The sequence below is a fragment of the Anabrus simplex genome, chromosome 1 (genome assembly GCF_040414725.1).
Source record: "Anabrus simplex isolate iqAnaSimp1 chromosome 1, ASM4041472v1, whole genome shotgun sequence".
Classification (NCBI taxonomy): Eukaryota; Metazoa; Arthropoda; class Insecta; order Orthoptera; family Tettigoniidae; genus Anabrus; species Anabrus simplex.
The window spans coordinates 179,086,645-179,158,733 of NC_090265.1; positions in this window are offsets into that span (position 1 = coordinate 179,086,645).

Below are 72,089 nucleotides of genomic sequence, written 5' to 3' on the forward strand. Positions count from 1 at the left end.
TCAAGAATTTACCGAGCTCAGAACACTTTAAGCAAGCCTCGGACCTATGAGAGTATCGGAATCCCACTCCCATTCGACAGTATATGCGAGGGACTCCTTGAAAACAACTTGGCGAACGAAATGGAATTCGATGGGGAGCTATCAATATTAATGGGGCTTATGGAAGAAAGAAAGTAGAACTGGCCAGGATGCATTTGGATGTGCTAGGAGTAAGTGATATTCGGGTAAGGGGAGATAACGAGGAAGAGATAGGAGATTATAAAGTGTACTTGACGGGTGTTAGAAAGGGAAGGGCAGAGTCTGGGGTAGGGCTCTTTATCAGGAATACCATTGCACGCAACATAGTTTCTGTTAGGCACATAAATGAGCGAATGATGTGGGTAGATTTGTCAGTTGCAGGAATTAGGACTAGAATTGTGTCCGTGTATTCACCATGTGAGGGTGCAGATGAGGATGAAGTGGACAAGTTTTATGAAGCATTGAGTGACATCGTGGTCAGGGTCAACAGCAAGGATAGAATAGTGCTAATGGGCGATTTCAATGCAAGAGTTGGGAATAGAACTGAAGGATACGAAAAGGTGATTGGTAAATGAGGGGAAGATATGGAAGCTAATGGGAATGGGAAGCGTTTGCTGGACTTCTGTGCTAGTATGGGTTTAGCTGTTACGAATACATTCTTCAAGCATAAGGCTATTCACCGCTACACATGGGAGGCTAGGGGTACCAGATCCATAATAGACTATATCTTAACATACTTCGAATTCAGGAAATCTGTTAGGAATGTACTAGTTTTTCGCGGATTTTTCGATGATACAGAGCACTATCTGATCTGTAGTGAACTAAGTATCTCTAGGCCTAGGATAGAGAAAGTGAAATCTGTCTGCAAACGAATAAGGGTAGAAAATCTCCAGGACGAGGAAATTAGACAGAAGTACATGGATATGATTAGTGAGAAGTTTCAAACAGTACACAGTAAGCAGGTTCAGGATATAGAAAGTGAAAGGGTGGCGTACAGGGATGCTGTAATAGAAACAGCAAGGGAATGCCTAGGAACAACTGTGTGTAAAGATGGGAAAGGCGAACATCTTGGTGGAATGATGAAGTGAGAGCAGCTTGTAAACGTAAAAAGAAGGCTTATCAGAAATGGCTCCAAACAAGGGCCGAGGCAGACAGGGATTTGTACGTAGATGAAAGAAACGGAGCGAAACAAATAGTTGTTGAATCCAAAAAGAAGAAGTCATGGGAAGATTTTGCAAATATCCTGGAAAGGCTAGGTCAAGCAGCAGGGAAACCTTTCTGGACAGTGATAAAAAATCTTAGGAAGGAAGAGTAAAAGAAATGAACAGTGTTTTGAGTAATTCAGTTGAACTCATAATAGATCCCAGGGAATCACTGGAGAGGTGGAGGGAATATTTTGAACATCTTCTCAATGTAAAAGGAAATCATCCTTGTGGTGTTGCGAACAGCCAAGCTCATGAGGAGGAGGAAAATGATGTTGGTAAAATTATGCTAGAGGAAGTGTGGTTTCAGACCACAGAGAGGCTGTCAGGATCAGATTTTCAGTATGCGCCAGGTAATTGAAAAATGCTACGAGAGGAATAGGCAGTTGTGTTTATGTTTCGTAGATCTAGAGAAAGCATACGACAGGGTACCGAGGGAGAAGATGTTCGCTATACTGGTGTACTATGGAATTAAATGTAGATTATTAAAATCAGGCATTTATGTTGACAATTGGGCTCCAGTGAGAATTGATGGTAGAATGAGTTCTTGGTTCAGGGTACTTACAGGGTTTAGACAAGGCTGTAATCTTTCACCTTTGCTGTTCGTAGTTTACATGGATCATCTGCTGAAAGGTATAAAATGGCAGGGAGGGATTCAGTTAGGTGGAAATGTAATAAGCAGTCTGGCCTATGCTGACGACTTGGTCTTAATGGCAGATTGTACCGAAAGCCTGCAGTCTAATATCTTGGAACTTGAAAATAGGTGCAATGGGTATGGTATGAAAATTAGCCTCTCCAAAGACTAAACTGATGTCAGTAGGTAAGAAATTCAACAGAATTGAATGTCAGATTGGTGATACAAAGCTAGAACAGGTCGATAATTTCAAGTATTTAGGTTGTGTGTTCTCCCAGGATGGTAATATAGTAAGTGAGATTGAATCAAGGTGTCGTAAAGCCAACGCAGTGAGCTCGCAGTTGCGATCAACAGTATTCTGTAAGAAGGAAGTGAGCTCCCAGACGAAACTATCTTTACACCGGTCTGTTTTCAGACCAACTTTGTTTTACGGGAGCGAAAGCTGGGTGGACTCAGGATATCTTATTCATAAGTTAGAAGTAACAGACATGAAAGTAGCAAGAATGATTGCTGGTACAAACAGGTGGGAACAATGGCAGGATGGTACTCTGAATGAGGAGATAAAGGCTAATTTAGGAATGAACTCGATGGATGAAGCTGTACGCATAAACCGGCTTCGGTGGTGGGGTCATGTGAGGCGAATGGAGGAAGATAGGTTACCTAGGAGAATAATGGTCTCTGCTATGGAGGGTAGGAGAAGTAGAGGTAGAACAAGACGACGATGGTTAGACTCGGTTTCTAGCGATTTAAAGATAAGAGGTATAGAACTAAATGAGGCCACAACACTAGTTGAAAATCGAGGATTGTGGCGACGTTTAGTAATTTCACAGAGGCTTGCAGACTGAACGCTAAAAGGCATAACAGTCTATAATGATAGTGTATTTATTTATTTATTTATTTATTTATTTATTTATTTATTTATTTATTTATTTATTTATTTATTTATTTATTTATTTATTTATTTATTTATTTATTTTACTGAAATCTAATGCAGCCCAAGCATATCGAGAGGAAGGGATTTTTGTTGATTTTACATCCCGCTATTACACGGCTTTCGGAGACGCTGATGTGCTAGAATGTTGCTCTGAAAAGTTGGCAGGTTCGATTCTTCCTCAGTCCGGTGGTATTTGAAGATATTAAAATATGTCCGACCCGTGTGGGTAGATTTATCGGCACGTAAAAGAACTCCCGCGATACAAAATGTAGGCACCTCGGTATCTCCAACAACCGTAACAATAGTTAATACGACGTAATAGCAATAACATGATTATTATTTAATGCAAACTCTGTAAATCTTCCCTGTAAAATAGCTGCGAGCTTTGAACCGACGAATGAGGACTTCTAGTAAGAGCAATACAAATCTCTTTCGATTAGTGTAAGTAATACCTAAAATTTTCACGACTAAGAATGGTAGCCTATACACCAGGAAATCAATTGTGAAAAAACAACTAAACGTTTAATCACATTAGGAGTTTAGACATAAATCTTATACCACTAAGCCACAACGAACTCTTAAAACTAGTGTTCCAGATTTTAGGAAAGTTGTACGTAAATCAGAAATTAAATAGAAGCAAAATGAAGACAGGAAGTGAATTTCAATATCAGAGTATTAGAAAACACCAAGGTTTAAGTTTGAAAACAGCATAATCTACAAGTTACAGACAGAATCATGTTTTGTCGTTTGTTCTATGTAGAAATGAGAAAGATACGAGAAAATTGCGAAAGGGGACAACAAGACATTATCCGTGAATAAAGTATGAAACAAAGAAACGTCACCAATTTACTGGCCAGTCTGCATTCACCGCTCCGCAAGTGCATTGAGAGCGTCCCATAATCACTTATAATTATCTAGGCCGCATCAACTGTATCAGTCATCAGCTTCAATACTGGCAGCGTCCTTTTTATCCCTACTAAATTCCTCACATATCACCAAATTCACTTAGAATTTCTAATCTGCATATCGTCACTTCACCGGTAAAACGTTGTATCCCACAATACTCTTCCTATCCATTATTCTCCTTAAGACTGGTCAAGCCTCCCAGCCACATATGGATACGCAGTCCATCAGAACAATGTCCGTTGTGTTCGTTTTGCTATGTCGACGATTAAACGAAAATGAACCTTACATGCATTGTACACTAGCAGTGCGTAAATACGTAATGCAAACGTACATTCCTACAGTACGGTACTGTAAGGTTCATTTTCCTTTACACATGGGCATAGGAAAATGAACACAACAAAATTTGTTCTGATGGACTGCATATCCTTACGTGGCTGGGAGGCGTGACCAGTCTTAAGGAGAATCATTGATAGGAAGAGCTTTGTGGAATACAACCTTTTACCGTTCAAGCGACGATATGTTATCAACTTGAAAAGATTGAGCTTCCAGGGAGACCATCCACGTCCTCTATAATCCAAGTCCTCCTGGAGAAGATCTCACCTCTTCCCAGCAAAGTGAATGCGAACTTCAACATCAGAAAAATAAGAGATGTTCAGAGTAAAATTTTAAATTGCACTCTGTACGAAAACATGCGAACAGGGCTGTGTCGAGTGCCATGGTTATAATTTTGTCGTAGAACACGTAGGAGGGGGCCGATGACCTAGATTTTAGGCCAATTTAAACAAGCATCATCATCATCATCATCATCAATATATACGACGTGGTCGGCATTGTCTAAGTGAAGTATCTAGTGAGTATGGGTTTGAAATGTTAGTGCTGAAATTTTATTTTCATGTCGAAAACATTTCTCAGCTGACGAAATATGGGTCCCCATACAATGGAAAACGTAAAATTAAGCAATTTTCTCAATTGTTCCGAGGGTTGAAGGACTAAAGGACCCGGAAATATTTCAAATTGTGCGTTCGGATAGCTGTACCAAACTAAAAAAACAAATTTCGAAAATCACTTCCGGCCTAAATGCAGTTCAAGAATAACAGCCTAAAATCGATCGCGTATTTCTTTACTCGTTTTACTTTTTATTCAAATCCTAGCCAAATTATCTTATTTACATAATTCTTTCTGTACTGTTTTCCTTGTTGCAATAACCTCAGGCGTATTTTGATTTCTTGAAAAATGTAGACACCGAATGCACTTATAACAACGCCTTGAACGAAACAATGCATTGGCTCACATTAGCGCTCGTAGTGGTAGAAAAAGGCAAAACGCTAGTCTAATCGATCGGACAATGATGATTAAGAAAAGGATTGTAATTTTTAGGAATAAATAAAGAATATCGTCGTTGCCGCGACAAAACCTCCTATGTGATATAATTTTTGGATATATACTGACCCGCAGCACACACATTATGATGAGCGAGAATGCCTTGACAATATTCACACAATATTGCACCTTAGATGACAGAACCTTACAGGCCAAAGTTCTAAGCTAAAATATTTCACATAGGAGGTTTTTTTCCGGCAGCGACAATATATTCACATACTTTATTATATTTTATTTACCAAAAATTCGTACCTCATTTCCCTAGGATGCTTCCGACATTGAGTTGCTTGCCTGAGGGGCTATACCTGTGGATTTTTTAAAATTATAAACAAATGTTCATATCTTCAAGACGAAGTTAATGCACAATGGGTCGGTGATATGGAAAGTAAAAAAAAATGTGGTATGAGACCAAGGGACCATCAGTTAATGTTTAGAAAACATGAAACCGATTTATACACCATGCGAAAGAGCACACTGAAATATGTAAAACCCTCGAATATTATATCCTATCGTGCATGTATGTACGAGTTCCAGGGCAGTAAATTTGTGCGCGTGGGGGTCGTCTGTGTCCAATCGGAGTGAAGTTGTTTTGAACTGCTGCCCCGATGTAAGGAGAAGCAGTCGATAGGGAGAGAGCGAGTGTGATAGAGAGGGGGACGAGCAGCACTGTGAGTGCAATCAACTGTGAAAACGTTGTACGCCTGTTAAATTAGGTATTCATTTCTTTTACAGTAAATCGTGACGAGGTAATCACAAAACTTGGAATTAATTTATACATCTTTTTAAGACACAAATAAATACAGAACTAACCTGCGGTTGTGTTGTAATCGCATGAGGGATAAAAATATTCAAGGTAAACATTTAAAAACTGTATGTATGAGTATGAACTGACTGAACAATTGCATACTCATCAGTAATGTGGCAGTCGTGTTCAATCCCCCTTAAATATATCCTATGAATGATAATGGTAATTAAGAAAAAATATTCGAAACACAATAGCTTCTTGTACCAGCTACATTTGAGTAAAGGCAGTTGATAACAATTATTATTGTCCTCCATAAGGAATTCACAAGTACCAGTTCTTTTTCTAATACAATAGTCTGTGTTATTTTCAAAAGTTTGATTCGTGCTAATTAGCCCCGTTAATTTCCACCCATATCTATGGGACAAACGGAAGCGCGGTGAAAATTCTTGATTATAGATCAATGACGTGCGTTTGATAAAATTGTTACGCTGTTGAAAGTTCACATCGATGTTATTTAACAAAACAAAATCACAGATATGTTGGTCCATTCTTTTGAACATTCTGCAAAAATGCCTGTCTAACGGTTGTAATTCAGAAATTGTTTTTGCTGGAATGATTTGCACTTTTAACTATTGAGCTTCACAGTTACTTAATTAAAGTGCTTATGTATTAAATTATTATCTTCGTGAGGCGCCCAGGAATTCAACAGTAAAGAGTTCGATGGACCAGTGTGAGGTAAAAATGTCTACTCCAGAAATATATAGAAAAGTTCTCTTGTCATTTTTCCAGATTTTGATCATTGCACAATTCAATTAGGAGCTTTAAGCATACCCTATTGGACAGCTTGACTTGGTGGTTTCAATTCCTGCAGTACGATAAAAAGACAGGAAAGGAGACATTCCGTGCATGATACAATTGGCATAATTGTGAATGAATGTGTCTGTGCTCTTTGTGATTGTGTAGCACCACACTTTATCTTCTTACTATGGTGATCAAGTGTTCTCCCGGAATGCGATTATTTATTGATGCCATTTTGATTTGCATTATACACATTGTCAGCACCATACTGCTCTATAAGCAACATTGTTTTTTCTCTCCAAGAATGCAGTATGTTGTTAATAGTTTCATCATCATCTTTTTTTTTCTCTCATATGACAAACTGCGTAATTTGTCGTTATCCTATGTGAAAATGCTGCTTGAGATTCCATACCCAGGTTTCACTTGCTGACAATGGTAAATCACGCGCCCATTTTTGTAAGTTCATATCGTCCCTGTTCTGCCAAAACGGCAAATGTTACAATACTCTTCCTATGCATTATATCCCTTAAGACTGGTCACGCCTTCACGCCATATATTGATATGCAGTCAAAAAGAATAATTTTCGTTGAGTTCAGTTTCCTATGCGCGTGTGTAAAGGAAAATATACTTTACTGTACCATACTGAAGGAATATATATTTGCATGGCATTTACTCACTCCTAGAGGGTGTTGTATTTAAGGTTCATTTTCCTTTACACACGCGCATAGGAAAATGAACTCAACGAAAATTGTTCTGATGGAATGCATATCCATATGTGGCTGGAAGGCGTGACCAGTCTTAAGGGAAATAATGGATAGGAAGAGCACTGTAACATTCGCCGTTTTGGCAGAACAGGGACGATATCGTGCACTATTAAGTTGTTTGCGTGAACTTCCATAAATTCAAAAAACACCAACTCGTACAACAGATTACATTTTTGACTGTTAAACTAGAAGATGACTTGCCAATAGAATCCGCTTTTGCAATATCTTCCTTAAAACGGTACAAATGCGTCTCGTTTTTCAATCGAGGATGTCTGTTTTTCATAGAGTTCCATGATAAGTGAGGATATGTTTGCTTTAGCTTCCGCTTCTTTGCACTCAACCATGTATTTATAATTTTCCATTTTTCTTCCAATGGCCATTCTAGTCTAATTTTTCCGGGCTCTGTGGACCTTGTGATGTTGATTCCTGTTTCGATGAATGTGAAGTAGATTCTTTTGATGAAAACTCCGTATTCGTCGGGTACAAACACTGTTCCAGATACTGGTTCGTGTTCATTGATATCTAAAGTCTTCGTTTATAATATTTTTGCATCAGACTCTAATATATTTACTCAATACTGAAACATTGTATCATCTTCTTTGGTTAAAACGGAAATCTGGAAAAGGTTAATATTTATGAATAGAAGCTTACTTCGGCACGACCACTTCTCCTTACATCGCGCCAGCAGTTCAAAGTAACTTCACTCCGACTGGATACTGACGACCCCCACTCGCACATCTTTACCGCCCTGTAACTCGTATATACATGCACGATAGTATGTATTATTCGAGGGTTTTGCATATTTCAGTGCGTCCTTTCAGATGATGTATAAATCGGTCTCAAGTTTTTTTAAACATTGATTGATTGTCCCTTCTAAATTATATATACACTTGTACGACGTATAATTGTGGAGCTTCGATGAGCTCTCCGTGACCTCTTTATTATTACCAGGGTGAAGATTATTCTCATCAATGAAGCAAAAATCATTTTTTACTAATGGAAAATCAGCTTTGCGCCGTTTAGGCTCTTGTAGCTCTGACCATTCCTCAAGATTCTGTCACCTTAAATTTGACTCTCTTTGGAGTACAATCATGGCAGTTGGTACTGATGAACTTGGACTTTTTGGAATTCTCACAAACCACGCTATCCTCTGGAATGCATTTTCAATCATTTTGAAGCCATTTACATTTCATATGCCAAGATGTTTTTCGAAAGAAATGTTTCGCACTTAATTGCACCAAGGTCTTCTCAAACGATCACTACTTCAGTCTTTTCTAGCCTTATAAGTTGCACTTATAGAATTCACCGAGATGAATTAAAGGCATCTCTCACATGTCGTGCAACCACGCTGGAGTCCATAGCTACGCTGATAGTAAGCTAAGAGGAACAGCTATTACATGTCATACAAAGGTAGCGCTCTTGTTCGTAGGTACATTGGTACTGCAGTGAGATATTAAACACTGTCGTCGCGCGTGTTCTCGATAAATTATTTCGATGTTAATACTTTTATTTTGTTCTAAAGCTCACTGGTCCAAGTCATCGTCGTCATCAACGTCATCATCATCATCATCATAAATGTCCCACTACAGTCATCCTGGTGTGGTTAAGGCTAATGAGCCTTTCCACTCTTTCTCTCCTTCCACTTTGCCTTCCGCCACATCCAATCCAGGTTCTATAATATCCTTCCAAATCTGATCCATCCACTTTTTTCTCGGTCTTCCAACTGGTCTCTTTCACTTAACTTCTATTTCTAATTCCCTTCTTGCTACCCGTTCCTTTCCCATTCTATTTACATGTCCGAACCATCTCAGTCTTGCTTTCTGTATGTTCTGTACTAACAGTTCTATATTTAGCTCTTCTCTGATTTTTATATTTTGAATTCTATCTCTTCTTGTCTTTTTAACCGATGTTCTTAAAAATATCATTTCTACGGCTTGGATCTTACTATCTTGTCTCTTATTAGTTACCAGCGTTTCTAGTCCGTATGTTAAAAATGGTATGAAATACTGTTTATATAATGTTAATTTCGTTCTCTTCGGTACTTTGTCATCCCATAACAGCTCTCTGACTTGATGATAAAATGTTGTACCTTTACTTAGTCTGTTATTAATTTCAGGATTGATTACATTACTTCCATTAATAATGCTACCCAGTATGGTTCAGAAATTATAGACATACTGTACGTTAAAACTAAAACTAACTTCAAGAAAAGCGACTGCGTTTGAAAAACAAGACTGACACCACAGAAAAGTATGTTTAAACTGTACAATGATCGCCTATATTTACCCGAAATGAATAATACTGTACAATCTGAAGAAAACTGATTGTAACGTCTGTCACAATAATCTTACTGATTTCTTCCTGAGCGAATATTTCAAAGACTGCACTCGTGAAAATGATACAAATCTCGACAGGGGTTTTCCTTCGTGTTACTGCGATATTACAAAACAAAAAATGCTGTACAGTAGAAGGAGAAAGTTATGAAGAATCCTAAAATACAGTGTAATTTTAAATTGAAAGTATTATGTTTGCGTTTTATATATTGGAAACTGTACTCAGGTAATACAATGCCCAAAACGTTTTGATTATTACGACTTCATAGGCTATGTGTCACGTTAAGTTCACTGTATGCACTGTGACCAATCTCTGAGATACACAGCAACGCCAAATCCAGATCAGGTTAGATATTTGTCGGATAACTGGCATTTGTCATGTCAGTCAATTTTACAACACCACTTGTAACGTTGGTGGTGTAAAGAAAGCACGTGTAGGGCTGGGGTCAAAATGGGAAGATTACCCATTCTGCTACTAACCGCGTTACAATTAAGACATTGGTACAAGAAGTATGGTGACAATGAATGTCGCCGCTTGGGTTAGAGTGAGTCCGTGTGATGTCGTGAGTTTGATAAAAGTTCACGGAAACACAAACTGATGCTGATCGACTACGAACCGGACGCCTACGCAAAACAACTAGTCAAGAGGATTGATATACGATTCCTTCAGCACGTCGTAGGCCCACTGCTACTGCCGCTTCGTTTCGTAAGGATCTAGGGAGGGTCACCGGAGCGAACGCATCCAATCAGCGAGTTCGAACCCAGTTGCAGGACGAAGGACAGTAATCCAGGAGGCCTGTACCGAAAACTATTCTTAAAACACATCGTAGGAAAGGTCATGTGATGTGGCAAAATACTCATAGAGTCCGTTACTAGGAACAGCAGAGGCGTACACTCTTTTCTGATAAGAGCATGAGCTTGCATCAATACAGAATAAGTATTCGATGGCTTTCTTTAAAAACCTCGTAAGTCCGAATACTCTTTCTATCCATTATATTCCTTAAGACTGGTCACGCCTTCCAGTCCCATATTTATATGTAGTCCAAAAGAATAATTTTCGTTATGGTCATTTTCCTCTGCCAAATTGTAAAGGAAAATGAACCTTAAATAGGCCTACATTCTACTGTAGGAGTGTGTAAATTTGCCATGCAATCAACATCCCTACAATATGGTACGTTAAGGTCCATTTTCCTTCAGACTTTAGCAAAGGAAAATGAACACAGCGAAAATTATTCTGATGGACTGCATATAAATATATGACCGGGAGGCGTGGCCAGACTTAAGGGATATAATAGGTAGGAAGAACATTTGGACATACAAAGTTTTAAAAGAAAGTCATCGTATTATAGTCTGGAGACAATCGAGTGAAAAATGGAACGAGTCCTTCATCCTGGAGAGCCATCAGCAGCAATGGGATTCCGTCATATTTTGGGGTAGGATCATGTTCGGTCAGCGTATGCGTCAAATTTCTATCCAGGGTAACACGACTGGCCTGGTATAGAGGATTTGTTGCCACTGTGGGAGAGTGCGTTACACTTGTCAATAAAAAGCCCATGCCTATCCTCTCGAGCTCAAGCTGTCAATCAGCTCCTTGAGACGCATGGTATATAGCATGCAGTGAATGGTGTGGCTGGCACATTTTGCGGACATGGTGTTGAACATTCACAGTGTGGAAGACATAAAGTCGACGGCTTACTTATAAAACCTCGTATCTTTCAATGCTCTTCGTATCCATTATTTTCCTTAAGGCTGGTCACCCCACATTGATATGCAGCCCATTAGAAAAAATTTCGTTGTGTTCATTTCCCTGTGTTAATGTGGAAATAAAAATGAACCTTATAATTATTATATGGCAGAAGTGCGTAAATACGACATGCAAACAACATCCCTACAATACGGTATGGTTAGGTCCATTTTCGTTTACACAGTAACATAAGAAAATGTCCACAACGAAATTTGTTCTAATGGACTGCATATCAGTATGTGTCTGGGAGACGTGAACAGTCTTAAGGAAAATAAGGAAAATAATGGGTAGGAAGAGCATAGGGACATACACCGGGTCCATGGCTAAATGGTTAGCGTGCTGGCCTTTGGCATAGGGGTCGAGGGCTCTCGACTGCACTCCGGTACAAAGACGGATCTCTCCGTCCGCGCGTAGTGTTTATTTCCGGACCCGCTCCAAGCCGGTTTCCTTTGTGAAAGGATTTGATATTAGTAAGGTAACCTCTTGACAGATGGAATCACTGTTTTATTTCATTGATGTATTCGATAAACACGTCTGTGCAGTTATTTCGTGGAAAGAATAACCAGTATCTTAGCAACCTCATCGTAAGCGAAATCATGGCTGCCTCCATGTTGAGTGACGAAGCGATTATATGGGAATTTTTAGAAGAGAATGACATTGATATAGAAATAAGCGACGAAGAATTTAGTGGATATGGAAAGTAGTAAAGGTAGTTTGTGAGATAGAAACTTTAGCGCTATTAGGAGTGAACAAAGTGCTGTTTTGCCGTGAAATATGTCACTGAGTTTTAGGCCTACAATTGATGCCGCACCAGCGGCTTCTGATCATGTTTTAGACGATAGCGGAATGGAACTGGGAGCACGTAAGTAATACTCCAGAGTATCATTCATGCATCGCACGTGGTGAAATAGTGTTTTACAAAGGCACCTAGGACAATTCCCAAACGAACTACAAGTTGTGAACGAATTTCTAACAGCAGACTTTTCGGGAACATCTAACCAGTGAGGTAAATGCTTATGCAAGTAAATGTCTTGTGTCGGCTGCCAAGGATATAAGTAGGGTTATGTCATTTGGAAAGGAACACTGGTTTCCTGTATCTGTGGATGAAATGAAGGCCAGATTACCTTGAAGTGGTAATGTATGATGAAAAAAAAAACCGTTCAGACCCAATCTTGTTGTTGACTACAACTGTGGAAAGGGTGGTGTTGATTCCCATTACCAGAGACTCGCATCATTTCCCTTGATGAGGAAGTATGTAAAAGGATACAAAAAATATACTTCTGCATGCTAGACATGACTCTTCTGAATTCCAACATCAATCATCGCCTCCTCAACCCTGAAAAGAAGCGAGTAGGCTTTACCACCTTCCGGATCAATTTGGCGAACAGCTGTTGGCAAGTGTGACCTTGACTGACTGTCCAAAATAAGGCACCCAAGCCCTGAGGATACACCACTGAGACTTCAAGAGAGGCACTGGGGACACTTTCCGACCAAAATACCCCCAACAACGAAGAAGGTTATCCCATCACGGAGATGCAAAGTCTGTATGATACGGGGTCTGCTGAAGGAATCTTCATTTGAATTCCACCTGTGCAAGGTGGCGATGCACGAATATGACTGTTTTATGACCTAACATATTCATAAAGACTTCACAAAGTACATCTGGCAGTAGTTTGGATATTTCCTCGCATTACGTTGCTGTAAATTATGTTTTTTTAGTGTCGGTGATAATACCATGTAAAGTAATGAAAATAAAGGGTACACCAAGGCATAAATAAGTTCAGTTAAATAGTATGTGAATGGGTTAAATGAATATGCTTAATTTGTGTCGTCCTCGCCATCACACTGTTACTCTATTTGACTATTTCCGAATCATCCTTTATTCCTGAATAGCCATAGCAAACAGTCACTTCAGGCAGTGTTCAAGCAAATTACATTTTATATCCAATTCATTTCACTCTCCGGTAATCTCGATCCCCCCCTCCTGACACCGTTCTAATTAGTCTAATTAGTCTCTTTCCCATTAGCTGAAATATTTTACGAGTTGCTTGCTTGACAGGAGATTGAGAAAAGATTCACAAGACTCTCTTAATCTCTCCGAGACAGTTTGAGAGATGATTGGTACATTTAGTGTTCCGCCCATGTCCGATTCTCTGACACTCAGAGTTGTTTTGTAAATTGATATTTTTGACTAGCCCTGGGAGTGTATAGAAGTCCCATAATCCCTCTAAAAGTCGTTTAGGATACATCGAAGACAGTGTGGAATATTATGAAGGAAGGCTACTGCTACCGGTACGGTTATTAACGATTATTAACGAACATTTCACGCTTCATTCTAAACATTTGTTGGAAACTCCTTTTCTTATTCATTCAGTAATGAGGAAGCATTCAGACAACGATGAAAAAAATCCTCTTTCATGTTTAGCCCATAAAACATAGTTTGTAGTAAAAATAATGCTTTTTCAAGCCTTCTACCGAATTCCTATTTCACTTACCACGCAATTATACTTTTATGATAGTTAACAGCAAATTACTTTCTAGGACAAGAAATCTAATTATACACAAGTATTTCTGTTCACGTCTTTATCTCCCAAAACCGATGATAAAACACCGGCTATTGCATCGCTTACTGCACCATAAATTACGCAGTAAATAAACTCCCAAATTACTGCGCATGGTAGGTGCATGGAAACTCTGGAAATTGGCGATATTTATGTCTCTTGATAGAAAGGAAAATAGCATGTCACACTTCCTCCTAATGAGGAAGACCGGGCAAAGCGAAGAGCCCGGGCAAAGCGAATAAGTGAAATTTACGGAAAATAATGCTAGATGTCGCTGAATTGCTTCTGCAGGAATTTCTGCAACCTGCTGGAGACATAAGAATCAGTGGCACAAAGACTTCAGTGGTGAACAGAGTGAGACTGGAAGTGTTAGAAGATTTTTCCACTATTTCTTAAAATTCTATCAAGGTAAGAAACTCTCTGTTATTCATAGGTATTTATAAATATTTTAAAAGTGATTACATTGTATTTTAGAGTTCTTCCCAACCACTTATTGACACACTTTGCTTGCTTTTTGCTACATTACATTTAAGAGTTCAGTCACGACTTCCTTAATGGAGCACAGCTGGGCAAAATGAATAGGGCAAAGCGGATATTTATTCACTTTGCTCGGACAGGTTAATGTAGTTGAATAATTTGTCCACAAATACTTTAGAGTGAGAAATAGTTTATCTTAATAGAAATATCAAACTATTTATTTATTTACTTATTTATTTATTTATTTATTTATTTATTTATTTATTTATTTATTTATTTATTTATTTATTTATTTATTTATTTATTAATTTATTTACTTATATTACCACGCGGACCTGTGTAAACTGGTAGGTCCAGTAGGATTGTAACCTGTTCAAAGCAGATTAATTTTAACAATTACTAAATAACATGAAGAATTAACATATCAAGTGTATCAATAATCATCTGAATATTGTAATTTTTGTTTGCAGCTAGTTTACAATTACAAACGAGCCAGTGATCAGGGCAGCTGATACGAAGAGAAGATGAAGAAAGCTCTGGAGGAATGTAGGACAAATCCTGTTAACTCTGTTGCTACAAAATACGGTCTGCCTTTTTCTGCACTGTACAGGCCTACAAATCCTGTTCTAGCAAGAAACAGTTAGGCAGATTTAGAATAGTTTTCAGTAAGGAACAAGAACTCGAACTAGTTGACTATTTGAGAGAAATGGACAGTTATTTCTACGGCCTTACAAGAAGGAAATTTATGAAATTGGCATATGAGTTTGCCTACAGAAATGAAGTCCCTTGTCCTTCAAGATGGAAAAAATGTTAGTGCTGTAGCTGACTGGCTGAAGGGGTTTCAAAGTCGACATCGCGATATTGTATTGCGGACTCCAGAACCAACTTCAGTTGCAAGGGCTCGCTGGTTTAATCGTCCTCAAGTAGATCGATTCTACAGTATTCTATAGGAACAAACTAGCAGTTTCCCGCTGGCTCCGCCCGCAATGTACAATGTATGGCGTTGTTCGTTACTATCCTCACGGATGTATTTGCAAAGTTCCGACTTAATGAAATAAAGCACATGATCTGCTGCTGTAATAGCATGTAATACTGTGTCAAGAAAACATTTGAAAATACATTACACAAAGAAAATGAATTTAACGTTCCTTGGAACAACACTACGCGCCGAACTATTAAAAAGTCCTTCAAGGAACGTCATGGAGACAGATGTACTCATAACTATTCTCATAATCTACTAATGTAAGTAGTAATTACCTCAAAAGAAAGCGCGTGATCCACTGAGTGTTTTTAGACCAAAACGAACTGCGTACCTCAATTAGAACGAAAGATTTAATTGCTTCAATGATAAAAAAATGTTGAAGAAATGGGACGTCAACATGAATGTGCACTCATAACTTTCCTCAGATTCAACCAATTTGAATAGTTAAGAGCTGAATTGAAAGAACCTGATCCACTGAGTGTTCGTAGGCCAAACTAAACTCCGTACCTCAATTAGAACCAAATATATGATTGCTTCAAAGATACAAAAAAATTGAAAAAATGAAATAATTAGAGGAAGGTGAAAGTTAAGTTATTTATAGTACCTGATGACAAATTTGTGCATGAATACCTTTAAGTTAAAACAAAAATGAAGAAAATCGACCGGATAGAATGGCCGGACTGACTGACTTTAATTTTAATCAATTTTTTAAATATATTTATAAACAAAATCAATATAACGGCAAGTACTCTGTCCAATATGGACATTGTGATATAAAGTGTGGATTTCACTTAAAGGAACGGAATAAGAATGATTAATTTTCATTGTATTGAATGTGTGCTTATTTTCTCTCTTTTTTTCCTTAAATTAGCTATAACAGGTAAACTGTGAACGCTGTAAAAACTATTCAAAACAAATTTCTGAATTCCATATGTATGCAAGTATCAAATATATCTTTCCTTAGTAATAACATTCCCACTTTTAAACAATTAACTTCGTTATCCACTTTGCCCCCATGTAAATATCCACTTTGCCCGGCTATGTGGGCAAAGTGAACAATTTGATAGAATTACTTAATACCAAATTTTAACTTTGAAAACTTTAACAATTCATTCTGTTTTGTATATCAATTACATGGAAAGATAACAAGGAACAATTATGGTAAAGTTCATGTCATTGTCGTTCATAATTACAGAAATAAACTGATATAAAATGAGTTTATTCACTTTGCCCAGACTTCCATACTTTAGCACCGTAATTAAAGAAATAAATAATAATAATTTATGGCTTTAGGTACCACATTCATCCTGATTTGATGGCTTTTTAAAAATTTTAAATGCTATTTGTTCGGGGCGTCGACGCATGTGGATCTTTTGCCCCTACTGGCACCATAATGTATGAACCTGCATGTAATTGGAATGGCAAGGTGTGGAATATAGTGTGAGAGGAAAGGAAGATTAAGGACGTCACAAACACCCAGTCCCCAGGCTAGGGATATTCATCATTACAATTTAAAAACCCTGATCAGGCCGGAAATCGAACCAGGGGCCATCGGGTGACAGGCGGACGCGTTGCCCCATACACCGCGGGGTCTGACGATTTGATGGCATATAGGTTGCCTGCGCATCAATTTCGATGTTTCGTTTTACTCTATCAGATGGTAGATAAACGAATCCCTGTTGGCATATCTATAGCCGAATTTGAATTAATTTTATCACGAAAACGCCAAATGTGTCACCAAATATCTTATACGTGCGATTTCGTACGATGTAGTGCGAATGGAGATTTTCACCCTTCAAAAGTACGACTCGTTCTGATAGTTTTGAATCCGCGATCTTGGGATCAGTAGGCCGACACACTACCCGTGGTCCACAGCGGAAGCTGAAGGGTGATCATTTTGTTATTACAGAGTGAGCTGCCCGTGTGTTTAGGGGCGCGCAGCTGTGCTTGTATTCTGAGATAGTGGGTTCGAACCCCACTGTCGGCAGCCCTGAATATGGTTTTCCGTGGTTTCCGCATGTTCACCACATGCATATGCTGGGGCAGGACCATTATTGAGGTCACATCCACTTCTTTCCCACTCCTAGGCCTTTGCTATCCAATCGTCGCCATAAAACCTATCTCTGTCGCTGCGAGGTAAAGCAGCTTATAAGAAATAAAGTTATTTTCGCTTATAACCACTATCATCATTAGTGAGTAAAGGAAAAAAAGATTAAAGTGGTATAGGTGAATGGTGCATATACCTAAGGTATTGGACAAAGGAAAAAAGGAAGCTGCAGAGGGCAGTAATTTGCTTCATTTGGTAAGCGTAAACCAGAACATCAATCAATCAGCGCTGATAAGTATGTAGGACTGTCACCCAGGTAGCAGATTCCCTAGGTTAACTAGTTTCTTTAATTATTTCAAAAATCTGGAAATTTACGTTATATTTCCCTTGGTAAATTATTCCAATCACTAATTTTTCTTCCTATAAATTGATATTTCCCTCAGGTTTTCCTCTTGAATTTTATCCCCATAAGCTCTGCTCAGGCTTATTCGTCTACTAATGTCATTGCACGTCGTCTCTCCACAGACAGCTAGGAACATACGTAGGGCGAGTCATAAGTCATGGCAACTATTTTTTTTTTCTCGCAAAATCTAAGATATGCATTTGGAAACGTACAGTATGTACATGCGTATGATGTCACTAGATGGTGTATGTAAACAACAGTGTGGGTCTAAGCTTGCCCCCAAGTTCAGTGTGTGAGTGAGAGTGTCACAAAATGGAAGTCAACAAGCAGGAACAACGATAGTGTATTAAAATAGCAGTTCTCCGCGGCAGAAATGCAGGCCAAGGCCATGCAGATCTTCGGGAAGAATCAGGAATACCTGCCATGCCCTAAAGAACAGTGGAGAGGTGGGTGAAGACGTTCAAACGGGATAGAGTATCAACTGCCGATTTGTCTCGCCCAGGCCGTCCAGTGTCCATGGACAAAGATGTACCGCTGGCTACGCACATTGGAAACCTTAGGTGATTATTTCATTGGTCTGTAACCAGTGGAAACCTGTCCTTTGTTCGTAGTCTTGTGTATTTGCTGTCTATACCATAATAAAACTATGTTTACCAATCGCCAGTGTTCTGTCACTTTCGTACGAGAATCTCCTGAAGTCAAAATTTGTCTTCAGGCACTATGCGTAAGTACATGCCCTATATTTCCAAATGCATATCTTAGATTTTCCGTTTTGTCTCCTGTTCGCGAGAAAAGTGACTCAACCCTCGTAGTACAGCTTGTGTCTTTTCTCCCATGTCTTCCCCAAAGTTTGCAACGTTTTGGTAACACTACTCCTTTGTTGGAAATCACCCAGAACAAAGCGTACTGCTTACATTTGGATACTTTCCAGTTCTCGTATCAATTAATTATGGTGTGGTTCCCACATTCTGGAACCATATTCCAATTGGGGTCTGACCTACACGCACTTTTTTATATTACTCTTACGCTCTTTTGTTTCATTTCTTTTATTCCTTCATCATTCAATTGCCTCGTCTCATTTCTGCCTTTGCATGTTTTTTGCGAATCTTAATCAAATCTTTCTTTTCCTTCACGCTGTATAAGTGCAGAAACAAACAAGAATGCTCCGGGGTGTATATCATGTCAGAACAAATAAAATTATAGAATTACATATCCCCACACGTTTATCGTGGCACGTAGAGCTCGCTTAGGGACTTGGGTTAATAAGGCTATTGCTACTACACCTTTTAAAGCATTGCTCCGGCCACGAAATTCACGACATAGGGGCAGGAATCATACCTCTACTCCGAACTATACCATTCATGGATGATTTACATGAAAACGGGGGTGTCATGCATGAACAAGTGCAATAATAAAAGGTGTATACTCGTTTCTCAGGGTAAATTACTTCAAATATATCCTCAAATACTCCAAATAAGTCGTAGGCTCCGTTGAAGTAAGGCTATCCTTTCAATCAATCACTCAGTTCCCTAATATTTTGGTAATCTACTGTAAAATCCTTTCTTTATGGCATAATAAATTCAATTAACTCCCATATAATCTTACTACTATGCACTATCGGCTACTTGAATAATAGAAACGCAATAATAACCCTATATCTAGTTTATTAGCATGCTAATATTGGGACCTTTCCCACCGTCCCCCATGACTCATGGGACCATGTGACAACAAACCGACCCTTTCGGGTCACGAACACATGGGACCATGCTCCACGGAAGTCGATAGTCAAGGGATCTTTTTGGTCTGTGCCGATTTCCCCTCATTGGGATTGTAGACTGAATCCACTTACATGAGAGGTTATCGGCCATACGACTCAGCTAGATCAAAGCTACTCTCCCGTTCCTGAGGTCTGAACACGGACTCCTCAGGGCCGAAGACCGTTCGCGGCATATAGAGGCTATCAAACATAAACTATCTTAAAGGCCTACAATGAACGGAAGAGGATTCTGGATGCATGTTTTTCGGTATAGATAAGCATGAAATCGTTTGGATCAATTTACTATTCTCTCGGTGAAATATACAAAATTTACATACACTCTTGATACTTATTACACAATTGATATAAGCAATCACTTATTTCAGCAGCGGAAAAATCCGTACTGCCATTGACATCCGCTGTTACCTCCACATTCCACAGACAAAATCTATGTGAACGGCAACGTTAGCTGTTACTTTCTCTAATCCAATAAATTTTCCTTTTTGACACAGACGTTAATATCCATATCCCTCTCTACCAAAACAGAGAATAACCGAGAGGTTGTTAATATGATTTCACTTTTTCACATACTATCACTTTGAATTGCCTGTGTCCTATATTGCTTACATAACTATTACATTAGTTTGGATGTATGCTACACAAATTGTTTTGTGTATTATCGCGATTGTTTTGTGCGTGTCATCACCCGGTTTAGCATAAACCACTGAGTACCCTACCATATTCACAAAAACAAAACAAAACAAGCCATGTTCCCCCAATGCGAGTATTCCATGGGACTGAATCCCGTATTACACATTAGACTCTATTTACACAAAAGACAAATGTCCGCTTTTGAATGGTCGGCTAACTTAAGGAATCAATGAAGTAACTATTAAAACATAATTAATCCGAACATTCTGACCATATCAGAAATCCGTCACCAAAACACGGAGAAGGAAAATAAAAACAATGGACTCAAGTCTTCCATATAAAATTAAACAGACTTGAACAACGAATTATCATTTGCAATCACTACCAGTGGACTTTCACGAAGTCTAGATTCAAATCGACATCGATTATAAGTAAACAAAACACTTCCTGGAAAATAAATATATCAAACACATGTATCAATAAAGACAATGGCTGTAATTAACCCGTTGTAACCCGCTGTCTTAGCGAGCTGTTGATCCCTGCTGTGCCCACACGAGGTTCGAACCTGAGACTCTGGTCGTCTCCATCCAGGGAGCTGTAATGCAAAACCCTAACTAAGCTAATCATGTCTCGTGCAGTAGTTACTCTCTACATTGTTTTACGGATCAAGGCTAATGGACAGTGTGTAGTATTTACATAAATTTTGTGTCTTCTTTCACACAGTAGAACGCAACATTCTACCAAAGACGTTTTCTTAACAAGGCGAGTTCTTTTTCTCTCTGGTCATAAATCAGGACCCCAGTCCATTCCCCCTCTCGCACCCCGGCGAGACTAATTCACCGCATTCCCAGGCGGCCTTCAAGGAGCCAATAACATCATTCAATTTTGCTAATGCAGGGTCACCTGCTCAAATTAGCTCATTACGATCCATATGACCAATAATTATCTATTTATTTTTATTATTCAACCAGATTATATCAAAAACTCCCTCATTATACTAGCCATTGGAACTTAACCCTTACATTCCAATCGTATCCTCATTCACACTTCCAACCGCCTTTCCTCGAAGAACAACGTCTCCTAATTTCACCCGTGTGGGTATAGATTGTGTACCTGGCATAACATTAACTTGCTATTTAAACGGATCGGCATGAAATCATTGATCAAAATATAAAATTAATAATAATAATAATAATAATAATAATAATAATAATAATAATAATAATAATAATAATAATAATAATAATCCTCTAACCTTTTGCTTGAAATGTATCGGTATCAAAACACTGATCAAGTTACATTAAGAAAATAATAATAATAATAATAATAATAATAATAATAATAATAATAATAATAATAATAATAATAATAAAAATTAATTAAAATTATTAAATCCTGCCAAAAACACTAACAGACCTCATTAGTCTAGTGGGGGACAGGGGTTCAAACCTCGGCACTCCAATCCTTGAACATCTTCCAGTACAGCCACAACTTATATTATCATGCAACAAACTATATCTTTACGAACATAGTGCTGATTCTAGCCCAAGCCTTTCCTTTTTATACGGGCACTTGTTGATGACTCTGTCACCTCGCTAATCCCTGCGTAACTTAGGCAATTGCTCAGATGAGATCTACATTATTAATCTACATAGCATTCTACTCCTTTTCCCCCTCAATTCCTTCTCAGCACTAAATAAACAAAATATGATAACATGCAAATGTAGCCACTAAAAGGGGTCCCAAATTCTACATATAAACAAAGGATCACTCCCTTCCCATATCTAATTAATTAATTAAAACAAAAATGAATAAAAGGATTTCCGACCATTCTTGGGCGGATTAAGCCTATTTATAATGTTATTTTAACCCTATACCTCATGACTACTATTTACAAAGGGAAATACTAGCATTGGAGAAGAAAACATAACTTTGTACTCAACAGTTGATGTCTTCGGCCCTGTCCGGAGGCTCCGGAGGCCTCCCCATGTTGGAGTACTCCATGGCACTGGATCCTGGAGTCCTGGAGTTCAGAAGTTCCATATCTTTTCTCGCGTAATCCATTTTTGTAGCACACGGATCACTGAAATTAGATTGTAATTTACACAATTTATCAATTTCTTGCACACGTGTTACCGTTCACTCCTAATACTTCTTTGTCTACCCACTGCCAGTTACATGGAGATGAATATATCGGCTACTTTCAGCTAGTCTATTACACTGTTAAGCCGGGCGTTCCCAGCATCCGCATGATGCAGAATTTTCTATCCCTATCTTTTGTATGTTTTGATAGTTCAGGAACACTTCTCACTGCCTGTTACTCAGTTAATAATCTGACCTGCGCTTTGTTCAGAAAAACAGCGTAGAGTTATACTGTTCTTTGTTGTCCTACAGAAATTCTGCGTCATATCAAGTAGTTGTTGCTATACAAAACCCTACTTCATATTTCACGAAGTTTTAGTCTACTTTGCAACCGAGATCTAAAGTACATCTCATAACCGTAATCTTCTGTTGCCTAACACAAATTATAATCGAAAAACTGAAAGATTTCACTTCCGCTTTGTTCACACAGTATACAATGGAGCGGTAATTCGATGGCGAACCGACCGTCGTTTCCCGTCGAAAGCTCCTCAACGAATGCTGAAGCTCCCTGGAAGTGCGAAAAACTTATACTGGCCCCGGTGGTAGGGGCGGTTTAGTGACTTCATCCCCACTCTTATTTCGACTGCTCCTGGATAAACCAGCCTGTCGAAATTAGCAATACGCTAGACTGTGTGACTTGGTTATGCACAAGTACGCTATGATATGCGGAATTGGATATGTTCGGCGGATCTGCAGTAATTAATTAATCCGCTCGGAGGGGAAGTAGGGAGTCCCCGAAGGCATCTGGTTTTTCACTAGGCGTACGTACGCAAACGGAGTTATATAAGTTGTTTACCAATGCCTTTCGCTTGGAGAGTATTTTCTATCAGAACTCCTGACTTTATAATTCCACAAAAATTCAGCTCACGACTCTGACGGGTGCAGTTTTGTTAATCAAGCCTTATTTACGCCAATAATGCATTAAATTTAGCCCGATCGCTTTGGCATCGCTGTACGCTGGCATTTGTTTTCCAATATGGAGTCGCTAAATAGTGTTCTTCTCCTGCTTCTTCTATGACGTGTGCCTAGTTCGGGGATTCTTTAAGCCACCCAGTGGGCGGGTGAAGGCGCCTCTCTGGCGGGCGTCTTATTGCACAACCTGCTGACACTCCCAACATCCACACAAAGAGAGCTTGCTACCGGCTTCCTTACCAAGCATATCCCTTGAAATAACTATTAATTGTGCCGATACGGTCACAATATATATATAATAAAAATATCAATTCAGTTATCGGCAATGGAGAAAAGGAATCGTGTGAAAATACAAAAACATTCTTGGATTCTTAATTTTTTGTGATAAACATAATTGTAAATCTTTAAATTATCATCGTTAAATTGAGTACATTTACATTATTCTCCAATAATATACCATTTTTCAATATTTTAAATTAATTTATAGGAAAAGGTAGTGACCATAACTCTATTAATCAAGAGGGAGTGGAATATATTCCTGTTACTGCTGTTTGGGAATGTCTTTGGGGCATCACTTGGATTCTCATCTTTACTTTTGGTTTGTTTGTTTGGATTCTCACTACTGACTCTTTATGTCACGAGATAAGTATTATGTTGTTTAATTATGGTTTCAGAAACACCAATGCAGCTATAAACATTCCTATCATTGCTAAAAATGAGTAAATTAAAACTGTACACCATTATATGTACACGATAAACCAAATATCCTTACTACAGAGTGCCATAGATACAATAATAAATCAGTCTACCCTGCGAAAATCGTGCCACGTGAATTCCTGATCATATGCCAATTGTTCTACTTACATTCTCAAATATCTCATCGCTGTGCCAAGATTTTGTCAAAAGAAAAACCGTTCTACAAATCAGCATTGACGCGCTGAACTTCTCGTATATTTATGCGAGATTCCATTTTACTCTAGTATATTTACACTACGTGACGTATCATAAGCAAGTAACCAAGCAATATATTTAGTTTGAAAGTCACTACGAAACATCTAATGTTTGGATCAAATCATACATTCAACTGAACATGGCCTGAATCCTTCGCTTGCAGTGCTAACTACAATATAAATACTATATGTAACACAGGAACTCACAATTCTCTCTCAACTATCCGTTACTCACGCGACGAACCAAATCATATTTCCTCATAATAACAACATTTTTGCCATGCTAATATTTCATTTCCTTCATATACCTCCATACTTTAAAAAAACATATTCATTTAACTTCATTTAAATACTCTCTGTGTTACGGTAGAAATGATCCATAACCTGAATATTCTTTCACAAACTGCAACTCCGTAATATTTCAACATTCCCATACAATGCAGTTATCGTACTGGCCATGTCTGCTGCTCACATTGACCACAATTACTAGGTTACGTTTCATATCTCGCATGCATTTCCTTTAACCGCAACTGATCTGACGTTACACGGTCTGTTCATATAGATTGGCATTTAACATGTACTTATGCTCATTCTGATCTTGTTTCCATCAACCTAAAATAATCTCGCAAGCGCTACAGTTATACTACAGAAAATGGCACATATCATCGGTTAATAATTGAAATTCACACTCTAGTATCCGTTTATTGGCACTAATTCTCTTACTGTTAGCACTCCTGCACTCAAACGAAATATTTTCCACCAATTGATTTCAAATTCAATACGATGCAAACCATAATACTTATCTCGTAACGGGATTCTGCTGCTGAATTCCTCCTGGCCTAGGGCATCTTGGAACAGGCAGCTATCGCAGTCCACAGGTTACGTCATCTCCGGCTTCGGCTGGTAATCTTGTCTTGAGCTAATTTTCATCTTGAGCGATCTCTCCATCTGTTTAGGCTGATTCCATCTTGTCACCAGTTCTCATGAAATGATAAAACAACAAATACATGGTAGAATTCATATTTCACTGGTGGAGAGTAGGTTATTCAATGCGTATAACTTGCTATGTGATTCTCGTATCGGTCATAAATATCTCTCTTAACTTTGTTGATATCTTTAACTCAGCCTATTTCTCGTTAATTCTATTGCCTAAACAGATATTGTTTCCAACTTGAAAACAACAAATTATGCTTTTCTTACTATAAACTGGCCGCTATGATATTGACTTCGGCCACTTTCTTTTCAATGTTCGATCCGGCTGTAGTCTCTCTCTGCTTCAGTATTTGACCGACAAAATAATAAATGTTCTTCTTTAAATTCTATGTTTATCCTGCAGATATTAGCAGTTAAACTCTTCAACGAAGTATATATAATATTACTTTAATATTTAATATCACGTCAATCCCTTTCTTCTCTGCCAGTAGGTCGTGCTGATCCTCTTCAAATCGTAATTTTTTTCAATGTAGTTAAGAATCAGTTCAATTCATTTTTTTTTACTGTCCATAATTATTTTATCTAGAAACTCTTTTCTTTGCGACCGATCGATATCGATTTACTCTATCTCTATTCTGTACATTTGTACATTGCCTGAAGCTGTTCTACGCCATATTTTTCCACTGTTTCCATGAAAGTTATCGCCGCAAATGTAACGTAATGGTACACTACCGAGCTAGATGACCTTCAGTGATTGTGGTGCCACGAGATCGGCGTGACAAAGTCCTTATTGCTTTACTTTCATGAACGAGTCCGTGGCCTGTAATGCTACACAACTCCACAGTCGGTCCTACGAGGCTGAGAGTACACATTTCAAGCCATCAGTCCAGAATTTAAATACATGGACTGCCCAGGCATCGAACATAGGACGTATTGTGACCGTTCACAACGTCACATATAGTATGTCATGATATACAGGAGATGAAATACGCCGTTTTTCGCGTCATTCTGCGGTAAAAACATTTCAAGTTAAGATTTATTAACCCGCTCCGGGATGCGATTTGCAGTATGCCGGCTCACGCGACCCAACTCTAGTTGTCGGTAATTAGCAGCGAGACATTGCAGGAGCGCTGGTACTCGAAGTTTTCTCACTCCGACTACGAGCAAGACAGAAAGAGACGCGTTATCACGTGTCAGAGAATCTAGGTCACTAGCAGAGTTCAGGGAGTATATCCAACGTGAGAACTAACAATATACCCTATTTCCCTCATTCATTCACCACTGCCAACTCATCGAGTTCAATTGGTTTTTCCCTGATTATCATTATAAATCGCGAAATACTCAACGGAGAGTCACGTGCAAACATTCATTTGAATCAGGGAATTTTACACATAATTATGAGACCGAGAAGTGCTCTACTTAATTGAAAGAACGGTAGCTACGTCGTAACAATGGTCCGTCTAAATGGTTACCAGATGTTGGGTCCCGACCGCGGCAGCCAACTCAAGGATTCCCCTGGCGCTCGTCATCATTCACTGACAGAGACAAAAGGACGCTTTTAAGATTGCTTGAGAATCTAGGAAGCTATTTTAATAATATTCACTCAGTGAAAATGGGAATACATGAGCTACAATTTGATATCCTGTTCGTCACACTACGTTGCGTATTACCGGAGCACATTTTGAGAAGTGGTTGTGTTTTACCCCCACGGCTAGCACCATGGCATCTCGCCTATATAGTAAGGGGCTGAGGAACGAACTCCACCAGTTCATTTTCAGTTCAACGCCAGTTCGTTACCAGTTCGTCGTGATTTATGTGTGTCTTTTATGAAGAAATTATTCTGTAATGTGAGCAGTGTAATGCAGTGATTATTAAAGTCTGCGAATGTATGTGGAAATAACCAAAATCTGAGTAAGCTGTTTGCACGTACAGTGCGCCGCTAACAAGTATAGTAGGAACGGTACGAAACTGTGATGATCGCTGTCCGTGTGTCGAAGAGGTCGTGCATCGAGCCTCATATATGCCTAAACTAATACGGCTCAATTAACATGAATAGGCACGTGTTTAACCAAGTGTGTGGAGCGATTGTACTCGATATGAATGTGAAATATAAGGAAGGGAAATGAGCGGCTCATTGTCGGCAGGATTAAGGGCAGTGTCACGTTAGATCGATCCCTAACGCAGTAGAGTGCTCGACTTACGTATGACTAAGTGCAATATAGTATGCCTGAATTATTATTGTGTATTACGAGAGTGCTAACACATTAGTGGCCTAATCAGTGACGTTCTAAGTGAACCAGTGGAGCTTCAGGACTTAGAGTAGCTGTTAATTAAAAAGATAGGTGGATGACACAGTGTGGTGGAAGTCCCGACGGAGTTCAGAAATTTAAGCATTCTTTTGAGTAAAGTACTGTAAAATCCATATTAATTACTACATCAATAGAAGTGTACATTTTTTTTTATTCACAGTGTATTTTCATTTTAAAACTGCAACGTTTATGGAAAATACATATTACAACATGTACAGTATTATGGAATTTTATTAAATTCTCTCGTTTACTGTGTTCTTCTTTTTCATTAGCTCTTGAAATTCTTTACGATATTCGTCCATAGCTGTTATTGTTTATTGAACCGTAGATATAGAGACCTGTCCGTCTCTGTGGTGTAGTGGTTAGTGTGATTAGCTGCCACGAAATTTGAAAAGTTGCACGAGGGTTGGAACGGAGTCCACTCAGCCTCGGGAGGTCACCACTTCTTTTCCAGGGATGGTACCTAACTTAAAGCCACGGCTGCTTCCTTCCCTCTTCATTGTCCACCCCTTCCAATCTCCCCATCCCCCCACAAGCCCCTTGTTCAGTATAGCAGGTGAGGCCAAAATCTCACGTTCCAGGACACTGCCCTTGAGGGGGTAGAGGTGGGATCCCTCGCCGAGCCCGAGGAAAAACCAACCCCTGAAGGTAAACGGAACAAGAAATAAAGAAGAAATAATGACCATAAGACCATGTATTGTGAGTTACGCGTTGAAGATGGACATATCGTCTTTGCTGGGACAAAACCTTCTATCTGATGATATTTTTGAAAATATACTGACCCGCAGGACATACATTATGAATAGCGAGAATGCCTTGACAATATTCACACAATATAGCACCTTAGATGACAGAACCTTGCTGGCCAAAGTTCTAAGTTAAAATATTTCACATAGCAGGTTTTGTCCAGGCAGCGACGATATTCTGTCGTGAAAATTTGTATAATTTTCATGAGATCTGGAAATTCTATCCACATAATATTGATGTACCTGTAAAAGGTTTGGGCAGTGTAGGCACTTATTTTAATAATTTTAATCATTTTAATACTTTTGAGGAGCTCCACTTTACATCTGCCTGTTTCTCTGGTAATCTAATATCGTCGCTGTTCGGACAAAAGGTTATATCTCAGAATGCTCTTCCTATCCATTATATTACTTATGACTTGTCACGCCTCCCAGCAACATATGGATATGCAGTCCATCAGGGCAATTTTCCTTGTGAGATATAACCTTTTGTCCGAACAGCGACGATATTAGATTACCAGGGAAGCACGCGGAGTCGGGACAGGTTTTTATCCTGGTACTCCGGTTTTCCCTGTCATCTTTCATTCCAGCAACACTCTCCCCTATCATCTAATTCCATCTGTCAGTCATTACTAACTGCCCCAGAGGAGTGCGACAGGCTTCGGCAGCCGGCACAATTCCTATCCTCGCCACTAGGTGGGGCTTCATTTATTCCATCCCTGACCCAGTCATTGAGTGGAAAACGGAATGTAGATTTTTTCTGTTTTTATTGCGTTAAGTAGACTCGTGTATCTAATTCATATGCAGCTTATGCTCCGCAGTATTAATTACTGTAAATTATTTCATTATTATTTTGAAAATGTACTATAGATCACAGACCATTCCAAAATTTGACTGAATTAGATGTAGAGAGAACCAGAGAAAATCCCTGCTGGTTCCACTACTTTGAGATCAAAGCCGACTACATTTCATCTTTGTTCTACCAGAGCCGATTACACATTCTTCGTGACATTTAAACCCGACATTTTTTCATGGCAAACTTCAAAATTAAATCCAGACAATTTGTATGGGAAGCTTTTATTATCCTCTTGACCATTGCGATGGAATTGCAGTCATGTATTTAGCGGCTGATGAAACATAGTATGGAGAGTTCACCAAGAAATAGTTTTGTTCTGGTGGAATGTTTCAATCACTTATGGGTATTGAATAGAAGGGTATGATAATAATTGTATATGAATAAAATAATATCTGACTAGAGGTGACACGGTACTTTTAGTACTTCTATGCTGCTATGGAGATGGGTAAGTCACTAGTGTAACAAAACATCTCACATACGTGCCATTCCTAAATACCGGAACAGGTACGCTCAATTTCTCTGACCTGTTACCGCACCATAGTGTGGAAGAAAGTAGAAAATAGGAAGGTACTGCGAACTGGGATGCATATCTAGAACCGACCCGATTTTACTGCCAGGTGCCCTTACTGATGCCATCCCTATGTGGAGATATGTACATTACTGCGTGTTCCTGTGGTGTCGATAACATGCTTTTGTTGAGTGAATATACAGGATAGTCGGAAACAACGTGAACCGAGTATATGACCGTTACAGTTGGTCATACTGATAAATAATTGGGAGAAAATAATTAGATATGTTGCGCCGAATACACTTCTCTAGGGGAGGAACTTTAACAGGGAACTCCCTACTGATAGGCTCGGCCAACAGCAAGCACGCTACGGTGGCATTGTGTGAAAGCCACGGTGTGTTAGCGTTTGATGTTCATTTCTCGGCTTTGCTCTCAAGCCCGACCAAGGCACGTGCAGAATTAGCAACACCACCTTTTAAAGCCCACTTGAATTCGCCCACGAAGCGATCTGATTGGCTAACTTCAGCAGCTGATAACATGACAATGGTGCGAGATATGGACGCAACATTTTCATATTACTGTACGCACCAGTATGAGCAATGCTCACACACAATTACCCAGTCTCCTAGCAAGGGGAATTGAGCAGAAGCAGTAAAATCCCCAACCCGCCCGGGAATCGAACTCAGGACCAACATACACAAAGGCTACAATGCTGACCACACACAGAAGGAGCCAGACACAGCCTTCAGTCTATACTGCACTTATTCTGTCCCAACATCAGTTGTAAGATCGGACGGGTGTTAGATGAGTGAACAAACATTAGCATGAATAGGGTGATCTCATTTTTCTGTGTTAACAAGGAGAAAGTTGTGTCCATTGAAAAATGCGTCTAAGATTAGGCGGCTTATTGCTGCATTAATGCTCTCGAATGACCAGACATTGATGGCATTCTTTTAAAACCTCGTATCTCCCAATGCTGTACCTACCTACTATATTCCTTAAGACTGTTCACGACTCCCAAACACATATTTATATGAAGTCCATCACAATAATTTTCGTTGTGTTCATTTTCCTATGCTATTATGTAAAAGGAAATGGACTTTACCGTACATTATTGTAGGGTTGTTGTTCACTTAGCGAATTTACGCATAAGGTATAATGTATTTAAGGTTAATTACTTCAATTTTCGTTTTCGTCTTCCTATGTAATGTTTAAATTTACACACGCGCATAGGAAAATGAACTCAACAAAAGTTGTTCTGATGGACTACATATCAATATGTGGCTGGGAGGCTTGACGAGTCTGAAGTGAAATAATAGATATGAGGAGCATTATCACATTCACAGTTTTGGCATAGGAGCGACGATATATTATACATCAATGGAACAAGAGCTGGACTTCTAGCTTGAAAGGATCTGTTACATTATAACTATTCTCCCCCCAAAGTTTAAGATCGACTTCGGATTAAAGCATCAGTGCCCACCTTTGTCTTAACGCAATTTCTATCCGGACAATGTAAAAGTTAAATCTAACCTTGAACGTTTTAAAGTCCAAGTTACAGATCAATGACTTTTCTTAATGCTATTTGTTCTGGGCGTCGACCTATGCAGATCTTTTGCCCCTACTTGCACCATATGTTATGAACCTGAGTGTAATTGGAATTGCGGAAGTGTAGAGTGTTGAATGTGAGGAAAGGAACGTTAAGGGTGACACAAACACCCAGTTTCCAGGCCAGGGATATTAATCATTTACAATTAGAAACCCCTGACCCGGCCGGGTATCTAACCCGGGGCCGCTGGGTGACAGGCGGACGCTTTGCCCCCTACACCGCGGGGCCGGACGATCGATGGCTTACTTCTAAAACCTGGTATGTCCCAATGCCCTTCCTACCAATTATATTCCTTGAGACTGGTCACGCCTCCCAGCCACACATTTATGTGCAGTCCATCAGAATCATTTTAGTTGTGTTCATTTTCCTCTGCTGACGTGTAAAGGAAACCAGACGATGTTTGCAAGCGAACTTACGCACTCTTAGAATACAGTATATTTAAGGTTCATTTTCCTTTACATGTGAGCATAGGAAAATGAACACAGCGAAAATTGTTCTGATGGGCTGCGTATCCACATGTGACTGGGGGACATGACCAGTTTTAAGGATATGATGGATAGGAATAACATTGGTACGTACGACGTTTTTTATAAGTAAGCCATCGAGATGGATATTTATGCTTTTGTGGATCTCCTGAGGCAGTGTATGATCTAATTTTCTCCTGCCCAGCGTTTGTAATGCAAAGACTTATATTTGAGTGTCACCTGAACAGTTGAGGTCTTGTACTTGCTAAACCATTCCATGATATCTTTATGAAGCCTTGTTATTACTTATAAGCAATCCTTAACATTAATTCAGCACATCTTTAACAAATTTAACCCTTAATCTTTCGTTTTGAAATATTTCGTGATTATAAACTACAGCCCTAATATACTTTTGTAAAATGTTGTACTAACAATACCTATAATGCCAGTATAAGACCACACATTTACAAATTAACTTCATGAAAGTGAGCGCTTCTAGGAGAAACTAAAGTTTGATCACGCACGTAACAACCAAAATGGTGTGTAAACGTGCCCATGTTATAGAGTATTATGTTTTACAATGGAGTCAGGCCGCATAGAACCAACAACACGTAATATGCTCACGTGCTACCACTAGAAGATTCTGGACCGTTCTATCCTGATCAAGGATCGGATGATATCCACCATTTTAGATCACAGAAAATATGATATCTAGGTGGAAGTGGTTAGAAAGTGACGGTAATACTCAGCGAGCCTTCGTATCTTAATGTCAGGCGTTTATTCGTCATATCCTTGAAACATTGAGGGATTCCTTGGTATATAATTTAAAACAAATGGTCAGAAAAATAATAGAACTAAGGGTATTTATTTTTTAACAAGTACTTTGTTTGACAGTCTGTCTCCTATCACACTCTCTGGGTCAGTGGCAGAGTGTCGGCTTTCAGATCCCAACTATTGCGGATTCATACCTGGCCAAACTGGTAGTACCTTTAAAAGTAATAAAAGAAGTCTATTCGATACTCTATAACGACATGTAAAGATCTCTGGTGATACATTTTGGCGTCTACCCCATGCGATTATTAAATCTCAACAATAGAAAAATGGGCCTCCATGTAAAGCTATGTTTCTCTGCCATCTGTTAGGGTAAAAGAAAACGTCAAAATTGACTCGCAGGTATATAAAATGTCTGCATATGGTAGCTCAGACCATATCATATTATTAATAATTAAGTAATTACTTAATTTATTAAATATTTTTCTCACTAAGAGCTTCCCAAAACTTTATTAAATTCTACATGAACTACATGTTAACATAATATAGATATAACACTTCAGTGAAAACAGACTGGATGGGTACCGCAGTTAAAAAGGTATTTTACGTAGGTACATGCTGATATCATACAAAATTTATTGCCGAGTGCACTTTTGTCCTGCCCTCCTAAATCCCGACTTCCTCTGTGGGACTTGGCCCCGTGGACCTCTTGTTTTCAGAGATAGCTAATAATAATAATAATAATAATAATAATAATAATAATAATAATAATAATAATAATAATAATAATAATAATAATAATAATAATGTCCGCCTCTGTGGTGTAGTGGTTAGCGTGATTAGCTGCCACCCCCGGAGGCCCGGGTTCGATTCCCGGCTCTGCCACGAAATTTGAAAAGTGGTACGAGGGCTGGAACGGGGTCCACTCAGCCTCGGGAGGTCAACTGAGTAGAGGTGGGTTCGATTCCCACCTCAGCCATCCTGGAAGTGGTTTTCCGTGGTTTCCCACTTCTCCTCCAGGCGAATGCCGGGATGGTACCTAACTTAAGGCCACGGCCGCTTCCTTCCCTCTTCCTTGCCTATCCCTTCCAATCTTCCCATCCCTCCACAAGGCCCCTGTTCAGCATAGCAGGTGAGGCCGCCTGGGCGAGGTACTGGTCATACTCCCCAGTTGTATCCCCCGACCAAGAGTCTGAAGCTCCAGGACACTGCCCTTGAGGCGGTAGAGGTGGGATCCCTCGCTAAGTCCGAGGGAAAAACCGAACCTGGAGGGTAAACAGATGATGATGATGATGATAATAATAATAATAATAATAATAATAATAATAATAATAATAATAATAATAATAATAGAAACTTGTTTCCAGAATAATTTGTCGGCGTTCCTTATGTCTTGTATAGTAATACCTGTTCTTGTTACTTTTCCTTCAGCTGATTGTGTAAGTAGTTTCGTTTATTTTCAGAGATATGCCGTGATATCGAAGCAAGGTAACTCTTACTTGTACTTATACAAACTTTCATCTATGACTACTTTGATTTTGAAGAACAAACCTGTCTTTTGTATGAGATGTCATGCCTTGGCACGGTTACCAATCTAACACTCAGTCCATAAAACAACGTCGAACTCGACCTATATAGTCCGAAGAACACAGAAATAGGATAAACTTTTATGGTAATACGTCTACAAAGTTCGAACACATCTTATTCCAGAATATTGAAATCCAATGCTAATGCAGTACGACTTTTTTACTGCTGAGGGATGTCGTAAAAGTTGCATATCACGAACTAGACTTCTCTGCGTTACAGTTCGCACAATACATTCCTGTTGCAGTGCTGAAGGGTGATAAAGAAAGACACTGTTCCAGGATATAGTGACGGAAATATATCGTCACTCCTATGCCAAAACCGTGAATGTGACAATACTCTTCCTATCCTTTATTTCCCTTAAGTCCGTTCACCCTCCCAGCCATTTATTGATATGCTGTCCATCAAAACAACTTTCGTTGATTTCATTTTCCTATGCGCGTGTGAAACTTTACACATTAGCATAGGACAATGAAAATGGAAATAATGGACAGGAAGAGTATTGTCACATTCGCGGTTTTGGCATAGGAGCCCACGATATTATTCCTGGTTGTAGGACAAAATAGATTTGGATCATGACCGTACAGACATGACAAAAAGATGATGGGCCTAAGAAAGAAAAGTTTCGGTGCTAATATAAAATCAAAGGTAAGATAAGTCGAAATAATTAAAATTGATTTATACCAGTGATATTTCCTTACCCATGCAGGGAAACACGATTTTAGGATAAGGTTACATGCTTACTTATCAAATATAAACAATGAAAATATGTAACCTACGGTTATTGGAAATCATTAATAAGAAATGTACTATTACAGAAAGAGCTTAACCAATACAGTATTACAGATTAATTTAAGCAATGTGAGAAATGAGTAATCATTGCTTGATCAAAACATTTACGGTATAAATACAATAAATGTTCAGAGTTTGAGTACTCTTGCAAAATCTCTCTTTGAATCGCACATTGAAAGAGATACCGAAGATTTGGATTGAAATATAGCCAGACTTAAAATTTGGTTGTCGCAACTCTTTACTTTATGATCCAGTCGTCGTGGAGGTGATGTCTGATAACACCGTCGTTGCGACTAGAACAATTGCTATGTGATGATATCACAGCTTAGAACACTAACCTGCCGGGCTGAGTGGCTCAGACGGTTGAGGCGCTGGCCTTCTGACTCCAACTTGGCAGGTTCGATCCTGGCTCCGTCCAGTATTATTTGAAGGTGGTCAAATACGTCAGCCTCGTGTCGGTAGATTTAATGGCACGTAAAAGAATTCCTGCGGGACCAAATTCCGGCACCTCGGCGTCTCCGAAAACCGTAAGAGTAGTTAGTGGGACGTAAAACAAATAACATTATTATTTATTATAACTCTGACCAGAAACGTTGTATCTTCAAAGGTTCAGTATTGCATGAACTCTATCAACTGTATTTTCGCAGTGACACATGTACTGCGGGTCAGTATTTCTCCCCTCAACACTGTCACAAAACGGTATTTCGACGAACAATGACGATAAGTTATTCGTACAACGTTTAAATGTACGAAAATGTGCCTTTCCACAATAGAAGACGAGAGGTCTTAATAAATATAAATAAATACATACTTGGCGGTACATGGGACAGGTTGATTTCATTACAAATAATTTATTTCATTGGTCGCTAAATAAGAATCTTCCAGACATGAACGTAATTATTCTATTGCAGGTCTGAACTTCGGTCAGACTGCTCCTTTTTAGAGAATGAAGACAGTACTCAAACCCACACAAAGAAAACGGGATTTGTTTTTTTAACTTTGATTTACGTCGCACCGACACAGATAGGTCTCATGATGAGGATAGTAAAGGGCTAGGAGTGGGAGGGAAACGGCCGTGGCCTTAATTAAGATACAGCCCCAGCATTTTCCTGGTGTGAAACATGGGGAACTACAGAACACGATCTTCAGGCTGCCGACAGTGTGGTTTGAATCCACTATCTTCCGTATGCAAGCTCATACCTGCGCACCCCTAACAGCACGGTCAATTCGTCTGGCGAAAAGAAACGAGATTAAGGTCGAGGACACTCACAATAGTTCTTAATAAATCATGCATCATTCAACACTCCTTGCGACCTTTCTTTCAAAAGAACCCATGGATACGCATCCAAAATGAAAGAGATTCCAGATAAGAAATATCATATCGTCGCTTCACCGGTAAAAGGTTGTAAGCCACAAAGCTCTTCCTATCGATTATTCTCCGTAAGGCTGGTCACGCCTCCCAGCCACATATGGTTATGCAGTCCATCAGAACAAATTTTGTTGCGTTCATTTTCCTATGCCCATGTGTAAAGGAAAATTATTCTTACTGTACCGTACTATACGAATGTATGCTTGCATTACGTATTTACGCACTCCTATTGTATAATGCATGTTAGGTTCATTTTCGGTTACTCGTCCGCATAGGAAAACGAACACAACGGACATTGTTCTGATGGACTGCATATGCATATGTGGCTGGGAGGTGTGACCATTATTAAGGAGAATAATCGATAAGAAGAGCTCTGTGGATTACAACCTTTTACCGGTGAAGCGATAATATTATCAAATTATCAATGATGCATTTCCATTGGTTATTTTGAAATAATCAATCATTTAACACTCTTTGCCATCTTTCTTTCAAAATAACCAGTGTAAGTGAATTTTACTGTACCGCACTCTAGGAATGTATGTTTGCACGACTTATTTATGCACTCCTACAGTATACTGTTCTTATGGTTCATTTTCCTATACACGTTAGCATACGAAAATGAACAGAGCGAAAATTGTTCTAATGGACTGCATATCCATATGTGACTGGGAAGCGGCAATCAGTCTTGAGGAAAATATTAGACAGGAAGAACATTTTAAGTTATAACCTTTTGCCCGAACTGCTCAAAAAAGGAAATTTTGGTCACTTCTTTTACACATTCATACCTTCATGATACGCCTACGTACAGAAATGTAAACAGACAATCAATGAAAACAAACATTCTTCTTTGAAACAATTAAGGTTTAAATGAAGATATTAGATAATTCGCCATAATTAAAAGGTGATGTATACCTGGTTTTATCCAATGATCTTTCCTCACCCATGCACGAAAGCAATATTTCAAGAGTACGAATAAGTAGTTACTTATCAAATATAAGCAACTGAAATATGTAACCTGCTATTATGGTAAATGATTAAATAAGAAATATACTATTCGTTGGCTTTCTTTTAAAACCTCGTATGTCTCAATGCTCGTCCTGCCCATTATATTTCTTAAGGCTGGTCACGCCTCTCAGCCACATACTGATATGCTGTCCGTAAGAATAATTTTCGTTGTGTTCATGTTCCTATGCTGGCCTGTGAAGGAAAATGAACCTTATCATACCGTATTGTAGGGATAGTGTTTGCATGGCGAATTTATGCACTCCTACAGTATGATGTATTTAAGGTTCGTTTTCCTTTACATTATAGCAGAGGAAAATGAACATAATGAAATTATTCTGATGGACTGCATATAAATATGTGCCTGGCAGGCGTGACCAGTCTTAAGGAATATAATGGGTAGGAAGAGCATTGGGACATACGAGGTTTTAAAACAAAACCGTCGTATTGCAGAAGGAGCCTAACCGAAATTTGTAACGTACTCTTTGTTTTTGTGGCAGCCAGCAGATGCTATAGGAAGAATTTAAATTCAAATAACCTGTACACAATACACGACATCATTGTACAACTTTTCATAAATAAAGAGGTTCCTGAACATGCAGCAAAACAGTTACATGACAACCAAGCATCCCAAAAAGAAGTATTGCCACCCCTCGAGTGGATAACTAATTCACAACACCTTATCATGCTTTGGACAACGCGCAACACGTTCAGTTGAGGCAGACATTCTTCCACTTCACAAAGGCCATCTTCAAGGGCTTGTATTGTTTGGCGGGGTGAATTTCTCATTCGGATACGTTGCTCCAGTTTATTACAGGCTTGTTCGATCTGATTCAAGTTGGTACGTCTGGATGTTAACTCCATTCCTTGCACGTCGTGCTCTTACAGAAATCTCCGAACGACTCTGGAATCATACGCTCCACATTATCTGGCATGAATACTGCGTTTCCTCTAAGTTGCCTCTCGTAAGAGATCACATATCCTACTATGATTGAGTCAATGTACCGTAGAGGAGTCAAAGTTACATTGCGAATAATGAGATCTCTTTTCACGTCAAAATTTATGCCTGCCACACCATAACCGATCTACCTGCACAATCAACGGTAGATTGTACAGCTGTCGGATGAAATCGTTCCCAGTGTCTTCTCAAGACTTGCAGACGGCCATATGAACGATATAACGGGAGATGGAATTCATCCGAGAACCGCACATGACACCAGTAACATAGATGCTAGTGCAGATGATCCGTAGAAAACTTCAGTATGCTTCCAGGATGTCGTCTGTCCATTGCTGGTACTTGAGCGGGTCATCCAGATCTCAAATCGGTCTCTTGAAGTCTGCTTCTGACTGTGTGGTCCCTAACTCGTACTCCAGAAGCCTGTTGTATGTCCACCTGTAGTGCTTGTACTATAGCTTAGTGGTTTCTGAGTGAGCTTGTAGATGCGCAAGACAATCGTGCCGTGGGTATTTTCCCTCTGGCAGCTCATGCCACGGAGCCCGGCAACACTTCCAGTATCTTGAAAAGGATTCCATAGATGCCAAAACGTATTATGAACAACTACTAGCATTTTCGCAACGTAACTCTGCGAGTAGTTTTCTTGAAGCAGTGTACGTGCACCAGTTGATTCATACGACGATAACTACTGCCCTCATTGCCTATCTCGATACGTATGATCAGCCATGACTTGAGACACTACACCCTACACAGAGAATAACCTCCCCACACACTTTAAATTGAAGAGCTCGCATCTTTCAATTGACACTGCCGCCTTCAAAACAACTACTTTCGAGCCTTTCAAGCCTCGATTTCATTTAATAATACGTATGTCAACACACGAACTTCTAGTGTCCATTCATGTTTGAAATATTTTATACTTTAACTGCCTATTCAAAAGAATATGTTCATTTAATTGAATTGGTTTTTCTGCTCCACATTATGTCGTATCTTGTGACACTCGGTTTCTATTTTGTACAACGAGCTAAAATAACATAGAGAGGCGGAGCCGCAGCCTGGATGAAGCTATTAGAATAGACGTCCACAGTGTTTCCTGTGGACACATAAGCAAGGGGCATGGCCCTGGAATGACGAAAAGCGCACAAAATACGCGTTTTATAAACACTGGGGAGAATTAAAGACCGTTGCCGAAAGCTTAAAGCATAGACTGCGAATCATAGACTGCCACTTCATCATATTGCGGTACGAGGCCATCACGATCAATTAATTCTAGGGTAGTTAGAAATCATCGCACAGTGACATACGAATTGGCCTCGAAATTGGAACAAGAGCGTTACTCTGCTTGGCTGCAATGGTTAATCATAAATTACAATAAAAACCGTGGAGTTAAATATTTATGATAGAAAGTCTTAAAATGATAGGGACCTACAATAGGTTACAACCTCATTCTGATCATATTTTTAAAAGTATTGCAACCATGAGTACTGTCTTCCTTTCTTAATCTGTTTACCCTCCAAGGTTGGTTTCTCCCCACGGACTAAGAGAGGGATCGTACCTTTACCTCCTCAAGGACAGTGTGCTGGAAAGTGAGACTTTGGGTCGGGGAAGAGGACCAGTATCTCGCCTAGGCGGCCTCGCCAGCTATTCTCAACAGTGGCCTTGTGGGAGGGATGGTAAGATTGGAAGGTATAGACAAAGAAGAGGGAAGGAAGCAGCTGTGGCCTTAAATCAGGTACCATCCCGGCGTTTGCCTGGAGGAGAAGTGCGAAATCACGGAAAACCAATTCGAGGATGGCTGAAGTGCGAGTTGAACACACCTCTACTCACTTGAGCTCCCGAGGCTGAGTGGACCCCGTTCCAGCCCTCGTATTCCTTTTCAAATTTCGTGGCAGAGCCGGGAATCGAACCAATAAACAATAGAGCCGGCCCATAAGTACTGTACCAATGTAATTTTCGAATGTAATTATTATACTATTGAGAGCATATCATGTTTTTCCCATCACCATATCGTAGTGGGAAGTTGTCCATTGTGAAGTGTAGCCTAGTTTGAAATACCAGTGCACCGAAGTAGGTGACTTTTCGTGGTTACGTTTCCTTGGTGGTGGGGGCTCCATTCACTGTCTTTGTTCGTAAATGTGAATGGAAATTAAATAGGATTAGAACGGCATTTGCCAGTAATCGCCGTTGGTCATTTCTTTCATACATGTACTTATCTTCGAAAGGTTCAGAACATAAGCGACTCTATTAACTGGGGATACCATTTACCTCTTTTCGTCCTCACAACGCATTGTTCCGTTAATTCCTTGTTCTTTTAAAGGGAATCTGAAACATAATCTGACAAATAATTACCGTAGCCATTCATACTTTCGCTGTGTAAACAATAAAACGGGTTTAATTACAAAAAGGAATCTCGGCTATTATTTAGTAATACTTACTTGAAATACGATTTATCCTGGGTTTTGTTACTCCGATTAGTACAACCGTACGCTGAGCATACGGGTGGCATGCTTGAAGGCGAGAATCTATCTTTTCACTTCTTAAAACTTACAAAAGCTTAGGAAATTAAATTGGCAGGCACTATCTCCCTGTCACCTCAACACACTATGTTCTCGCGCCAATTCGCTTTGTTTTGACATCCGTTAACATGGCTGCCTTTTATCAACTTGCTTCCACAGGGAGCGCTGATCTCAGGCATAGAGCCCCTCTATATTATTCTAGCTCGTTGATTTTGTAATTTGGACACTAGAACGTAAGTGAACTAATTGTTTCAAATATTATAAAATTTCTCGTGTTATGCTTGGTTGTTGACAAAGTATCAGAACCGTAGAACAACACTGATGGTAAGATAGTTAAGGTAAATCTCCTAAATTATAATTTGATTTCATTATAATTAGGCTGTGATAACATAGGTCAGGGATGGCGAACTTATGACACGCGTGCTTCTAGGTGACCCGCGAACACGACTTCTGCGGCAATAAGCATGAAAATATTTTTAACATGTAATCAATATGTAGGAAATCTATCAACATAGCAGATACGCACTAATAAAGAAGTACACTGAAGAAAATGGAAATTGCAACACCCAGAAGGAGTGGTGCTACATTGCTGCAATTCAACATGCAGGGCGAGTGTTCAGTTGTGCTTCGATGATTACACTTTCAGATCCCTCTGACCGCAAGATTGGACAACAATCAATACAGGATGTGCCCACCACTAAATGCAATACATTGATGAATTCGTCAAGGCATGGAGTCAATAAGGCCCCTGGATCGCTTCCTGAGGAATTGTGGCCCATGCCCGCTGCACTGCACGGGTCAGTTATTCCAGAGTTGTGGGTAGCTGAGGACGGTTGGTCAGTTGTCGACCCATCATGTCCCACACATGGTCAATAGGACTGAGGTCCGGGGATCTGGCGGGCCATTCTAAGGATGTGATGTCGTGAAGGGCTTCTCTGGAGATGGGTGCAGTGTGAACCCGGGCATTGTCCTGCTGAAACATCCCATTACCAATGTTCGCCATCATAGGGACAACCACTGGATTGAGTACCTTATCAACGTACTGTCGAGCAGTCATAGTGCCCTCAACAAGCACTAATTGTGATTTCACATTAAAGCGAATAGCTCCCCAGACCATAATGCTTGGTGTTGGCCCTGTGTGTCTCTCGACAATAAGATCTGGGCGGCCCCTCTCCCCGGTACGTCGGCGCACACGATTCTGGCGATCACTATGGGCAAGACAGAAGCGCGATTCATCACTAAAGACGACCCTATGCCATTCGTCGACCCACGTCGATCTTTCTCGACACCAAGCCAGACTTACACGTCGCTGTTCTGGGGTCAATGGAACGCCTTCTGCAGGGACACGGGCTCGTAAGCCAGCTGCACGCAGGCGATTACCAACTGTTTGTTGTGTAACTTGGGGTGCCACAGCTGCTCGAATTTGCGCTGCTATTGCATGGGGTTCCATCTGGGCCATCCGAATGATGCAGCGTTCCTCTGTCACAGTTGTGTGTCGCGCTGGGCCTGTGCCAGGTCTACGAGTGTGGGTACCTTCATTTGACCACTGCTGCCATACACGTTGTACCGTAGATGCCTGTCGGCCAACACGTGCAGCGACAGTCCTTAGCGATAATCCAGCCTCACACAGCCCAATTATCCGAGCCCTCTCAAACGGAGACAGTTGTCTCTCTTCTCTGTGGTCGAGGCATGTTTGACGGGGAACACTTCACTGTACAGACTGCAAGTCAACTACGCTACACCAGAGTCCGTGTATTGGAGTTGATTCCTTCGCGGCTAATCACATTGGGAGACCTGTAGCAACAATCCAATGGGTCTGAAACTTTGATCGTTTACATACCTACATGGCATTGTTCCATATCTTGAAAATCAACACAAACGACCAATGCCTTCATGGTGTTGCAATTTCCATTTTCTTAAGTGTATTATGTGACAATTAATTCTATGGACATATTTTTTTTACCAATTTTATTAGGTAAAAGCAAGGATATATATTATTCTTAAAATTGACCTGTTTCTGAAAGGAAATTTTCGGTGATATTTGCAAAATAAAATCATAAAATGCTCAGTCGAATAGATTTATATGTAATATTATCTAATACCTAAGTGAAGTCAAATGAGGGGGTTACATGATATTTTAAAGGGAAATAACCGATGGCACACTACAAAGTAAAAAGTAATAAACGAAACCTTAATTGAAACCCTGGTCGGGAAAGGTTTGCCGTCCTTGGTATAGGTTTACATTAACTGTTATCTTATTCTGAACATTGTTGCTGTTGTTGATATTCATTCGAAGGAATGGAACATGTTTGTCTTTGTTCTTTTTTTTTTTACAATTTGTTTTACGTCACACCGACACAGATAGGTCCTATGGTGACGATGGGATGGGAAAGATCTAGGAGTGGGAAGGAAGCAGCCATGGCCTTAATTGAGGTAGGCCTACAGCCCCAGTATTTGCCTAGTGTGAAAATGGGGAAGCACGGAAAACCATCTTCAGGGCTGCTGACAGTGAAGTTCGAATCCACTATTTCCCGCATGCAAGCTCACAGCTGCGCACCACCAACCGCACGGCCAACACGCCCGGTACATATTTGTCCGCTGTAATGAATAATTAGAAACATTTTTCATTTAAAGAATATCCCCTGTGAGTGGGGGCGGTAGTTTACGTCCTCATTACCCTTACCTCCCCTAAGAGGCGACTGGAAGGGGAACCCAAAAAACTTTCAGATCGGAAGCATTGGCCGCCATCAGACTCCTAGCTCAGTCTGCCATTGCTTTCATTTACTAGTCCTAGTCTCCTGATTTTCATATTTTCTAATTAATTAATGCTATTTGCTTTACGTCTCACTAAATACTTTTTACGGTTTTCGGAGACGCCGAGGTACCGGAATTTTGTCCCGCAGGAGTTCTTTTACGTGCCAGTAAATCTACCGACACGAGGCTGACGTATCTGAGCACCTTCAAATACCACCGGACTGAGCCAGGATCGAACCTGCCAAGTTGGGGTCAGAAGGCCAGCGCACCAACCGTCTGAGCCATTCAGCCCGGCTTTCAAATTTTCTACTTGATTTCCCATGGTCAAGTTACGTTTTCTTCTTACCCCCGAAGGTATCAGGTTTGCGAGATCTAGAGAGTCGTCCATTATCACGCCCATTGTATTCCCTCCTTTCCTTTTGCCAATGCGTTCCTTCTTAGAAGGAACAGACCTGTTCTATTTTAATTTCTGATTAGATATAGGAGGAATATATACCCAGCTGTACTTCCCTTAAATAGGTAATTAAATACCGCGACCAGTATAATGTTCACAAGTGTAAGAGCCTTCATATTAAAAGAATCATGTTCATAATGATGATTATGATGATTGGATTATAAGTCCATACATTGGTTGATGAGCCTGCGGTAGCGTTAGCCTTTCTATCTATACACTGGAGTAGTTACCTGTAGTCAACATTGTAGACTTAGGCATTCAACTCATCTCCTATGCTTGAGGCAGGAGGTTGAAATCCTTCTTCAGTTGATTAAAATTTAACAGTATTTTAATATGAGATATATGTCAGTAGTTTTACTGCTATGTTACTCCATTTAATGCTAAATTTCGACCCCCAGCGCTCTTAAAATCTGTAACCATTGAAGAGACGTTATTTATTATTATTATTATTATTATTATTATTATTATTATTATTATTATTATTATTATTATTATTATTATTATTATTATTATTATTATTATTATTTGTGACTTGAATATAACACTTGCCTCACCGTTGGGCGTCATTTGAAATCTTACTGTAACCACTTTGGCCACTATTTGTAACTACAGTATACTGACTACGAAATTCGAAGTGAATGCAGATTGTTTGCTCACGACTGCCTAATATACAGAAAAATACAGAATGCTGGCAATAATTGGTTATTACAAGTGGATATACATATACTCCATAAGTGGGTACTCGATGAAAAAATGAAAATAAATTCTCAAAAATGCAGTCTCATAAGAAAGGGAAAGAAACATAGGCAAGGGGCTTTCAATACTGTCCTAGATGGGTGCTCTGGTAGAGAGTGACTCATGCAAGTATCTAGCAATCCACGTTAAAGAGAGATCTAAAATGGGACTTCTACGTAGAAAGTGTAATTTCTGAAGTGTACAATTCCTTACACTTCGTGATGTAGGGTAAAGTGCAGCAGTCCCCACGTGAAGGCGCAGGGCTCCTTAGGACAGTCCCGGAATATGGAGCGGCCGTATGTGTTCCTTACCAAACAGGACTCATTAAGGAACTTGAGATGGTAGAGCGATAGGCTGCAAGATTCCTGCTTAACGATTTCAGTCCTAGAAGTAGTGTGACATGTATGATAGGAAAACTTAGGTGGGAGACACTGGGGACTGGAAGAAAACGAACACGGTTATGTGCCATGTATAATTCTTACACGAATAACCCAGCTTGGGGAGAGTTGAACAGACGACTGGAAAAGCCTTGTTTCATAAGCACGACAGATCATTGCATGAAGTAAAAGGTACATCGCATATAGTAAATATTCGCTTGTAAATAGGGGAACTGATGACTGGAATGCATTACCTGCAGTTGTCCTAGGGTATTTTCCAAAAAATGTAAGATGCTTCAAGAATGCACTCCAGCATTCTGTAAATTGTGTGAAAATTTCTATATTATGGCGTCATATTTTAATACAACGCTCAACCCACTATAAAATGTAGTGTTAATGCATCTGAATTATTTGAGGTATGTGTGAATGTTTACATGGGCGTGCTGTATTTACAATGCTAAGATGATAGTAATTGGACAGCTCAATCTACTACAGGTTTTAGTGTAAAGTTTTGGAATATTTAAGGTACGTGTGGATTTGTATACGACGGTGTTGTAATGTATAGCTAGTAGTAAGGTCAGCATCGAGTACTGTAAGCCGTAGTGTTAAGCGCTGGAAGTACTTAAGTTGTGTGTGAATTTGTGTGTGATTATGCTGGATTTAGAATCTTTAGCTAGTAGTATTTCTTGTAATATTTTCTTTCCAAGGAATTGCTTGTTGTACTCTTGTTGTTGTTGTTGTTGTTGTTGTTGTTGTTGTTGTTGGTGGTGGTGGTGGTGGTGGTGGTGGTGGTGGTGGTGGTGGTGGTGGTGTTGGGTAATTATATTTTAACTTTACTTTATTATCGCCCTGCTGTAAGTGATCATTGCTACCTGGATATTTCCCAATTGCGACGTATTTGTTAATAATAATAATAATAATAATAATAATAATAATAATAATAATAATAATAGTAATTTGAAATGTCGGTAACTTGGGCGCCAGAATTAACAAATTAATTCCTCGAGTTTAAAGCACAATGGTTATATACCTGGAACCACGATCTATCCTCTCCGACAATTGAAACGGCGAACACTTCATCAATCAATCAAACAATCATCTAGATTCTTAAAAACCTCTTTTCCACAGTTTTAATAATTTCAATGGATTGAACTGTCGCCCGTTATATTTATCTAACTCAGAAGTCTTTATTGAAATTCAGTAATCGGGAGATAGTGGGTTCGAATCCCACTGTCGGCAGCCCTGCAGATGGTTTTCTGTGGTCTCCCATTTGCATACCAGGCTTCCTCCCCACTCCTGGCCTCTTTCTATCCCATCGTCGCCATAAGATTCATCTGTGTCGGTGCGACGTAAAGCAACTTGGAAAAAAAGTATTAAAATTCAAGTTCCTACTACAGATACTATTAGATGCTTGAATGTGACTGGTCCCCTTCCTTAACCAATTATGACAAGATTTAATTACTTTTTCAACTGCCATTAGTGCATTCTTTTCGACGGATGTAATTTTCTCTGTTACTGCCATTACCGTATTCTCTTCCGCAGATTTAAGGTCTTATCTCCAACTTCTCACTCTTATTATCAATTTTTCTAGGTAAAACCTAATGGTTAGTCTTAATTACATTAATTTATTCAACTGTTTTCTCAAATATTTTAATTATCTTGTCACATTCCTTACTGTTATTAACAAATTCTTTCATCACAGCGTAATACAGTATCTACAGGATGAGGCAGAAGTCACGATCAGAAAGTGCTTCAGGTAACTTAACACATAGTTTCGTGGTTGCATGGATTTTGAAATGTGTTCTAGGTTGAGGATAATGTTCATCCCTGCCCATAATACGCCTGTCTTCTGGTAGAGATCACTCAGATTACAACAATGCCGGCGATAATTGCTATGCGTCACTCTATGAAAATATTTCATGTGATCGTGATCCGTTTAGCTTGTGATTCTGGCGACAGTTTCCAAGGTGATATTGTTGTAAACAGTTGTCTTATAATGGCGGATACAAGCTGATTCACAATTGAAGAACGTCTTCTTTTCAGTGTATGGGCGCAAAAAAAAGAGCGAACGGGAGTGATATGTGGTGAAATTGGAAAGCTTTTTTAATCACTTCATAAAGATGGCCCAACGGAGGCTAATCTTCGAAACTGGAAAGAAAGGCCTTTGAAACTGGTTCTGTGTTAGATGCACCACGAATAGGAAGACCGAAAAATATTACAACGATAATGAAATCATTGAACTCCATCATGACTTGAAATTGAGGTGGAAATTTAAGAGTCAATCTCAAATAAATCGGTCCAGTGGTTATGAAATTGTACTATGATTGCACCACAATACATCACGACCAGGAAAGCGTCCCTAGAAAAGCTATAAATATCCCTACTACTGGACAGTAGCTACACTCATTTGGTCGTTGTTTGTGAGGGTGGACCTGCGTTGCGCTAATATCGAGTAGAGGCCTTGAAATGTTTCTTCAAATAAACTTGTGACATTTATTGAGTTATTTGGCTCTAGATAAAATATTTAATTGAACTGGCATAGAATCCCTGAAATTCTCAAATGAAAACCGCAAATTCATAGGTAGCTTTCATTAATTACTGTGTGTCTTTGTATTCAGTGAAGGGAACCGTATACTAGCCAATATAAGCTTCGAGTTTCATATCAGTAAACCACCTGGCATAAGAGGGTGAGGGTGAGGTAAGTTCTCACGGAGAGTTAGGTCTTCGCCGAGGAACGGTGCGGTTGTACAGATGGTGTGTGTATAGAATAATTAATTATTTACGTGTTAGAGCAATTAAAGTGCAGAATCTGTGTAGTCATAAGTCATATAGAATAAAGAGGAAGAATGTGCTCTCCAAATATGAAGGGCTAAGTGTATGAGGAATGCTGGCCAAAATGGAGCCGGGATGGCCCTATGTCTATGACACAGTTACAAGGTCTGTCTAATTTAAATAATCATGTCTTGTAGTTAGAAATGTAAAATGCTTGTCCCATTAAATTAATATGTATCGTGTGTAAAAATTAAGTGTATAGGAAATGTTGAGGCGAAGTGTCTATTATTTATGTCAGTGCGCGAAACCCTAAAATTCGGTTAAAGTTTTTTAAAGAAAAATGTAATAGGTGACGTTTTCAATATTGTAATGTGAAAATCAATTAAATAATGTTCAAGCAGGTAAAAGTTACTGATAATGATAAATAGTCGTTGTTAGCGCGATAAAGTTAAATACCAAATTAATAATAATAATAATAATAATAACATAATATTCATGTCAGAAAAATTTCAGGTGATACCTTATGTGTTCAGCAGTAATATCAAGTGAGATTTGCGATTTATACCGAAATCCAGTGAAGTCTGATAAAGTCGGCAGTTAATTTTGTAAACTTAAAATTTGTGACACTGTGTATTTGTGAAGTTCTTATAAAGTTGTTGGTCATGGGAGTACGTATCTTTGAAAAGTTTCCAACAGGAAGAAATGGATTGTAATAGAAATGAAATATATGAGAACAGTTAGGAAGATGTTAAAGACAAAGTAATCCTGTATTTTACGAGTAATGTCTAATGAACAGCAGGCTGAGTATAAGAAGCCCTGTTTTACGATGAAGAGAAATTTGTATGACAGGGTGTATGTCAAGAGGTAATATTTTTGAGATAGGCTGTGTAAGATGACGATGTCCTGTAAGCAATCCGAAACAGTTGAGTAATTTAATAGTGGGCAGAAACCAAGTGAGCGCGTTGTAACGCCTATTTAATTACGAATCAATGTTCTCCCATGATTATTATTTTATATGAGCGTAGGTTTTGGCAATTAAGTCCGAGTGAGGATTCTATGTAGTATCATCAAAGCGCATTTTCTTTTGATAACCGACCTCACGAACAAAATACATTCTGACGCACGGTGATTATTGTAAATTGGATTATATTCTGTAATTTTACGAGACGTAATTATCGCTGACTAGAAACATTGCGGGTGTGAAAAATGAATGTTATTAGAATGAGAGTTTAGCTTGAGTACATTGTTGGAAAGCTACTTCAATGGACACAACAACTGGCTTTATGTCGCACCGAAACAGATAGGTCTTACGGCGACGATGGGACAGGAAAGGCCTAGGAGTAGGAAGGAAGCGGCCGTGGCCTTAATTAGGGTACAGCCCCAGCATTTGCCTGGTGTGAAAATTGGAAACCACGGAAAACTATCTTCAGGGCTGCCTACAGTGGGGCTGGAACCCACTATTTCCCGAATACTGGATACTGGCCGCAATTAAGCGACTGCAGCTATTGAACTCGGTCTTCACTGGACTGTTCACGGCAATACATGTCTGAAACGGTGAGATGATAGGCAATTTGGAGCCTCACACTTGAGTTATGCTGTGTATCTCGTGATGGTGGTAATTACTGTGTTCGGCGATATTATGTAAAATCAAATGGGAGTTGAATTTATTTTTATTTAGCGAACTTCACTGCATGTGTTGAGATTGTACTGAGGAATGGATTAAACTACATTCGGACATGTTGTTCAATTTCGATTTCAAGCTTTATTGTAAAAAATTGGACATAGTTATATGTCCAGATTCAATTTCATTTTGTGGCGAGTTTCATTTCATTGTTTTAGGGTTTCATCAAGTATTAGATTTAAATATCCGAGATTGTGTTTGAAGTTTCCATTTCGCCTGACAGTGTAAATGATGCGTAGACACCCTAACGTTGGCTCAACGGTGGATTTAGGATGCTGCGCGTGTTATATAAATATAAGGATCATCAGACACTACGTAGGCTCAAGGATATGATTAGGGCGTCGTCTGTATATAGTCAAGTCATAAGTTAGTCCTTTTTGCGAATCGACTTGAACGATGTTAGGTCCTTAGTAGTAAATACGAATGTGAAGAGTGTTAGCAGGTATTATCCAGGCCATGTTTCGGCATAATTCTTACCGGCCAGAAGGTGCTCGCATAATAGCGTTGCATTAGTAGTGGCATGGATGTGAGGGCTGTCCCACATGGAAACCTAGCTAACGGAGACTAATCATTACTGTTTAGCCACGCGTGTTCAAGATCGATGAACTTTCGTTTTTCTAATTACTTTCTTTACTTTTAGATTTATTTGTTCGGATGTCCGATATATATTGATAGTGCCGTGTGTTGACACTTAGTTAATTTATGTAAAATTTACACTACGAATGCGGTTTCGATTCGTCAGCTGTTAATATATTTTATTTTTAATTTTTCCCATTATTCATTTTATATAGGTGTGACGTTGATCTACCGATCATTGGTAGTTTAGTTTAATATGACAGGTGTAGGTAGACAGATTTGTAATGGTAGTCGTAGTTATAGAAATTGGAAAGATTTCCTTTACTTGGTTCGGATGTGGACTTGTATGTTATTAAACTTAACGGCATAACTATTTATGACGTGAAAGTCGGTTTAGTAAGAACATTTTCAAGTGATTTATCATTTTTCTTTAACTTCAGTGTTTGCCATTTATTCTAAATACATAATGAATTAACGTGTTCCTGCATTTTGCAGTTTTGTTCCTTCAAGATGACGTAACGTAAGATCGCCACGGATCAAGTTGTTGTTGGTTCCTTCTGAATATCTGTTTGGGGTGATGCATGTTTCAGCATTGGGATTTCTTCTGTAACTTAAGGGTGTCACGAGATGACAATACATGGTGGAATTTTATTTTGATTGTGACAATTGTTGTTAACTTACAATGAACACCATACATTCTAGTAATGTTTCGCAACCTATCGAAACCAACTGATAGTCGATTTGGTTCGATTAAGTGTCCATTCGGAGGATGTTCCAATATCCTATAGGATACTAGACTGGTGGATAAACTTAATTAAATGTAAGTCTTGAATTCTACTTGTTGAAGGTCAGATTTTCCACTGATTGTGTGGATTAACTCTCAGTTATGGTTTGGATTAATGGTGCCTGATTTTCAGGTTTTATTCTCGTTTTTTGGTTTTTGCTCTCCACGATTTTTACACGATATTTTCATTTTTTTAAAATAATGTTGAACAATAATATTAACAGGATAACACTCGCGTTATGTATTGTGACTGCGTTAAAACTTTGTCAAATTATTAAGTGATTTTTCTAATTAATTTAATAAATATCTTCATCGTGATTAAATTTGAATAAATATTTTAGTAAGCAAACTTTTGTTCCTCATTTAAAGTAGTTAGGCTCTCTTCTGAACCCCATCGTTTGGTCAATGTAGTGACAGAAAAGAAACCCGCTACGACCCCAAGATCTAAGAGTTGGATATTGCTCTATTGAAGCTGCTGTGGCAGACGACCAACGATGGAACGGTAAGTTCAAGGATTCAGGATAGCAATTATCGCCAGCATTGTTGTAATCTGAGTGACCTCTACCAGAAGACAGGAGTACTACGGGCAGGGATGAACATAATCCTCAACCTAGAACACATTTCCAAATCCACGTAACCACGAAACTATATCGTCGCTGTTCGGACAAAAGGTTACACCTCGGAATGATCTTCCTACCCATTGTTTTTTTTTAAATTGTCACGTCTCCCAGCCACATATGGATTATGCCGTCCATCAAAACAATTTTTGTTGTGTTCATATTCGTATGCTGATGTGTAAAGGAAAATGAACCTTAAGCACATTATAGTGTGGGGGTACGTAAATAAGTCGTGCAAACATTCATTCCTAGAGTACGGTACGGTAAGGTTCATTTTCCTTATGCATTAGCAAAGGAAAATGAACACAACGATTATTGTTCTAATGGACTAAATATACATATGTGGCTGGGAGGCGTGACCACTCTTAAGGAAAATAATGGATGGGAAGCGCATTGTGAAATAAAACCTTTTGCCCGAACAGGGACGATATGTTAAGCAGTCGGTGGAGTTGGGCATTCCCAGAATCTCTATACGTCGTTGATTGAAGAATGAAGGTTACCGTTCATTTCGACCCGGCAGCATCAATTAATTAAGTGATCACGATATGAATACCCGGCGTGATTCTTGCGAACAGTTACTTGTTGCAGCTTTTTCAACTTTAGCAGCTCGCAGTAAGGTTATGTTGACAGACGAATGTGCTGTGTATCTTAGCTCCCGGTCTCGAAATATTTATATCTGGGCTAAAGACAACCCTCGTTTTTATGAAGAAATTAAGCAACACTCTCCTCATATTATGCTGTGGGACAGTGTTACCAGTGACCTTGTCATCGGGCCGTATTTCTTTCATGGGTCTGTGGTGGGGGAATCGTACCACCGGATGATATCTCACTGGCTGTTACCTGAACGCGACAAAGTTGGCCTGCTGAACGAGGTAGTTACGCAACTGGATGGTGCCCCTGGACACTACTGGACTCCTCTTCGAGGTTGGTTGAACAACCACTTTTCGTTATGGACTGGACGTGGAGAGCCTCTTATATCGCCGCCCAGAAGCCCGGCTGTGGTCCTCCTAAAAGGAAAATTTTTCCACAACTCGTATGACTTCCACTCGGAGCTGAAAGAAGAGATAACCCGTATCCTGCGAATGATCACTCCCGAAATGCTGCGCCGGGCACGGAGACGTAACTGTCAGCGAATTCAACTCTACGCCGAGAATGATGGTCAGCATATCGAGAGAGTTTGAAATATTTAAGAACATTAAGTTCTGTCTTATTTCATTCTTGCATGTACTTTTTCTGTTAAATAACAATTGTTTGAATTTTATGTTGCTTCTTGTTTCATTTGGTAACGTTAAACATTTTCGATAGTGACTTCCGGCCCATCCTTCCGTTTGTTCAGTCTCTTCCAAACGTTGAATATCTACTCTACAGTACAATTTCTCAATTCATTCGCTCTGGTTATCTTTTTCTGTTTCTATTTTATTGTTAAATCGCAACTTTCGCTATCTACCTTATTGTTAACTGAGTTTAATTCACTGCTCATATCTCATTGATTAAGGCCTAGTCACTCTTCAGATTTTTACTCTATCTTTCTGACTGGACTGTTCTTCAACTACGAACTGAATTCACTTTCTTACTCTGGTCATCCATCTTACTTACATGTAACTGAAACATTTTATTACTATTATTATTAGTTTTATTATTATTTACTTCATTCATACTAGTAATGGAAGGCACCGCCCCACCTCTCCTCACCAAAATTGATCTGTTTCTTTATCAGCCCCGCTTGCCGAGTCTTAGTTGGAGTGTTGGATTCTTCTTCATAATCCTCAGAGGTCCAGTTTGTATATTTGTTGTACAGCAGTACTTTTAACTATTTATGTAAGTGATTACTCGTTTGTTTATTCAGAACTTGCACACTTTTATAATTATGTAGGTGATTGTTTATTTATTTGATACTTTTATCTTGTATTTATATCGGTGATAGTTTGTAATGCATCCTATTGCTACATTTTCTATGATTGTTGCTAGAGTCGAATGAAACGGATCACCGCAGATTATGACATCGAAGAACATAACTAGTTTAATCGAAGTCACTGTGAAGGTTTTATTTGAGATAGATAACCTTGGTACACTTTCCACCCATTTAATCGATTTCAGAGGGTTAGGTAAGTTCCGTAGCGGACCTAACTCTACACAGTTTCATGTACCATCTCTGTGAGAGAAAATAAGATTATCATGTATGTTTGTTCAGTCCGTCAACGATGCCGCTGGTGGGATCCTCACCAGCTCTGCCATCAGCAGTCATAACTGGCCTAGGCGTCACAGAAGAGGCGTACTAGGGAAATAAGGAGTGAGGTAGTTTCCCGTTGCTTTCCTCACCGAGCCAGAGTTGTTATTACATATCAGTCTGACAAGCCCACTGAAATGCATACACCATCCGACCCTTTGAGCAATACTTTCACACCCTTCATAGCAAGGACTGGCTGCGTAAGGATTGGCATTACTAGCATCGCTCATACCTCACTCACTTTCATACTGTCAAAACCAAGGATCAGACAGAGACAGCTCTATGAAAATAACAAAATTGCTCTAGCCTATACCAGAAGACATAGTGCACACTGGGTCCTGCCAGCAAAGGCATAAGATTATCATCCTCTATCTAAATTCTAGCCTCCGTGGCTCAGACGGCAGCGCGTCGGCCTCTCACCGCTGGATACCGTGGTTCAAATTCTGGTGACTCCATGTGAGATTTGTGCTGGACAAAGCTGAGGCGGGACAGGTTTTTCTCCGGTTACTCCGGTTTTCCCTGCCATCTTTCATTCCAGCAACACTCTCCATTATCATTTCATAGCATTTATCACTCATTAATAAATCAGCTTGGGAGTGGCGATCCCATTGAAATAACAGCTTATATATGTTTCATTCATTACATCCCTGACCCGGTCAATGACTGGAAAACAGATTGTAGGTTTTTTTCATCTAAATTCGGGGGATGCATTTTAGAGAACTCTTGGGCCAAAATTACAGATACTTCAGGTTATTGTAATTAATTTATTTATTTCAAGACAATGGAATCAGTAAAATTATAAATGACGACCAAAGTGGTTGCAGTGATGTTACATATGATTATTACATTCCTACTGCCGACTAGTTATATGCTAATCTTTTTGAAATATTTTTGACTTAGCTTCAGGCAGCCTTCCTTATCATCTCCTCAGTTCTTTCAGAATATACTTGAAGAAAATCTGAATTCTAAACTACTCAAGGAGATCCACCATTTTTTGTTTTTGCTGTAATGTTTCAGAAAGTCATCCTCCAGTCTTTAAATCTGCTCCGTCATTTTCGAACTGTAGTGCGTTCATCTCATCTCGCCTTTCAATATTATGCAATATTATTTTTAACGTCCTGGATTCCATTTTTTCTGCCCCAGTTATTGCGCATATTTCAATTGCTGCTCTCTACAAGATACATCTTCCGAGATATACTTATATTAGGCATGTCTATACTTGGGAGAAAAAGGGTCTCATTTTAAGCGAATTTTTCTCTCTTGGGCTGGTCTAAATTACATTTATTTTCCATCTTTAGGGCAACATGTGTTAGTTGTTATATTGAAAATATGATAACTAGCTTTTTACTGCATCTTTTCATACATGAAAGTTGGTTAAGCCTACATGACAATTTACAGAAGTAATAATCACTGGAAACTGTACCAAAATGCATCCAGTGTACTATTAGAGTCAAGGCGTTCGTGGACTGGCACCTACAGTTCCGGCAACACAGCGTACACTTACGTAGTACAGACAATAAGTTCGTGGACTAGCGCCTACAGTTCAAGGATCTCCTAGTCTTTTGATTTGCCTATTCGCAACTTTTTCCCGTCTTGGTGTTCCGGACAATTTCGACTTCGTCATCTCAAACGTTTCACTAGCAGGTTTGCCTAAATTTTGGCAGAACTTGAAATGTACCCGTTGCTCAATTTACGACATTGACAAGTTCCGCCGCTGACATTCAACTGTCCATTACGACAGAGACCGTAGTTCTGCTTATGTTGTATGCACGCAACTGCCTCTGGCTAGGACTATCGTAGAACTGTCACAGCAATATCCTGTGGTGCGAACAACTCCCCGCTGAATGCCCCAGGGGGACACTAGGTGGCCAGACCATGAAGTTAGTGGCCGCATTATATATATATATATGTTTAGTAATGTTAGAACATACTTTATTCTGTTAATTTGCTGACAGAATTTGAGTATCTTCAAGTAGAAGAGAGTAGGTGCCTAGAGAAATAATCAGTCCATAGACAATCGCTGAAAGTGGGCATGATAGACAAGAAGCGCTAGTACTAGTTTCTCCAAAGGCACAACACTAAAAATGAAGACTCTACACACCATCTATTGTTAGAATTTTGTATTATGGATGGCTCCCGATTCCACGCAGTCAGTTAAAGTTGAAAATCAGAATACCGATATTTCAACATGGAACGAAACTACTGGCACTTCGAAACGGTTCAAAAATAAAACCGAAGTCTCATAACGGCATACAGGTTCGGAAGGTGGTGGTGATTCTTATTTTAAGAGAAAATAAAACAGGGTAGTCATCCTCTCTTAACACTAATCAGAGGAAAAGGAATGTAAGGGATCCGGCACTTCCGAAAATAGAGGTATAGACAAAAACATACGGGCCACGAAGTGTGTGAAAATGAAAGACTTCCTAGACCTCGAAACATAATACCGTCAGGGTCATAAGCGAACAGGAGTTGACCAAGGGAGGTCGGATTGTCTGTCTGAGTGGCTCAAACGGTTGAGACGCTGGCCTTGTGACCCCAACGGGGCAAGTTTAATCCTGGTTCAGTCCGGTGGTGTTTGAACGTCAGTCTCGTGTCGGTAGATTTATTGGACCGTAAAAGAACTCCTGCGGGACTAAATTCCGGCAGCTTGGCGTCTCCGAAATAGTTACGGGACGTAAAGTAAATAGCATTATGAGAGGGTCGGATAGGAAAGATGAAAGAGTGGAGCCAGGCGCAAGTAAGTGGAATCATTGCTAGAATCATCTTGGCAACTACGGTCAAAAATTCACGCTCCAAATTTGAGAGCCCCTGATCCCCGTTTTCTTTGTCTCTTACGGCTTGCAGGAGATACCATGGATGTATTCTACCTACCCTACACACAGGAATGCCATAGAAAGTGGGGTAAGGACGTTCAATTTAAAAATCTCAGTGAGGCAACAATTAGAAAAGCCAAAATATCGCTATCAGTGCACTCCGAATAGGTCGTTCACAAAACTGAACATTTCCACCGCCAATAAAAACTAACTAATGGTGGTTATGGAACTTTGAATATAGCTTACACAACTACAAAAGGTGGATGTACAAAGCAGAACATGTACCACTGTAATTTAGCTATGAAGTATGCAATCCTTTCCAAAATTGAGGAGGGTCTTTTCTAAAGGCGCTATTTCCACCAAAGGAAACTTGCAAAAAAACTCAAGTATAATAAAAGGTACATAGAACGTACCCATGACCGGTTTGGTACGACTTTTAAAGAATTAAACAACGTGTTTTGGTCTTGATCGCTCGTGGCATTTGACAGCATTCACCTACTGCAATGTATGTTCTCGAAATAGCGAATATTTTTAAGATGAAAGAGCACGTTTTGAACAGGCACTCCTCAAATCAGCACATCCAGCCGCGTGGAAGTTCCGTAACTTCACACGTCCCTGTTTATTGTAGAACGATTAACCATGGAGGGATTATTTCTGCCATTACGTTTGTAGTCGTTAGTTTCAATTGACTGATACACTCCAGTCTGACGGACAGCTGGTTATAAGCGTGGCATTTCAAATGTTCATTAACTAAGCGGTTTTTTTATTATAAGGCGAAGCTCTGGCGTTACACTTTACAGTGAAGGATCTTATAACTGAGATACAGGGTTATATGAAAATGTGTGTAGACTTGGAAAGCAATTCCCATTTTTTGAGCATAGAGTCATCGATTCAGTAATTTCCTCCAAGCCTGCAGAAAGCGCTGAAAATCGGTACAAAAACTTATATTTTACGACAATATTATTCAAGGAAACCGATATAATGCTGAAATATACCATGAACATGAACGTGAAGTAATGCATAGGTAATTTTAACCTTTGCTGTTCAGAGCAGTCTTCTCAAAAATAGTCTGCTGAAGCAAATTTAAAATATATATGCACCACCACAGATATGTCTTATGGTGACGATAGGATAGAAAACGGCTAGGAGTTGGAAGGAAGCGGCCGCGGCCTTAATTAAGGTATATCCTCAGCATTTGCTTGGTGTGAAAATTGGAATCACGAAAAAACATCTTCAGGGCTGCCGACAGTGGGATTCGAACCCACTATCTCCCGGATGCAAGCATACAGCTGCGCGCTCCTAACCGCATGGCCAGCTTGCCCGGTTGCAACTGTAATAGTTTAAAAATCACTGTAAAGTCCTTTGTATCTTGATACAAAATTTAACATGTCCACATGTTATTTCCTGAACTTAATATCTTCATCACAATCTGCTTTTTAAATTGTTATAACAGTATGCAATTTCCTATACACACACTTCAATTCAGACTTATTTAGCGTATGGCACATAAAAACATTAAATTATCACATACATTAAATCACATAAAAGTTTCAGCTATTGAAGTACAACTTCCTAAATATATATATACAAATATTCAAGTTCTTTATGTAGAATATTGCATCCATTTTAGCTGTAGACAAGTCCTTAATGTCCCCACAACATGCTCTGTTTGGGCACTCCGTCACTAAGTGATGGATTGTCGGTTTCTCAGCACCACAGTCATCTTTTGGTGACGAGACTTTTCTCCACTTGTGGAGAGCATCAGAACATATTCCATAGTCAGTGCGGATACGATTGAGGGCTGTCCACAGAGAACGGGGTTGATAAAATCTTGGCGGTTTTTACAGGATACATTGCATGCTACGACATCGTTCAGGGCAGTCTTGCTACCAATTTTGGCTCCATGAGAGGCGAATGGCTATCTTCTCTTCTGACAACATTCTGGCTTTGGAAATAGCATGGTGTCTTGATGTCAGCCGTTTACGCTCCACATAGGCTACACAATTTAACAAAGGCAGCTTACGATTATCCATGATCTGATATTCTCGTACGAGAGCACTCTTCCTTCTAGCATCAGGTGGTGGTATATGGCTCAGAATGGGTAGCTAGTAAGTGGGAGTAGATCGTATGGTCCCACTAATAATATACATGGTCTCATTCACCTGCGTATCTACTTTCTGTGTGTGAGCGCTGTTTATCCTCACTGGTGCGCAGTATTTTGCAGCTAAATAAACCAACCCAAGAGCTGAAGTTCATAGTGTGTCCGCTGAAGATCCTCAACCAGTACCACACAGTTTATGCAAGAGGTTGTTCCTATTCCTTAACTTGGCAGCTATCTTCATAAATTGTTCCTTGTAGGGAAGTATCCTATCTAAAATGACCCCTAGATATTTAGGGCACATGTTATGATGAAGTCTGTTTCCCTCAAAGTACACATTGGGAATTATGATTGAAAATGTATTCGATAGATAGAAGTAGGCCACTTCTGTTTTAATTGGGTTGGGTTGTAGGGTACTTGTTCAGTTACTTCAAATGTACTGTACTGAGTAGCGATGGCCCAATCATCTGCATAACCAAACTTCGTAAATTTTGTGGCCGGCATGTCAGGTAAGTACAGGTTGAAAAGCAGTGGTGCAAGGACAGAACCTTGTGGGAAACCATTGTTCAGTGTTTTCGGAGAGCTGATATCCTTTCCGATTACTACAGTAAAATTTCTTTCATTAAGCATGTTGTCACTTAGTCGTGTTGTTTCTTGGCATTCGATCACCTATAGTAATATATGCAGCAGTCCATATCTCCAAACTATATCGTATGCAGAACTTAAGTGTATAAAGGCAATTGATGTTTTTTGCCTCATTTGATATCCTGCTTTTATGAAGATGGTGAGTGATAGGACCTGACCAGTGCAGCTGCGGTTTGGACGGAAGCCAGCTTGTTCAACAGGTAGATTCTCAAAAACCTTTCGGAAAATTGTGTTGCACAATAGCCTTTGGAGAAGCTTTCAGATGACACTGAGCTATGTAATAGGATGATAATTCTTTGGACGGTCATGTGGTTTACCCGGTTTCATTACTGCAATGATTTTCGACTGCTTCATTTTGTATGAAGCTGTACCTGTTGCTATTATATCCGAGAAGAATTCTGCTAACCATTGTTTTGCGTACTTCCCAGAGTGCAGGAGAAATCCTGGGTGTATACCATCACTTCCAAGAACTTTGCCGGCTTTTATATCTTTTAGAGCGACCGTGATTTCAAATGTGGAGGAGGGGTTTGAGTACTCTGAATGTTCAGTGATGTTCTTTTCGAGTATGTTAAGTTAGCGTTTAATTTGCCTAGTTGAGAGTTAGTCTCTTGGTGCTCTAGATGTAGACAATATACGTGCTGCAATCTTATTGGCTGATATGTGATTGTTCTCCCTCACTTTCTTCTTAACTCCTCCTAATTTGTGTAACAGTGATCATGCTTCTCTGCTCGAGGTTTGGAAGTTAAGTGATTCGACAGTCTGTGCCCATATGACACGGCGTGCTTCACGCAAGCTATGTGGCAGGTCATCTGCAATTTATTGATCTCCTCCCTTCATGAGTTCTTCATATAGTTCCTCACAATCTGTATTCCAACCTGGAATGTATTGCTTTCGGTAACCTCTGAGTATAGCCTCTTTTGCTGCACATATGATTGCTCCTTCAAGTCCATCGTAATTACTAGCTTTTGGATAGATCCAGCCCAGGCACTTGTCCAGATTGCCTGTAAATACATCCCATTCCGCCTACCTGAAATTGCACCTTGGTTGAGGATGATATTATATCAACGGTATGCTAGTCCCTTTTTCATATATTACTGTACGATGATGACTGTGTAGAAAGTCTGGTAATTTTAGGCGTGAGGTGAGGTTCGTAGTGGCAATCTGTTTCCGATGGTGGTCACCAAACCAAGGTCTGGATTATACTGCTGCCTCAATGCTGCTGACTTAAAAGTTGCTCTGTCTCTAGCAACAAATACCAAATACAAGTTATTTTAGTCTGCCCAGTTCATTTACATTTCACCATTCTAGTCTATGTCCCTGCATTTCCATTGAGTATGATGTCTGTTGTATTCTCCAAGGTACACTGCGGGGTGTGGTGATGTTGTTAAGACTTGCGTTGACCAGGGTGTAGCTGGAGGTTTGTATAAATATATTGGATATGGTTACATTATCCATTTTAATGAGTACTTCATGAATTTCATTGAGATCAGAAGTTGAACAGAGTATAGCATTTTCAACTTCTGTTCGAACCTAAGTTGCCACACCATAAATATGCTCCCAGTAATCCATAATCTGGAATTTTCCCTCTACACCTCATTTCTTCTTCGTCTGCATTATGGGTTTCCTGGATAGCAACAACATCGATTTCATTTTGTATTGATATTTTTTGTAGTACTTGACATTTCGATCAACATATGTCTTCTATATTAATTTGGATACAGGGCCAAGATTCTTAGCTGGAAAACCTTGAGAAGGGCGATTTGAATTCACATTTTGTGACATCAAGCTATGTTTCGGGCCAGGAGATCGCTGGGATTGTCTGGTTGCCTAAACTTCTTCGTGTAGGTGTTTCCTTCGAATTTACCGTTCTTTAGCACAACCCAGGGGACACGTGTAGCCTAAGGAATGCTATGGACGCGAACAGTCTATTTTCCCTTTTAATTAAGAATAATTTGCTCTGTACGTCTTAACTTTTCCGATTTATTGTTTTAGTAAAACACTCTGTAACAGCTTTCCCCCAATTCATCACTTCTAATGTCAGTGGGCATATTAATTTCCGGAACTTATCTTCTCATGTGAAGTACATGTCTTATAAAGAAGAAAATAATCTTACTGAGACCACCACACCTCTTCCAAGAGTGGACACGGGTAACCAAAATGTAAGCCTCTACAGAATTTCCACTCTTGGAATGAAAGGATATTTTCCACTTGTAGCTCACTGTATTGTTGTGTGTGAATAAAATGCATGGCCTTTGCACAGGGAAATTATACCACCTGAATTTCCGCAGACGGATAGTAACTGCCCTTTCAGAGACAGCCAGCGGACTACTCCAAAGAAATGGTGTCGTTCTTGTTGTCTTGAGAAGATTCCTGGTATGGTCAAACAAACCATACATCGTACCACAAGGCAAGCAGACACGGTGCAGAATTTATCACAAGAAGGAAACCTTGAATTGTGAACAAGGCGATGTTGCGTTGAATAAGAAATGCTTTGCCAAATACCATACAGAAAAAAACTAAGACTAGTGATGTCGTTCATCACTGAAGTGTTGAGGAGTGTTTGGTACATTAGAAATCAAATGTATTGTGCAGTACCACAATGAACGATGACTTTCATGAGAATAATATTGAAAATCGCTTCAAATATACATCGGGGTACTTTCCTCTTTATGCATATTTGTATGTGTGTGTGTGTGAGTGTGTGTGTGTGAGTGTGAGTGTGTGTGTGTGTGTGTGTGTGTGTGTGTGAGTGTATGTGTGCGTGCGTGCTAAGTCAATGATAGTCTTAATGAATACTTTTACCGGACGAGTTGGCCGTGTGGGTAGAGGCGCGCAGCTGTGAGTTTGTTTCCGGGAGATAGTGGGTTCGTGCCCCACTGTCGGCACACCCGAAGATGGTTTTCCGTGGTTTCCCACTGTCACATCAGGCAAGTTCTGTGACTGTACCTTAATTCAGGCAACGATCACTTCCTTTCCATTCCTGAGCGTTTCCTATTCCATCGTTGCCATAAGACCTATCTGTGTTCGGTGCGACGTTAAGCCAATTCAAAAAAAAAATCACTATTGTACAGGATACCGTATAATAAACATCTGACAACTGCATATCGTTGGCTTTCTTTTAAAACCTCGTATGTCTCAGTGCTCTTCCTACCTATTACATTCCTTAGGACTGACCACGCCTCCCTGCCACACACACACACACACACACACACACACACACACACACACACATGTATATATGGAGTCCATCAGAATAATTTTCGTCATTTTTCAATGCTGGTGTGTAAAGGAAAATGGACCTTACCGTACCGTATTGTAGGAATGTTGTTTGCATGGCGAAAATTCGCACTCCTACAGTATAATGTATTTAATTTTCCTGTATAGGCCCTAGATGAGCATAGGAAAACTAACACAATGAACGTCGTATTGATGGACTGCATATTAATATGTGGCTGGGAGGCGTGACCAGTCTTAAGGAATATGATGGGCATGAAGAGCACTGGGGCATACGAGGTTTTAAAAGATAGCCAGCGATATATTGTTACCTTACCCCTCAAATGTACATATGACCAATATACCACTTTTATGCCTACTGTCCTTTTAAAAGGACACCTATTTCTGTCGAAATTTATATTTATTTTCTTACAATTTGAATTTTACCTGTACTAACTTGCACAATACGTTAATTATATGACATGAAATCATGTACCCACTCAAAAAGTATTTTAGGCATATCTGGGTTAAAACATATGTTTATTTCGGAAAGACTTGAATTCTACACGACGAGCCGAAGGCAAGAAGTACCAAACACAATCGCTATTGTTAGCAAAAAATCAACAATCAACCCGAGCGTAGTATCAGTGTCCCAAGAGGTAAGGAACTCCTTATTGGGTTCTCACGAGCTCTGAGGCGGTATTTACGAGTTTATTCCGAATATCGTCTTCGCATCAAAATATACGGACAGATAATGAGTTTTCTATTCTATTTCAGTGAAATACTAACTGGGATGTCGTACGCACACAACATACGTTGATATTATTCTCTTAATTTCTCGCAGCAGCTATTTCTCAATGTGTGTAATAAACTCTGAGTAGAAATGTTTCTCGTTTTCCAGGTTGCCTGACTGAATTCTAACTGGAGATGTGAGTGGTGGACTAATGAGCTACTTGTGCTCAGAAAACAACCGCAAGCAGCCCGTTCACTCCACCGAACGGCACGAGGTAAGACATGTTCTTGGAAAAAAAAAAGTGTGGTATAAAATGTCATAAGCATACGTGCCTAACTTATATGATTAGTAATGTGCACATTAAAAATGATAATATATGTTTTCTAAAGCATGAGTTAAAAATGTTTATGACTGTTCAGGTAGCCTAGTTATGAGCTTGAACAGGGGAGGTGGTAGGTTCGTTGCAACATCGACAACCCTGCAGAAGAATTTTCGTGGTTTTCCATTTTTCAAAGCAGGCAAATACTAGGGGTTGTACCGTAATGAACACCTAAGCTGCCATCTTTCCACTCCTAGAACTTTCACATCGAAATAGTTCGATGTTTTAGTGTTACCGAACGAGTTGGCCGCGCTTCCTACCCCTCTCCATTCCCTTTCGTAAAGTCCGGCTCCATGGCTAAATGGTTAGCGTGATGGCCTTTGGTCACAGTGGTCCCGGGTTCGATTCCAGGCAGGGCCGGGAATTCTTAACCATAACTGGTTAATTTCGCTGGCACGGGGGCTGAGTATATGTGTCGTCTCCATCATCATTTCATCCTGATCACGACGCGCAGGTCGCCTACGGGTGTCAAATCGGAAGCCCTGCATCTGGCGAGCGGAACTTGTCCTCGGACACTCCCGGCACTAAAAGCCATACGTCATTTCCATTTTTTTTTTACCATAAGACCTTTCCGCGTCGGTGTGATATAAAACAACTTGAAAAAATGTAGAAAAGAAAGGTAAACATATATGACTGATAACTACGGATCGGAAGTTGAAGACCTATAAATTGCGTGATAAATAAACTGGGAAAAGACGTAACAAGATCCAAAAAAATTAAACTGGCAAAAGGGACGTAAAATGCGATCCAAATTCATTCATAATTTTAGTTCTAATTACACGTTTAATTAAGGAATATAATGTTTAAAAATGCAATATTCTGCTGGTATACAACATTGAAAAAATATATGAGTGAAATACTTCTTCTTTCAGATATTACATGGTGTAAGATAAACATAATTTAAAAAAGAAATTGCGCTTTTGTTAAAAAATATGTTCAGAATTTAGAATGAAATATTTATTCTACCTACAATGAACTCAGCGAACCCGTATTGGACATCCTGGAGAAAGAAATTGATATTTGTATAACTGGAATGATATTTGACTTAACCACAGTAAGGTTAGAGAAACAGGAATTCGGAAACCTGACCTCAGTTGGCTTTGCAGTGTATTACAATAGTCACCTCCAAAAGGATCGTCGGTTTTCAGACAACACATTGCGAAACTTCTCTCCACATCAATGGATGATAAGGATTCATACTTGAAGCAAGTGAGATCTTCCTCTTCAAAAAACACTCACATCAAAATTTTCTCCTTTCAATATTTCACTTTCCTTGCCATAATTTGATACCCATGGTTTATTTAAGGCACTAGTTTTAGTTTTTTTCACTTCAACTCATTTTCTTTTAATTTCCTCTCTTATATGGTTCAAATATATGTATTTACTAGAGATAAAGATGTTGGAGAGGTAATGGATGAATTAATGATGATTCGAATTGAGAATGAGCAGTAAAACTGTAGTCGAAAGAAGGAGAAGTAGTAAAAAAGCCGTTTAAGACCTAAAAAAAGGACAAAAGAGGACCAATAATCCAAAAACCACCGTCAAAGGCAAAAAGGGACAAATAAAACTCACAATTTCCAAGCCTACAATGACCCAGAATGAACATATATCCTCACTGTTCAGGAAAAATGAACGTGTAGGAGTGTGTAAATACGTTCTGCAAACGTACATTCCTAGTGTTTGGTACGGTAATGTTGGTTTTCCTTTACACATAAGCAAAGGAGAATGAACACAACGAATATTGTGCTGACAGACCAAAATATCCATATGGGGCTGGGGGGCGTGACCAGTCTTAAGGAAAATAATGGATGGAAATAGCAGTGTGAGTTACAACCTTTTGCCCGAACAGCGACGATAATATGGTGGGCCTCGTCTTCGGACACACAAAATAAAGAATATGTTTCCTCAACTTCCGAGCGCTACAGTATTAACATACCAAATTCCTTTCCCGCCATCAAATAATTTGCGCTAATCATTTAAAAAACGTTGCTTCATTTCGTATTTCGTTGATTTTATTTCTCGTTTTGGAGGACGTGGGTCCGATTCCCCGTTAGGAGGATGCAATTTCCACACAAAAGTTGTCTATATTTTGTTAAGAGCTTTGAAGACAGTGTATACTGCTCTCGCAAATGACTACACTTCATTTGACTTAATGACATGGAATTTGTGAACCCTGTAAAAAATATAAAAATAAAGGATTAGGTAACTATATAAGCTGGAAATACTGCAAATATATACTGCTACATATTCATTATAGACTGTTATGCCTTTTGTTCTTCAGTCTTCAAGCCTCTGTGAATTAATTTAATGCCTCCACATTCCTCTAGTTGCAAATAGCTCTGTTATTTTAGTTCCGTTATATCATTAAAAACTGAGTCTTCCAATTTCACCTTGGTTTCCCGCTACTTCTCTTACCCTCCATGACCGAATCCATTATTGTCCTAGATAAACTATTCTCCTCAAATGACCCCATCACCGAATCTGGTTTATAAGTACACAGTTCCATCCATCGTGTTTATTCCTAACTTAACCTCCATTTCTCATTTCGAGTACCCTCCATAGTTCTCACCAGTCTCTGCCAGCTATCATTCTCGCTTAATTCATGGTTGTTGCTTCCACCCAGATTTCACTCCCGAACTGGAACGTCGGTCTGAAAAGAGACCAATATAATAGTACATTAAGCAACAAGCCTATAATGGCAATTATTAAGACATGAGTATGTTTATAAAACGAGCGAAGCGAAGCTTAATTACCATTATAGGCGAGTTGCATACGACTGTTTATGTCCACGATAATTATAACTCTATTTTTTTAAATATTCATAAGTTTCTGTCGAGATGTCGGTTGTCAGTTGAGTTTACTGAACAGAGAGCAGAGCGCATGAGCTGGATTATTAATTTCCCGCGAGACGATCAGAGACCTTGACAATGTCATATGTTTTCAAAGGTTTGGTAGAAGGTTATCATAACCTAGATTTATTTCAAATACAAATCGTTTATTGTACAGTTAGTGGAGTGAATTTGCGGGAATGTGCCGTGTGCTTGTGGAATACTGTAAGTAGATGGTGCATTGATATTAATATTGAACCCTTCAAGGTCCTTCGTAGGATACCTACCCTCCTTACCTATCAGCAAATCGGCATGAGATCGTTCTCTTGGGTCTTCTACGAGTTCTTCGTCACTTGCTTAGGTAAGAAGCGGGTTTCAGTAATTTGAACTATCTACTAAATGAGAGGAGTTGAGTCAAAAAGTAGATAATTATTCATGATTTACGATGAGGTCGAATAGGCCCATAACATTATTATCATCCCTAAACAATGAACACATTACTGTCCATTAAAAAACATAATCACGATGGTGAGAGAAATTGGCTTTGGAGACCTTAACTCAACTGCCTGGAGCATCCTTACTAGAAATGAAATTAAGTTAAGAGTGAAATAAAGAAAGTCTGGAGATCCCTAAGATCGGCTTCCATGTGAGACTGCATGTACCATCATAATGATTGGTGACGATCCAGCCCCCGTAGCACGAGCTCTGGACTCTTGGTATAATTAAGGCAGTCCAATTGGTATGTGCCAAACACTGGTTGTACGGCATGGATCCTTAATTGAATCGATGTGACCTGCGACTATGTCATGGACCGACATCTAAATTTGTGATTTACGTTAAAGTCATTGTGGATGATGACCGCTAGGAAAATGATGCTATAATGGCAGATGGCCCTAATCTAATTCACTGAGGTTGATGACCCCATCACCACACATATTTCTAAGCTGAAGGCTGAACACAATTAAGTTATAGTTGATAACCAAGCTCACCACATTAATAAAACCCTAGCACATCTGTTGCTCAACAAACCAAAATCATAACAACAACAACAACAATCGCTCAGAACACTTGTGGCAGTAAAGTCCCTTTGCCATCGGACATGTCCCTTAATCGTTACGTTAATAAGTTGAGATTTCTCAGGATATAAAACTAAGATTTCCATAATACATTTTCAAGTTAGTCACTTGGTTTTAAGTTAATACTCAAAATACGATTTCACTTAATTAAACAACCTAACAAATGAAGTAATCTCATAATCCTGAGTAACAAAAAATGTATCCACCCCAGTCGAATGGTTTCTTTAATATCCCTAATTATTTAATCAAAAGATTGTATGCTCACACTTTTCTTCATCTCTGCTGAAATCGGGATACATTGTCATAATTACCAGTACTGTTTATTTATTTCATGACGTCACTCAACAATCCTACCTTATAACACTAACAATTTTAAGAAACTAGCCTGGATAATCCTAACATTAAATCCTACAATCTGCACAAATTTACACACTACGCAAAATAAAAAATCCATTTCACATCGTCTCGTGACATTCAAATAAACTGTGTACAACCCTCAAATAATATCAGACAACATCACTACCAATTCTCAAATTTTGACATCCCTGAAAATGGTTATCTCCAACCTATCATTCCATAGTCTCATTTCAGTCGCTTCGAAGATGAATTCAAGTCTCTAAAAGAACAAGTCTTCCCTAACTAATGAAATTTAATTCCAAACATTTTATTACAAATGGAAAATCTCAGTTCTAGTTATTTTCTGTCTAGCAGTAAGCTGGCTCGACTACCTAACAACTGGCTGGAGTAATGGGACACTCAATATCACTAGACAAACACACGTTACTCGTATTTAACCTGCATAAAATGGAACAAAAACTCGCCTCGCTGGCAATTCACATAATATATATTTCTTGACCCACATAGATTATGCGAAGAGATTTCATTTAAGATGTCACTAAAATATTCTTATCCATCACGGTCCGACGGATTCACGTGAAATCCTAACTATGGACTGACCCTATTCCCATCTCAATAAATTACACAAAATAACTCCTCGGGTTTCCTACACTGAAACTCTCGGCATCAACACTACAGGCTTTCAACAACCTGATCCGCAACCCTTCCCATTTCGCAAGATTTGAAACACTCGCTATCACCAATTCTCTATATGACAATAATATGGAATATCTCTCTTGGGTGACCCACAATGCTGTTACAAAAACACTCTGTGACAACTAACCATCTCTTGCCGCATATCTGAGCTAATGTTTCCAAACCGAAACTCACATCTTGATTTACAAAAAGTTTACCATTATTTTCCTCTCATCAGTTCTACACAGATTTTAACAGACTTTGGAATAGCAATCCCCTGTTTGCCAGACTTAAGACATTAATTTATCATAAAATTCCGTTCGGTGTAAAGATGATGTTCATCTATGCGTAATCCGTGGTTATTGATTTAGATCTGGCATGAAAAGACACCGCTGTGTTCCTTCTGGAGCTATTTAGTGATCTAAAATCTTTACCATTAATGACCAAATTGTTTCACTTACAATTTCCTAACGTTTACTACGGCAGTTTCGTCACCAACTCTTCTTAAAATGTACTTTAGAAAATAGTCCTACATATCCTTGCCCCTTCTACACGTGCGGGTGACGTAATTTATTTAGCGTGAGAATGAGAACCACCACCTGTTCCTCCACGTGTCGTCTCTGGTCAGAAATAAAAAAATGTACCTGGAGCTCATGACTTGTAATTTATATGGGACCTCATGTAATGACTTTAGAAATCTGGTTCCTTATGACACAAAGGTCATGGGTTCAATATGTGTGTCCGACATTTTTGATTTTGGAAACAAGTGCGAAGCAAGTTCGTTGGTGAGATGCTATCCTTACCTAAATGGTCAAACAGCTGTATCATAATGAAAATATGAACTCTGATTGGTGGAGAACCTGTATCATAATGAAACTTGAACTATAATTAACCTAATTAAGATTCAGTTTTCTGGAATATAATATTTATATTTGAGCATAAAGATAGTTTCGCCCCACAACTTACATCCTTGTTACAGAATTACTGTTGATTGCCACTGCGAGCTGACTGCATTAGCTTTGCTAATAGTTAGTAGCGACGTTGAATGCAAACGAAAAAGTTTCGGACATAACAATTTCCAGCTATCCAGCGATCGTCTGTACACAACTCGGGTTTACCAGGAATGTTCATGTTATGTTTCCACACTTTCTCGACATGTCCGATCACTTGGTTTGTCACATTTTTGAGAATTTGTATTGGACAATCAACGTCTTCCACGTAAAAGTCCTCTTGATTTGGAGCATAATGCACAACAATCGTAGACAAAATTGCACAACAAAGCATGTGGCATTTCTTTGATTTGATGCTCCATTTTATCAGCACATGTGTCAAACTTTTAAAGTTGACTTTATTCTGCGCCTCGTTTGGGTGGGGAACAGTATGTTGATGTGTTGATAAAGTAATCAGTTACTTCTTTTATCACTATAACCATACTAATACACTTTCGTTTTACGGAGCCTGTTGGTCGCGCGGCTAGGGTCCCTTAGCTTTGAGCTTGTGTATGGGAAACAGTGGGTTCGAATCCCACCGTCGGCAACCCTGAAGATAATTTGCGTGGTTTCTTATTTCCTCACTATAAATATGTTAGGGCTGTACCTTAATGAAGACCACGGCCACTACCTTCCCAATCCTAGCCATTTCCCGTCCTTCCCCAGCCGAAAACCGTCAATGTGTTAGAGAAAATTTAAACAAGTAGCAAAAAAGAATGAAAAGAAAACCCTCTTTTGTTCGAATTCAACGGTTAGGTACTCGTGAATTTTTTAAATATTAATTAGTGTATAACCGTATTGTTTAATGTGGAATTCGTATGATTCAATAATTAAAGTACGTGTTGTATTATAATTAATTTGGAAATCCTCTAAATGAACTTAAGCGTCTCTACAGTTGTCACCAACTTCGTCTCCATAATAGAGAGAACTTTCCGTCACAAGAAAACCAAACATTAACGTTAGCTCATTTTTACTTTCTAGGACACGTCAGTTTCGAAATCTTACACTGATCTGCAACAGTAATTTCCTTCCAAGAACAGAGTGGACATTGTCCCATGCATTACAAGAAGTAAGTGTTTTAAAAACAATATTTATACTTACATTAAAACTATTAATATTACTCAGTCCTTGTATATGAAATAACCCACGTGGGTGCAAAGATTACGATCTGATGATCTTATCTCATATACTATGAGTTAATTTAGATCCTCCAATTTTCACAACAGACGCAATTGACCTAAATGGTGATGGTAGTTATCGTTCTCTGTAAGAACAATTTTATGCATAAAAACATCGTTTGGATGTATTTCATTATGGAATATACTGTACTTCCCTGTTTAATGTAGTGAAAAAGTAATCATCTCCATTCTTTCAATAGATATGTTTTAAAATGTCAATGTATGTCATTTGTTGCGTCCCACTCTGTCACATATGTGTTGCTCATTTACCATAATTTCGATGTTAGCACATCGTTCTCATCACAATTCAAAAACTATTGAAGATATTTGCACATGGTTTCTCAAGGAAATGTATTTTATTTATATAGGATGGCGCACCTAATTTTTCACCCCAAATGTCTCCTAATTGAAGACAGTTATAAATAGTTTTCTCCAACGTTAACGACAATAAAGAGTGCATTACGGCAACCTGTCATGAATCTCTCGTACCTTAATAAGCACGAGCGAACAATGCCAAGTTTTATTTTTCAAACGGGACTAAGCCCATTCCTGTCATTAAATTTATTCTTTTAGAACAGCAAGTCTTCAGTTTCCACGAGACAAGATACTGTATATGATACTAAATATTTCCTATTATCATTATAATCTTTTCTTTTAATTCAAGAAAGTTCCTTAATGGCATGTCCAATAAAATAGTTTCCAAATGTCCGTAGGTCAAGAAGACCGATGCTGCGAATGACTTATAAATCGTGTTGATGTTACCAAGGGGAGTGAACGTACAAACAGAATGTGCACACTTCAATACTTCTGTCCGCCAACTCTACTTGTCCGACAGTTGAAATAATGACCGGTTCCATGGCTAAATGTTTAGCGTGCTGGCCTTTTGTCACAGGGGTCCCGGGTTCGTTTCCCGGCAGGGTCGGGAATTTTAACCATCATTGGTTAATTTCGATGGCATGGGGGCTGAATGTATGTGTCATGTTCATCATCATTTCATCCTCATCACGATTCTCAGCTTGCCTACGGGCTTCAAATCAAAAGACCTGCACCTAGCGAGCCGAACTTGTCCTCGGACACTCCCGGAACTAAAAGCCATATTCCATTCCATTTCATTTCAGTGGAAATAATTTAACCCCGAATATGACTACCTACGAACAACTATAAATGTGACAGAAATGGGCATAGTTCCATTCTAAAGAAGGATTTGATATCACTGCCTCGGTACTTATTAAAGCACAGGACACATATTCCACGTTATTTCATGTGCCCTTTAATGATAATCACTTAGGTGAAAATCGTCCATAAATATTCGTCCATAGATATCTCCAACTAGACAGGGGTTAATGAGGCGAAAACTCAGCAAATTTATAGTGAAAGG